The sequence below is a fragment of the Symphalangus syndactylus genome, chromosome 3 (assembly GCF_028878055.3).
Source record: "Symphalangus syndactylus isolate Jambi chromosome 3, NHGRI_mSymSyn1-v2.1_pri, whole genome shotgun sequence".
Lineage (NCBI taxonomy): Eukaryota > Metazoa > Chordata > Mammalia > Primates > Hylobatidae > Symphalangus > Symphalangus syndactylus.
Genome location: NC_072425.2, coordinates 57300138 through 57359614, shown reverse-complemented (window position 1 = coordinate 57359614; position 59477 = coordinate 57300138). Strand labels below are relative to the sequence as shown.

The window sequence follows — 59477 nt, the reverse complement described above, 5'->3', positions numbered from 1 at the left end:
AGAGCATTTTACAATACAATGCATCCAAGTTAATTAAAATTAAATCATCATATATAAATGATGACTAAAATAATAAACAGATCTAGTTAGCAACACTGAGCTTATTTGATGACTGCCATAAACTCTAATTGAAATAACTTCTTATACTTACCTGGCAGGGGAGATACCATGATCATAAAGAAACTTGTAGAGTTATACTCTGAGTTCTTTAAGAAGTGGAGCAGTACAATCTAGATGTTACAGCTTGTTCCAGAGCTATATGGCTTGTTCTGGATGGCAAATGGCCTTGGTTCATCACCACTGAAAGGCAACTTTCTCTGACTAGAAATAGACACTTATTCTAACACTCACTCAGTACAGTTCCTCTAAATATTTACAAGAGAAAAACCATACCCAGTTGAATTTTGCTTCCTATCCCGGAAGGAAGTTTGGGAAATTAAATATAATTAAGCAAACTGATATCTTAGGATGATTATTTGATTCAAGTGAGCTGGGGCGAGGCCCTATGATTGACGATGTGAAGTGTAATACAGTGAAAAGGAACTGGAATGGGAGTCAGAAAGCCAGGTCTGGAGGAAAAACTGTGCCTCCAGCCAGCCGCAGTTACCACAGGCCATTCAAACTCGTGGATCTGCTCCCTTAAAAATTCCTGCAGCCGGGTGCGGAGGCTCACGCCTGTAATCCCAGCACTTTGAAAGGCGAGGCGGGTGGATCACGAGGTCAGGAGATCGAGACCATCCTGGCTAACATGGTGAAACCCCGTCTCTACTAAAGATACAAAAAATTAGCCGGGCATGGTGTCGGGCGCCTGTAGTCCCAGCTACTTGGGAGGCTGAGGCAAGACAATGGCGTGAACCCGGGAGGCGGAGCTTGCAGTGAACTGAGATTGCACCACTGCACTCCAGCCTGGGAGACAGAGAGAGACTCCGTCTCAAAAAAAAAAAAAAAAAAAATTCCTGCAAAAGGCAGAGATTATACCTGATAGTTCTACCATCATTTACTTCTGTAATCCATGTATCTGATTCCAGAATCGTGGGTTCAATGCTTTCTCTGTGTCACTATGGTATAGCTGGGAGACAGTACTTCTACTCAGCCTGGCCCTGGGCACTAGGACATGATCAGATGTCAGCAGACTTTTCCATGAGATGATGCTCTATGTGTCTATCGTGATAAGCAGTTATGATGTTTCCATCACAGCAAATAGAAACGTGACCTATGTTTGACCATAATCATAGCTAAATCTCTCTTAGCTAATTAATGTCAATGTTATCTCTTATGCTATGATTATTAACATACTGTAATATGTCTAAAAGTTAAATGATTTTGCTTCTCTGGGATGTCTTTTGTATAGAGGGTGGTGGGGAAGCCTAGATGTTGAAAATAGGTGTGATATCCTTAGATTTATTGTGATAGCTCCTCTTACCCTGTGTTTCCCATGATGATTATGATATACCAGCCTAGGAACTTCTGCACATTTTAAAGCTCAACTATCTTTTTAAAAATTATGAGGCCAGGCACGGCGGCTCACATTTGTAATCCCAGCACTTTGGGAGGCAGAGGCAGGTGGATTCCTTTAGCCCAAGAGTTTGAGACCAGCCTAGGCAACATGGTGAAACCCCGTCTCTACAAAAAAAATACAAAAAATTATCCGGGTGTGGTGGCGGGTGCCTGTAATCCTAGCTACTTGGGAGACTGAAGTGGAAGGATGTCTTGAGCGCAGGAGGTTAAGGCTGCAGTGAACCAAGATGGCATCAGTGCACTCCAGCCTGGGTGACAGAGTGAGACCCTGTCTCACAAAAGAGAAATGTTTCAGACATGCAAAAGAATATAAAGACTGACATAATGACTACTCTTGTAGTAACCATCCCCCTTAAGAATGAAACATTACCAACACAGGTGAGATGCCCATGGCCCCTCCCAGCTGTGTTCCTCTCTCTCTCTGAAGGGCTCATTATCTGGTAGGGCTTTTTTTTTTTTTTTAATTAAATCTTACCTAAAACTCCTTTATGCTGAAGGCATGAAAGCTAAATGTCAGCATAAATAAGGACAATAAAGATGTTTGAGAGAGAAAAGAATGTTTCATCTGTGATTGTGGATGAGAACTGGCATCTTTAAATACCCGTATCGTTTATTTATGGAGGGTCTCACCTAATGATACATCAGAAATATCCTGCAAGGATGGGCCACCATGTTTTCAGTCTTTACCCTATTACTAGCTATTCAGATTGTTTCCAGCTCCTTAATAAAGTAAACAATGTTCTAATAATCCTGTGTGTGTGTGGATAGATGGACGGATGGATAGGAAGATGGATGATAGATAGATGCAGATAGATAACAGATAGATAGATGATAGATAGATAGATAGATAGATAGATCCATCCATCCATCCTAATGTACTGTGGCATTTTATTTCTAATGGAAGGATTCCACCAAAGTATAGGTGCTAGGTCAAATATTGTATGTATTTTTAATTTTAATAGAGATTGTCATAGTTTTCCATAAGCTATTAATTTGAAATTGAAGTTTTCAACATCTGAAGCATGATTACAGAATCTCTGAGTTTCTTGAAACATTTTGAAAACCACTAGACCTAGGATTTTTAGCTATTTTGTTTACCATGTCTGCCTATGTGGCCTTTGAGAAATGTGAAACTCTGTAAAATACCTTGATTATCCTATGATACAAAATAGAGAAAGAAAAATACCGGCTGGATGCTAGAAAATGGAGCTGAGGTCTGACTTCCTGTCTTCCTAGACTAAGTTTCTGGTTAGAAAAATGGAAATAGGTCCCAATCAGGGAGGAAATAGAGCATTTATTTGATGCTGCATTTCAGTACAAGCATTAAAATATGCCAAGTAATGGATGAAAGCCCTTTCTGATTATTTAATGAAGACATGGAATTCTGTGGAGTTCTGCTTCTTATGTGAATAAGAGACCCTCCAGCAATACAATATTTCAGCTTCCATTTGTGCAAAATTAGATGAAACAAATTACTTTAAAAATGAGCAACAACAAAAATCCAAGCTCAGAATCATGCATTCTTTTCAAAAGTAACTTCCTAAAGTCAGTGTGAGCAAGACTAGATGAAACGAAATAATTGTGAAATAAAGTCTAGAATGTATTCTTTGTGGAAAATTAATTCTAGCTCATAGGAAAGACTCAGTCTTAATTAACAAAACAAATTTGGACAAAATCAGAATGTGCAGCAATTTATATCTGCTGCTCTGGATTTTTGGGTCCCCTTTGAACTCTGGCCTTATATATTCTGATGGATTTTCTTCATAAGCCCTTAAATTCTCACGGGGTAGACTAATGGCCTTTTCAACAGGCACATGAATTTCCCCTTTTGCAGTCACCACATATGTAGGCAGTACATCTCTAGCAAATCTCCAGACCATCCCAGAGAAAGTAAATCCTAGAAAAGAAGAAAGGAAGAGGGGGTGGGGAGGGCAAGAATCGTCCCCTGAGCAAACCTTCAATGCTCAATAGTTAGACTTAATGATGTGGTGGCATTGGAGGCAAAAAAAAAAAAAAAAAAGAAAAGAAAAGAAAAGGAAAAAACACCTCTAACTTGAACTGCTAAGAGTTTTTTAAAAGAAATAAGAATAAGAAAGAAAGAGATGAGGAAGGAAGGAAGGAAGGAAAGAAGGAAGGAAGAAAAGAAGGGGAAGGAAGAAAAGAAGGGAAAGAAAGAAAGAAAGAAAGAAAGAAAGAAAGAAAGAAAGAAAGAAAGAAAGAAAGAAAGAGAGAAAGAAAGAAAGAAAAGAGAGAGAGAGAAAGAAACAAAGAAAGAAAGAAAGAAAGAAAGAAAGAAAGAAAGAAAGAAAGAAAGAAAAGAAAGAAAGAACGAAAGTTAAAATAACTAACTACGCAAGCAGGCAAACAAACAAAACAAGATAAAGGGAAATGTTAGGATGCTTTCAATCAAGCCCTTTTAGATCAATTAACACCGTTGTTTATTTAATCTCCAAATTCCATCACATGTGGCAGGCAGGAGTGCTGTTCTTCTTTTCAGCTGAAACAGTGCAAAACATAGTCTGGATTCAAGGAAATCTTGCCAAAATCCCTGGCAATGTATCACTTTTTTAAACCCTGTTTTGCTTTTGTGCTCATGGTAACGTTTGCAGCTGTCGAGCGTGGCTTCGGGCTGTCTGACTCCCTTGAGAGAATTTATGTGTTTTTCTACTTCCTTTCCTTATTAGGAGGCAGGAATCTGCGACACCTATTAGAACAAGTATGCATAAAGGGTAATGACCATGCGATTTATTAGTGGTCTGTTCTTCCTCAAATGAGCTCTCAGCCCCTGTTTGGCAAGGGCCATGCCCAGGTTTGAACTGGCCTCTGCTTTCTCGGCAGCAGGTGGGCAGAGTGGCTTTAGTCAAGGGGACGAGGAAAGATGCCGGCCTCTGAGAAAAGCCGGTTCTTTCTTCCACACCAAGGCATGGAAAAGAAACTGGAGTGTCAAGGTTTGGATTTAACGAATATGAAGTATTAGCTGAGAAAGGTGAATGGGATCGAAATAGAAACATGAGCTAGATTTTCATAATAGCTCTGTGGCAGGAAAAAGGCTCCCAGAACTCTTTTGTTTTGTTCTTTTTAAAATGGTAGCGTGTGGGGGTGATTTTGTTCCTAGAGGTCTGCGACAGGGGAATGAGCCTTTCCTAGGAAAGCATGGGAATTCCTCTTTCCTTTGTTTCCAAGGAGTAAAAAGGTCGCCATTTGGGGAAAGGGATGACTTCGAGAAGCTAAAAGTGGGCTCGTCTGCAGCGGACCCCTCACAAAAACGTTCAAACAAGGAGTCAGGAAAGAAGCTGCAGGTTTTAATAAAATCCACTTATCAGACTGAAAACACCGGGCCAACTCCATCTCTGCCCAGCCTCCTGCTAAGGTTTGGAGTCCAGACAGAAAGTTCAGGAGAACAAAATGCTTGGGGCCAAATTCATTTTCTGTGAAAATCACCAGTATGTTCAAGAAAACGTAATCCATATGTTTTTGATTCATTCATCGAAACGTTTCAGTGAGCCATTGGGTGTCCACAAAGCTTGTCGGGTCATTCTTCTTCAAGGCAGAAAACCGTGTTTGGCCACAGAAGGTGGATTCTAACCCCAGAAAGGGCAGGTTCAACTTGAAACTCACTCTCAAGGTGTGAGTGGGCTCTACCTTGAAAAAGTCTAATTGGCTCTACTGAGAAATACCAGGAAGAAGAATGAATACATTTTCCTCATGCAATTTTTAGGCTGGGGATAGTAATCGCGGGAAGACAAGGGGTCAATGTTCTTTTGAGCTTTTAAGTATGATCAATATTGTGAGATGAAGAAAATTATCTCAGTTACTCTTAGTCTGTTGAGAAAGTTAAAACTTCTCCATAATCAGTTTTGTTTTGTTTTTTTTCTCATGAACTCTCAAAGGTTCTTCTCCTCTCACAGCATCTATGATCCCCTACCGGGTTGAGTCATTTTTACATCCCCCTAGTACAGTATCTGACACATTTTAGTAGGCACCCAATGAATGTTGACCAGAACTGAAACAACAAATATATTTTTTCCTGTACTGATCAATACATAAAGTTTTGCTTCCAGCTTGGGTGCAGTTATATCCAATAGCTGTTAAAGTCAGAGAATAGGCACTCTGTGTTGAGAAAGTAAAAATGATACATAGACCTAATGGTGCAGATAAGTTGACAGGAAGATAAAGCTAAAAGGTTGGAAAACACACTAATTAGTTCCTCTCTTCTATCTGGGGTCCTCTGGCTTTTTACATTTGGAGCATGCACTGGAATAAAGAAGGAAGGAACCTACTTCAGGCTTTGTCCAGAGTCATAGCCTAAGGAAAACGTTTCATTACGGTGCTTCATGCAACTCACCCAGGTCCCCCGACACATTCACCCTGAACTGCATAAATCTCTCAGTAAGCAGCAAATGAGACCCACGTTTAGGTTTCTGACTAAACTTCTGGCTTCTTTTCACATTTTGCGCAGTCATTTCAAGTGAGCTAGCCAAAGCTGCTAATTAAAGAGAGAATGATTTATTTCATAAGTTTTCTTTTCCCTCAGGAAACATAACTCAACTCCAGGCACAGCTAGTTTACCTCGCCCTAGTCAATAAATTACACCCACCTCATTAATAGTTAATTAGGAAAACTGGAAACCCCTTGACAAAACCTCAAGAAGGAAAGGGTCAGCCAGCTCCAAACCAGAAATGTACAATGAGCCTGATCCGATGCTCCTTTAGTGCTCACAGGCCCAGGTGCCCAGTCCTGAGTGGGAGCCTCGGCTTCTCCTCGTGTGCTTAGGAAGCTCATTCTGCCCTGGGCTGCCCTCCTACAGTGAATCTTACATGTGTGTCGTCTTTGTGAGGTAGGGGACAAAAACCCTGTCTTTAACCTTCTTTTATAACTGTTAAGAATTTTTTTTTTTTAATTATGGCAACAAAAATCTAGAGATCAATTTTCCTTCAATGCAGTATATGTTTCTCCAACAATAAACACATCGCTAAGGTTTAACTTTCAGGAATAAGATACTTTTTTTTCTTTTCATAAAAAAGACAGATTGCAAAGCTCATATACTGCTGACTCAGTCTTTCCATATATAAATATTAACTGGAGGAGAGCCAGACCATGCCAGCTCCCCTAGTTCTCTATATATGGCCAATCAGTGCATTGGTGCAATGCAAGAGGCAGATTTATGTACAATGAGAAATAGAAAACTAAGGTCCACTTATAGTGGCTTGGCATTTCTAAGTATTTCACCAACATGCCACCTAACAGTTATATAAATTTGACTGATATTTCTTCAACTTTAATGTTCACACATATCTCTTAAAGGTCCTGTTCAAAAGCAGATTCTGATAGGTCTGAGACGGGACCAAAGAATCTATATTTCAAACAGGCTTCCAGATGACACCAATGCTGCCAGTCCTTGGACCACACTCTGAGTAGCAAGGAACTGGGAAACATCATCCACCTTCCTGAGTTGGCCGGTGGGTCTGAGTACTCGTGTGAACAGGTATAAAAACCAGGTCTCGGTATGCATGATGTTTCTCCTCCTATACAAATCATTTTCTAGAACAGGGTTTGGCAAACATTTTCTCTAAAGTGTCAGTTAGTAATTATTTTAGGCTGTGCAGGCCATCCAGTCACTGTTGCAACTATTCAACTCTGACATTGTAGTGCAAAAGTGACCTTTGAAAATATGTAAATAAATGGGTACGGCTGTGGTTCCAATAAAACTTTATTTATTTATAAAAGTAAGCCACGGACCAGATTTGACCCATGGGCCTTAGTTTGCCAGCTCCTGTTCTAGAACAGTGGTTTCCAAAAGGTTGTGTACTCAGAGCAGTACCCCCCATACATGCATATTTATTTATAAATTCTATATACATCCTACTGCACTAACACAAAAGTGAAACACAGAAGAGGGAAAATTGACATAGAAAATTTGTTCATTCAGTTGGAGCATCTTGCTATCCCCTGGGTACGCACACTCACCTTAGTGATAGAATTAGAAACTAGTGATGGAGAGAATTTTAAAATACGTTTTTCTTGACAAAAGTGATCACATTTCTAAGAGTAGACCTTGGTGTTTTGATGATTTTTTTTTGCGTTCCAAGACATAGAACAGCTATAATACGTTAAGAGCTGATAGCAAAGACAAGAAAAGCAAGCCTTGAATATAATTGTTTTATGCAATCAATATGGTGACATAGTCACTCTGCACCCTTTGGGGCTTATTTGAGCAGTCCTATGTGCCAGATGCTAAGCTAGCACTCACAATGTTTTATCTCATTTAATACTCACACAGCCCTCTGAGGTAAGTGATTATTGTTGCTGTTTTATAGCAGAGAGAATGGAGACTCAGTACGTTCCTTATTTAGTTAGTTGGTTAGATGTGGTGTAAACATCATATCGGCCTATTTAAAAAGCCTTGTCCTTAATGACTGCTATTTATTGCCTCATCAAATCATAATCATTTTCAAAATTTTACTATTTATTCATTCTGTAATGACATCACACTGATGGAAAAATCCCTCTGGTTATAGTGAATGGGTTTGACATACTTCACCCAAACTGCTTCATCCTACCATGAAGTTGCCAATGAAGGTAACTAGGCCTCTGTGCTGAGAGAGACTGTCATCTAATTTCAACAATATTGTTGGTTTCTAAGAGATTGCTTACTAGCCATAATGTACTAAGAATTCTCATTCATCTGAATAGTTATGTGCTCAAAACTTTCTTATTACTAAAACTCAATCAGAGATGACCAGGTGAGCCAACTGCCTATGACTATTTCTATGTAAGAAGGACCTGATTTGTAAGGCAAATAGCTTTACTTGCTTTGCAAGGTATGCTACAGATCCAAATCAGCCATAGAGAGCCTATCCATATACCTCATTCAGAAGTGAAAGGTTCGAGTACAAACACTGACATTTATTTAGGTGACAAGGAAGGCCTTAGAATTATAAACCATGGTTCCACAGTTTAGGAGACAAGACTATTAGCATATTTTAAAAACTTCTATTTCAAAATAAATGATGCATCAATGTAAGTGCGCGGCAATTATAACCAGTGCATTGATACTCAGACTGAGGATTCTCTCAATAAACCTTGGCCAGTTAATCATGAATTATAAGTGAAGACTAAGAGTATATGTTCAATGAAGAATATTGGGAATAGGAGTGGAGATAAATCTAAAAACAATGAGACCAGAAACTAGGGTGATGAGATACATATTTTGAATAAAAAATCAGACATATTGTGACATATATTTCTGTTTTCAAACATTCTCTTTGTCAGGTTTTCCTGGAAAACTTAGGGCAATGATTTCTGTCACTTCAGACCTTAATCCTACTTAAACTGTGGTACATTTCACCGTTATTGTTTTTTTTTTCTCCTGTGCTGTTTTACTTTCCCACCATTTTACCAGTGTCTTTTGGAGTCATTTTCAAAGTAAATAACCAACCTGCCACCCTTCATTTTATTTCATATGCCTTTTAAATACAAAATTCATACTGTATATGGCCTTCCTCATTTATATAATTATCCCACCTCAATTATACAATTCACAGATTTCTTTTTCAAAATATTTTAGTAGAGTTTATGACCTCAAAAATGCTGTCAAAGATATAAAAGCAGGTTATAAGAGCAGGAAATATTCTTATAGAAAACTGTTACATTAAGAACAAGATGCTCTTAATTAGTACACACATAATAGTAGATGTTTTTGGTTTTTTTTGCATAAATTACACACTTAACTACACTACCTTCATAAAATATTTGAGAGTTAAAAAGTAGCCAATTTTCTGATAAGTTGCCTGAAAATAATTACCTAACAGCAATACAAAATCAGTCACCAGCCACGATTAAATGCTATGCCTTGCTTAATAAATGAAAACATAAGTACATATACAGAGACAAAACTTCTACCCTTAAGATCGTTATACTACACGGTCAATTTTGATACAAAATTCAGCCTTTTTTTGTGTTATACTTTTGTTTTCAATGAAATTGTCAGTACTCTTTTGGCCATTTATAAATCTTTTAATAAGTGAGTGTCTCTAATGTTTATTATTATGATTAAGAAGACAATTACTTCTCTAACTTTAAAAATATTTTTTTATTAATGATCTAACAAAAAAAGATGGATTCAGAAAGAAAACTTCAGTAGAGATCGATGTCTAAATGCCACCTATGCTATAAGTAGAAAAATACTTTTTGATTGTCCAGCATCCCAAATGTCCTTTTTCTTTTTAGGAGAAATTCCTTATTGTATGTGCTACTGTGGTAATTCTATGCTCTGTATCTCAGTTTGAATTATCTCAGAAGCAAACTGAGAGACAATAAGTTACTTGCAAGGAGTTTATTTTGAAAATGACTCCAAAAGACACTGGTAAAATGGCAGGAAAGTAAAACAGCAAGGAGAAAAAAACAATAAATGCTGCATTATCAAGCGAGTCATCACTGTAGGCAACAGGAGCTTAATCCTTATGAGAAGCTCTGGGAAACAGCCTATAACACAATTCTCAGGGTTTTCACACCAGAAGGATGAGGGAGCTGGGGAACTTAAACATTAACACTGTGATGGTTAATGTTACATGTCAACTTGACTAGGCTATGGTGCCCATATGTTTGGTTAAACACCAGTCTAGATATTGCTGTGCAGGTATATTTTTAGATATGACTAATGTTTAAATCACTAGATTTTGAATACAGCAGATTACCCTCCATAATGTCACTGGGCTTTATCCAATGAGTTGAAGGACTTAAGAGAAATTGACTGCCTGCAGACTGCTTCCAGGCTCAAGCTGAAATGTCAGCTCTATCCTGGATCTCCAGCCTGCCCCACAGATTTCGGATTTGTGAAATCCTGTGAGTGAATTTACTAAAATATCTCTTCTCTCTGTCTCTGTCTTCACATACACACACACACACACACACACACAGCCTTTTGGTTTGGCTTCTCTGGATAGCCCTGACTAATGCAAATACTCTTGGTTGAGGGCTCCCTCAGGCTAAGGGGTGCAGGTGCTGACAATAGAAAGTGTGGAGGCTTGCAGTGAAATGAGAGGAGGGAATAGTGGCAGGCCACCAATAGTGGCTGTTATGCTTTGCCTACCACTGCTGAAGACCAAAATGGATGAGCCAAAACAATCAGCAGCTAGGGACAGTGGCTTCCAGGGAGACAGTGGTGGAGTCTACGCAGGAGTCTTATGTCAATAGCAGTGTCTTGGTCTGACTGGGCCTCTTACAAAGTGATTGGGTCCTTGGACCCCCCAGAGTAGCCTCATTCTCTCACATCCTTTAATTTCTATTTGCTAGTTTCCTATCAGTTCTATGAGCTATCAGTTGCTTTCCAATGAATGCCAGTCTTTAAAACTAATGACCAGAAACTATGGTTGTTCATTGCAGTAGGGAACTTTGGTATTTATGCTTTTCTAAAACATTTTGACCATTCATTATTGCTCCTAGCTCATATTTAATGCATTCATTTTCGATTTTTAGAGTCTGAATGTTTTAGCCTAGATTATCTTATTTAAGCATAAATCATTATGTTTAGTAATTTTTTTGAGATATAGAACAGAAACAGATACTAATGTACATTTTATCAGCAAGTGGCAACACTTTAAACCATGGCAGTAGTAGCCATTAAAATAGAAGTGTGTTCCTTTGTTTATTCAATTACAATTTGTTAAAGCATTACTATAGTAATGAGTACTTGGAATATGACAGTGAATTACACCAAGTCCTTGTCCTTACAAAGTTTAGTTTATAGTGGAAAAAGATTAAAACAATGATGAAAACAATAACAACAACAACAAAAACCACAGCATTCTACCATCAGGGAAGAGAGAATAATTTTAAAGAGTTGAATGAAACATTCATTAAACAAATGAGGTATTTCAGTAGAGATGAATAGCATTTTTTAAAGTGTCAATTGAGACACCAGAAATTAAAAAACAAATCAGAGTTTTTTGTAAAAAAATTTTTTTCTGGGGCCCATGTACAGACCGTATGTTGCCAAGAGGGCAAACATCAGTGAATTTGAAAATAGTTTGAGAGAAATTACTCAAACTGAAACAAACCCGGGAAAAAAGAACTTTATAAAGATGAAAGACAAAGAAACAAGGAGGAAAGGAAGAGGAAAAAGAAAAAGGATACAAAGTGCAAGTATACTTCAGGATCAAACTGTTGAAAATGGAAGATAAAAAGGAAATATTAAAGGTAGCCAGAGAAACACAAAAGGAAGAAAGAAAAGAATTACCATAGACTTCATATTGTAAATTATGCAAGCTAAAAAACAATGGGTAGACGTCTAAAATAAAGAAACAAAAACTTTCAACCCAGAATGCTATACCCAGCAATAATATCTTTCAACTATGAAGGTGAAATAAAGACTTTTTCTGCAAACAAAAGCTAAGATAAATCAGTTCTGGCAACCTGAATTATAAGAAATGTTAAGCAATGTTTTTCAGGCAGAAGGAATATGATACCTCATAGAAATATGAATCTAAACAAAGAAAGGAAGAGTGCTAAAAATGATTGAAAATGAGGCAAATAATAAAGAAATATTTTCTTACTTTTAATCCCTTTATACAATAATTTATTGTCTAAGGCAAAAATAATAACCATGTATTATGATATTTAGAACACATGTAGGAATTAAGAATAAAATGTGTGGTAAAAAATTGAACACAGGCTAGGAGGTTAAACCTGGAAGTATGCAATTAGGAGGCTCTCAGACTATACTTGAGATTCTATAATACTTTTGAAGGTAAGAAGTAATACATTAAAGATATAAATTGTAAAACTTAGAGCAACCACTAAAAAGATAAATATTCCATTAATCCAAAAGAAGGCAAAAAAGACTTTGAGAGGAAAGAAAGAATATATAGGACATAAAACCAAATATAATGATAGATCTAAATCTAATCCTATCAATGATGACACTAAATGAAAATGATCTGAAACCATTTAAAAGGCAGAAAATAGCAGAAGTGACAAAAGAAAAATAGCTAAATTGGAATTTATCAAAATTGAAAACTCCTATGCTTCAACTAACACCATCAAGAATGTGAAAAAGCAACACACAGAATAGGAAAAAATATTTGCAAATTATATTTTTGATAAAGATCCTGTATCTAGAATATATAAAGAGCTTTCAGAACTTAACAATTTAAAAAGACAGATAACTCAATTTTTAAAAGGGAGAAAGGGCTTGAATAGAAATTTTTCCAAAGATAATATACAAATGACCAAGAAGCACATGAAAATGTGTTCAGTATCAGTCATTGGGGAAATGAAATAAAAACCATAGTGAGATACTACTTCACACCCACTAGGATGGCTATAATAAAAAAAGATAGTGCTGACAAGCATATGGAGAAATTGGAACCCTCATATACTGCTGGTGAGAATGAAAAATGACACAGCCACTCTGAAAAACAGTTTGGAAATTTCCCAAAATATTAAACAAAGAGTTATCATATAACCCACCAGTTCTGCTCTTAAGTATATACCCAAGAAACTGAAAATATGTGTCCACACGAAAGCTTACACACAAATGTTCTTGGCAGGATTATTCATGATATGCCAAATTGGGGACAAGCCAAATATCCATCAACTGATGAAAGGATGAATAATGTATAATATAGTCTTACAATGGAATACTATTAAGCAATAAAAAGGAATGAAATACCAATACATACTACAACATAGGTGAATCTTGAAAACATTGGCCAGGTGCGGTGGCTCACGCTTGTAATCCCAGCACTTTGGGAGGCCGAGGTGGGCAGATCATGAGGTCAGGAGATCGAGACCACAGTGAAACCCCGTCTCTACTAAAAAATACAAAAAAAAATTAGCCAGGCGTGGTGGCGGGCGCCTGTAGTCCCAGCTACTTGGAGAGGCTGAGGCAGGAGAATGGCGTGAACCCGGGAGGCGGAGCTTGCAGTGAGCCGAGATTGCGCCACTGCACTCTAGCCTGGGCGACAGAGCAAGACTCGGTCTCAAAAAAAAAAAAAAGAAAACATTACACTAAGTGAAAGAAGCCAGTCACAAAAGGCTACATATTGTATGATGTCATTTATACAAAACCTCCAGAACAAACAAGTATACAAAATTGATTCTTGACTGCATAGAGCTGGTGTGGGAGGGAGAATGGAGAGTGACTGCTAATGGGGACAGTTCTGGGGGGAAATGATAAGAATGTTCTAAAATTGGACCATGGTGTTGGTTGCACAACTCTGAGCTATAATAAAAACCATTGACTTGTAAACTTTAAAAGGGTCAATGTTATGGTCTGTGAATTATATCATTATAAAGGTGTATCATTTTGTGATATATTTTTATTTTTTATTTTTAAAAACTTCATCTTTTATTTTAGATTCAGGGGGTATATGTGAAGGTTTGTTACAGAGATACATTGCATGATGCTAAGGTTTGGGATATGGTTGATCCCATCACCCAGGTGGTGAGCATAAAACCCAATAGGTAGTCTTTCTACCCTTGGCCCCTCCCTCCCTCTGCTTTCTGGTAGTCCCCAGTGTCTATTTTTCCCATCTATATGACCATGTGTACCTAATATTTAGCTCCCACTTATAAGTGAGAACATGTGATATTTTGTTTTCTATCTCTGCATTAATTTGCTTGGGATAATGACTTCCAGATGATCCACGTTGCTGCAAAAGACATGATTTTGTTCTTTTTTATGTCTGCATAGTATTCCATGGTGTATATGTACCACAGTTTCCTTATCCAATTCACTATTGATAGGCATCTGGGTTGACTCCACATCTTTGCTATTGTGACTAGTGCGGCAATGAACATACACATGTACGTGTCTTTTTGGTAGAGCAATTTATTTTCGTTTGGATATATACCTGGTAATGGGATAGCTGGGTCAAGTGATAGTTCTATTTTCGGTTCTTTGAGAAATCTCCAAACTGCTTTCCACAGTGGCTGAATTAATTTACATTCCCACCAACAGTGTATATGCATTTCCTTTTCTCTGCAGCCTCACCAACATCTGTTATTATTTAACTTTTTTATAAAAGCCATTTTGACTGGTCTGAGTTGGTATCTCATTGTGGTTTTGATTCACGTTTCTCTGATGATCAGTGATGTTGAACATTTTTTCATGTTTGTTGGCTGCTTTTTTGTCTTCTTTTAAGAAGTGTCTGCTCATGTCCTTTGCCCAGATTTATTTGTCTTTTCTTGTTGAATTGTTTAAGTTTCTTATAGATTCTGGGTATTAGACCTATGCTGGGTGCATAAATTGTAAATATTTTCTCCTATTCTATAGGTTTTCTGCTTACTCTGTTGACAGTTTCTTTTATTGTGCAGAAGCTCTCGGTTTTAGTTAGGTTCTGTTTGTCAGTCTTTGTTTCTGTCACAATTGCTTTGGAGGACTTAGTCAAACAGTCTTTGCCAAAGCTGATGTCCTGAAGGGTATTTTCTAGGTTTTCTTCTACGACTTTTATAGTTTTAGGTCTTACATTTAAGTCTTTTTTTAAAAAAAAAAACTTATGTTTTAGGTTCAGGGGTACATGTGAAGGCTTGATACCTAGGTAAACTCATGTCACAGGGGTTTGTTGTATAAATTATTTCATCAAACAGGTATTAAGCCCAGTACCCAACAGTTATCTTTTCTGCTCCTCTCCCTCCTCCCACCTTCCATCCTCAAGTAGACCCCAGTGTCTGTTGTTTTGTCCTTTGTGTTCATGAGACCCAGCAATCCCATTACTTCGTATATACCAAAAGAAATATAAAGCATTCTACCATAAAGACACATACACATGAATGTTCATTGCAGCACTATTCATGATAGCAAAGATATGGAATCATATGGGATACCATGCAGCCACAAAAATTAGCAAGATCATGTCTTTTGCAGAGCATGGATGGAACTGGAGGCCATTATCCTTAGCAAACTATTGCAGGAACTGAAAAGCAAATGCTGCATTTAAGTCTTTAATCCATCTTGAATAAATTTTTGTGTATGTTGATAGGTAGAGGTACAATTTCATTCTTCTACGTATGGATAGCCAGTTATCCCATCACCATTTATTAACTAGGGAGCCCTTTCCCCATTGCATAAAGCTGTATTTTTAAAAAGGCAGACTGTCAGATTGGTTGTAAAAGCAAGACACAACCACATGCTACCTACAGGAAAGCACTCTAAATATAAACAAGTCAAGTGGTGGGTGATGAGACTGCAGAGGTAAACAAGATTATGTACAACCTTGTATGCTCCACTGAAGAGCTTGCATTTTATGTCCAGGGAAATAGGGATTTTACAGAAAGGTTTTAAATAAAATAGTAAGGTATAAGCCAGGTCAATACTAGGGTGGGACAAACCAGGAGCCTAGCAAAATGTAAGGCACCATTCACTCTCTGGCCATGTATATGCAGGGGCAGCCCCCAGTTATGAGCACCACCTTAAATTTTTTCTCCCAGTGCCTCGCTTGCCTCACCCTGGCCTGACCCTGGCAACAAGCTCCCAACTTTAGAAAGGGCTCTCTCCACACTCTACCATGTGAGAGTAGATTCAAGGAGTGAAAATCAGAAGTAGGAAGATCGCTAGAAGGTTTATTCATTTATTGTACATATTTAAGTACTGGCTATGTGATAAAGATAAAGCCACACTTTCATGGAGCCTGCATTCTGACAAGGGCAGGGGAAGACAGATGATGAACACCAATACATGAATTAGATAATTTCAAGTGTGTGATAAGTGCTAAAAACCCAGCAAACTAATATATTCTGAGAAATATATTTATTACTTTAATCTTAGACTCATGTATCTCTATTTCTGTGTGACTAATATTTTTCTAAAGTTTTTTTAAATAAACTTATTTTTATTCATACAAATGCCTGCAATCTTAAACTTTGCCTTTGATGGTTGATAAATTTGAAATTCAAATAACTCATCTGTTGATAAGAGATAAAAATAACTCTTACCTTGAAATGAAGGATATTTTTAGTTCTACTTCACATCTGGTCTTTCTTGTTATGGAAATGTGTAAATATTTTAACCTGACTCCCTAGGCGGCTCCACCAACAGAAGAACTGAGCCAACAGTTAAATGATATCATCAGATGCTTTGGATAGAAAATCAACCAAGTCAATTCCAATAACTGTTTGATTTTTTTTTCATTCAACTCGTGGAAACAAAGTAAAGCTTTTAAAAAATTCATCCTAAGATAAACCATATGTTATTATCGTGAATACTATTGAAATTTACTTTAAACGCTCCACATTGAAGATAAAAATATTTGTTTTTGTGATGATACCATGAGTATAGATTTTGGTTGGAGTGCAAATTAATATCCCATTGCTGCTGTAACAAATCACCACAAACTGGCTGGGTGTGGGGATGCATGCCTGTAATCACAGAACTTTGGGAGGTCAAGGCTGGCAGATCACTTGAGGCCAGGAGTACAAGACCAGCCGGGGCAACATGGCGAAACCCCGTCTCTACAAAAAACACAAAAAATTAGCCAGGCATGGTGTTGTGCTCGTGTAGTCACAGCTACTCGGGAGGCTGAGGTGGGAGGATTGCTTTAACCCTGAAGGTGGAGAGTGCAATGAACCGAGATCATGCCACTGCACTCCAGCCTGGGCAACAGAACAAGACCCTGTCTCTAAAAAATAAGAAGAAAAGGGAAAATTTTTTTAAAATAAAGGAAAAAAAAAACCAAAATTACCACAAACATAGTGGGCTTAAAATAACACACTTCTTTTTTTTTTTTTCTTTAACCTTACAGTTCTATAGGTCAGAAATCTCACTGGCCTAACCTTGAGGTGACATCATTGCTATATTTCTTCTGGACGCACTAGAAGAGAATCTGTTTCTTTGCCCTTTCCAGTTTCTAGAGGCCATCTTTCCCCTTGGCTCATGGTCCCTTCCTTCATCTTCAAAGCCAGTGGTGTAGCATCGTAGCATCTTCATGTCTCCTTGGGATAAGGTGGGGCTCTCCTGGATGATTCAAGATAATCTCTTACTCTCGACAGCTACAAATTTAATAACATCAGTCCAATCTCATCCACCAGGTAAGATAAGGTAACATATTCATAGATTTCAAAGATTAGAGTGTGACATCTTGTGGGGGAGGGTCATTTTCCTGCCTACCACAAAGTGTTGTAGTAAAAGTACTGTTTTCAGTAAGTTAAGAAGCCTATGAAGCAGAAATATACAGGGAAGAGTTGGATGTACATATAATTCATTATTTCACAGTCTTCTTGAAATAATCACTGAGATGTTGAAGTAGACACAGATGCTCCTTCAGCTGCATGGTGTCTTCTGGGGTTCACATGGTCTTTGGTATCACTATGTTCCCCGCGATGATGGATATTGATATTTTGTGTAAGTTGCACATTTATCATCAACTTTTTTGAGACATGGAAATGTAGTATTTAATTTGTCATGAAACACTCCTTTTCAGTTTTCTAAGCTTATTGCTGTTGAAGGGATGTATTGAAAAATAAAAATGTCTTGCTGAACAGTGCAGTACATACATAGCTGGAGATCGATATCACACAATAAATGATAAAAATCCTCTAGCAAGAATCTCTGTCTTTCTCTACACATTCTATGATAGACTTGCTAAACTTGTATTTCTCGAATATACTCATGTACACACAGTGTATAATTTCCCGCATTTTGCTTATTCTGCAGATTAATGGCCTGGTAGCTTTGTGTGTCTTGCAGGCTGTGATGCAGGCCATGGCACAATTGACTAAGGCACCAAGTGCTAGGTGGAGACTTCACCCACCACCACCCAATAACCAGGAAGAGTTAGTTGCCTATACACAGTTTGTTTTAATCAGTGAGCCCCCTGCATCTGTACTTGAAATGTAGGTGTTGGTTGCTTCTGGAAAAGATCAGAAAAAGACTGTGTCTTAGGACACTCCAGCAAAATACCATAAACTAGGCTTATAAACAACAGAAATTTACTTCTTACAGTTCTGGAGGCTGGTAAGTCAGAGATCAAGGTGCTGGCAGATTCAGTGTCAGGTGAGCCCACTTTCTGGCTCATAGATGGAACCTCCCTGCTATGTCCTTACATGACGGAAGAAAGTAATGAATTACTTTGGGCCCCTTTTATATGGACATGGATCACATTCCTGAGAGCTCTCTCCTCATGACCTAACCACTTCCCAAAGACCCTACCTTCTAATACTGTCACCTTGAGGGTTAGGATTTCAACATATGAATTTGAGAGATGTCAACATTCAGGCCACAGCAGAGGATAATCCCTAGAGGTCTTTCAGATTTAATTAGATGTTAAAGTGCTTTTCACTGCACATGATCCTCACAGGTTACTAGACAGGCAATGCTATGGCAAAAGCTGAAAGAACAAAATGCAGGACAACAAAATATATCTCATATAAGTTATTGCCTCTACTACTGACAATATTCTGTTAAAAAAAAATTCTGGGCCAAATAATACATTAAACAGGATGTCAGAACAAGCATAAGAGTGGACTGTCCCTGGGCCAAGTGAGATTTATGATTATCTTCACTAGGCAGGCACAATTTGCCTAGGGGGACACAGGTGGGCAGAGTCCTGAATGCAGAGAAGGTGCCTGTGCCACAGTGACCTTAGAGAGAAGGGTGCAAGCCGAGGTACAGTAAATGCAAACATTCTCAACAAGAAGACCAGAGAGAAAAGGAGGTGGGAGGGGCAGGAAATACAGGTAGAGATGCAACACAGCCAGATGGTACAGGGTTTAGGAGAATTCCAGAAGAGATTGGTTCCATGTATAGTGAGATCATGTGCTATTTGATCTGGTTTATTTCAATTAGTAGAATGTCTTCCAGGCTTATTCACATTGTAGCAAATGACAGGATTTTCTTCTTTTCTCGTGTGGCTAAATAACATTCTGTTGTATTTTCTTTGTCTATTCATTCTTGGATTAACACTTAGATTGTTTCCACATCTCTGTTATTGTGAATAATGTTCAATGAACATGAGAGTGCAGATATCTCAAGATACTGATTTAATTTCCTTTGGAAATATACATAATAGTGGAATTGCTGAATTATATGTCAGTTCTGTTTTTAATTTTCTGAGTAACCTCCATATTGTTTTCCATAATGACTGCACCAATTTATATCCCTGCCAACAGTGTATAAGGGTTGCCTTTTCTCCACCCTCATGCCAACACTTGTTATCTCTCATTTTCTTGATAATAGCCAAGTGTAAGGTAATAGCTCATTGTGGTTTTGATTTGCATTTTCCTGATGATTAGTGATGTTGATCATTTCTTCATGTACCTGTTGGACATTTACATGACTTCTTCGGAAAAATATCTATTCGGGTCCTTTGCCCATTTGCTAATCAGATTATTTGTTTCTGCCTTTTTCATTTTTTTTTTTTGAGTTGGGCAAGTTTTTTTATTTTTTTATTGAGTGGGGCAAGTTCCTTATATATTTTGGATATTAACCCCTTATTAGATATTATGGTTTGCAATATTTTCTCCCATACTACAAGTTGCCTTTTCATTTTGTTAATTATTTCCTTTGCTGTACAGAAGCTTTTTATTTTAATGTAGGCCTGCTTGTTTATTTTTGCTTTTGTTGCTTGTGCTTTTGGTGTCACATGGAAAGAAATCAATGTCAACATCAACGTCAAGGAGCATTTTCTCTATGTGTTTCTCTAAGATTTTATGGTTTCAGATTTCATATTTAAGCTTTTAATCCATTTTACATTGTGTATGATGTAAGACAAGGTCCGATTCATTCTTTTGATAATAGATACCCATTTTTCCCAGCCACATTTATTGAAGAGATTGTCCTTTTCCTGTTGCGTATTCTTGGCACCTGTGTTAGTCTATTCTCACACTGCTATAAAGAAATACCAGAGACTGGGTAATTTATAAAGAAAAGAGGTTTAATTGACACAATTTTGCATGGCTGAAGAGGCCTCAGGGAACTTACAATCATGGCAGAAAGCGAAGCAGAAGCAGGTACCTTCTTCACAAGGTGGCAGGAGAGAGTGAGTGCCAGCAGGGGAAATGCCAGATGCTTATAAAACCATCAGATCTCATGAGAGCTCGCTCATTATTGTGAGAACAACATGGAGAAGACTGCCCCCATGGTTCAATTACCTCCACCTAATTCCTCCCACAACACCTGGGGATTATGGGGATTACAATTCAAGATGAGATTTGGGTGGGGCACAAAACCCAAACATATCAGCACCCTTGTCGAAGATTATTTGACAATATATGAATGAGTTTATTTCTGAGCTCTGTATTCTGTTTTATTGGTTTATGTGTCTCTTTTTATGCTAACACAATACTGTTTTGATTTCTATAGCTTTGTAATATAGTTTGAAACCAGGGAATGTGATGCCTACAGCTTTGTTCTGTTTGTTCAAGATTGCTTTGGCTATTTGAGATCTTTTGTGGTTTTATACAAAATTTAGAATTGTTTTTCCTATGCCTGTAGAAATGACAGAATTTTGATAGGAATTGCATTCAATCTGTAGACCACTTTGGGGAGAAAGGACATTTTAACAATATTAATTATTCCAACCCATGAGCATGAAATGTCTTTCCATTTATTTGTGTTGTTTTCAGTTTCTTTGATCTTACTTATACGTGGAATCTAAAAAAGTCAAACTCATGGAAGCAGAGAGTAGAATAGTGGTTACCAGGGGCTAGGGTGGAGGGGGAGAAATGAGGAGATGTTGGTTAAAGTGTACTAACTTTGGGTTATAAAATAAATAAGTTCCAGGAATCTAATGTATAGCATGGTGACTATAGGTAGTTAATAATTCTGTGTTGTTTATTTGGGATTTGAAAAGAAAGCAAATTTTAAGTGTCCTCACCACACACACAAATGATAACTATGAATGGTAATGGATGTGGTATTTAATTTGACTGTGATCATCAGAACACAATGTACATGTATTTTAAATTACCAAATTTTTCATCTTGAATATATATAGACATTCTCTCTCTCTCTCTATATATATATATAGTAGTTATTCTAACATTTTTAATTTTTAAATATTTAATTGATAATTTTGTTGATTATTTAAAAATTAAAAATGTTAGAATGTCTTAATATTATGCATCACAAAATAAGGTTCAACAAGAAATGCATTCTCAAAGAATTTCATAAAATTCAATAGCAATTCCTTATTTTAAAAGCCCTTAGAAAATAACACATTTTAAAGTAGTAAAATATTTTAATGAATAAAAATTACAACGTTTAACTAGGGGACATTAAAAATATTTGAAACAATGAAAATGTATAATCTTTTCTTGAATTGATAAAACTGAATATTAAAACATGTTATTTCTCCAAATTGACACTTTTCACTCAACTTAAAAAGCCAGACAACTTCTTAGAATTTAATAAAGTGATTCTAAAGTTCATTAAGACTTGTTTCAACTAATTACATTTTTTGCAAAAGAGTATCATATAAAGAAATAATGTAGACGAGTGGAACAGAAAATTCTACAACCACATGGATTTATTATTTAATAACAGTGATATGTGATATTACACCTTAAAAAAAAGAGACTATTTTATCCTAAGTGTATGGAAAGCAATTGGAAGAGTTTAAACAGGAGACTAATATAGTGACTTACATTTCAGAATGATCGTTTGGTATTTTACAGTGAACAGTCACCAGGCGGTGGCAAGAGTGAATGCAGAAAAAACAGGGCAGTCATTCCAGTATTGGAGGCAAGGACCAGTGTGGGAGCAATGCAGAGAGGGAGAAATGTCCAGATTGGGGGTTGATTTTACAGGTAAGCTTTAGAGGATTTGCTTATGGATTGGATGTGGGTAAGGAAGATTCGAGGAGGCAAGAAGGACTCCAGGTTATTTTCCATGAGATTCTGGAGTGGATGGTGGTGCCATTTACTGAGATAGGAAAGCCAGAGGTTGCAGCAGAGTTTGCGTACTTGTTTGTTGTTTTGCTTTGGGGTAGGAAAAAACCCAAAAACCCAAATCTGTTTGTTTTGTTTTTGTTTTTTTGTTTGTTTTTGAAATGGAGTCTTGCTCTGTCACCCAGGCTGGTGTGCAGTGGTGTGATCCCCGCTCACTGCAAGCTCCACCTCCCAGGTTCATGCCATTCTCCTGCCTCAGCCTCCCGAGTAGCTGGGACTACAGGTGCCCACCACCACACCCGGCTAATTTTTTGTATTTTTAGTAGAGACGAGGTTTCACCGCGTTAGCCAGGAAGGTCTCGATCTCCTGACCTCGTGATCCGCCCACCTCAGCCTCCCAACCAAAAACCCAAATCTGAACAAACAACGATAGTGTACTTAGACAACAGGGTGTGGCTGATAGCATTGGTAGAACTTGTGGATGGGCATGATGTTGGGGAAAAGGTGACATGGAGTAAAAAAAAAAAATCAAGAAAACTTCATGTCTGCCTCAGGCATGTGGTAGACAGCCACAACACGGGAGTCTGTGGCTCAAACATGTGAATTTTCAAGCACGCCTGATATAATCTGGTGGAAAAGCTCTAGATAGTTTTGAAGTTAAAAGCTCTGAAGCTCAAGGGAGATAGCTTGATGGACTGGAGAAATTTAGGGAGATCTCAGCATAAATGGAGGAGAGAGGGGATAGCCTGGGAGTTTATAGTCTAAAGTGGGAGGAAGGGATGAAACATTGTGGGGAAAGGAGGATTCCTGATGGGGCCTGAGCACTCAAGCCCTTGTGAAGTGATATAAGGCCACTTCCAGCCTTGGAAAGGGGGTGATATTGTTTGGCTGTGTTCCTTCCCAAATCTCATTTTGAATTGTAGCTCCCATAATCTCCATGTGTCATAGGAGGGACCCAGTGGAAGGTAATTGAATCATGGGGGTAAGTTTTTCCCATGCTGTTCTTGTGGTAGTGAGTAAGTCTCAAGAGATCAGATGGTTTTATAAAAGCCAGTTCCCCTGCACATCCTGCCTTGCCTGCTGCCATGGAAGACATGCTCTTCCTTTGCCTTCTGCCATGATTGTGAGGCCTGCCTAGCCATGTGGAACTGGGATTCCATTAAACCTCTTTTCTTTATAAATTACCCAGTCTCAGGTATTTCTTCATAGCCATATGAAAATTGACCTAATACAGGGGAGAGAGAAGGGGTGGGGAAGAAGAGAAAGATGATTGGGAAAATTGTGTTACTTCACCAATTTGCAAAGAGCTAGCTTTTAAGCAGAGATGACAGATGACATTAATTTATGAGTGCTTCTTAAACTGTTCTTTGCATTCCCCTTGGGCCTGCTGATTTGGAATCTTCTGGAGCAGGGCAGGGAATTGGCAGTTGGTTTCTCTGATGGACACTAAAGCTTGTGAATGATGATGCTGAGGTTTCAGATGCCCATGAATGTCTCAGGTCCTCATGTGAATGGCTTGTGCTGTTCATACTTACACACAGTGGAGCTCTGTGCTGTTGGTTCATGCTTCTAGATCATGCCACAAAAGCCTGTCTTAGTGAGTCCTGAACCCATTTGATCATGAGGCTCATCTGGAACTCTTGTTAAAACACAGATTTCCAAGCCAAGTTCCTAGAAATTCTGATTCAGTCATGCCAAGGTCTGTGTATTTAACAAGTTGTCCCCAGGTGATTCTCGTGATCCAGCAAGGTTGGGAAACATTGCTTTAGTCAAAGTTTTTTTTGTCTCATATGTGAAAATCTAGGAGCAGATCAGAAGCAAAGGGCAAACAAAACCCCAGCTGAAGAAGCAAAGTAATTCCCAAAGTCTTCCAGATGTTTCCCTGTTTGTGAAGCAAATTCTGGTTTCATTAGCAGCCTCACTTTCATTTATGCTTCTGGTTGAGTTAACCATTCAGATAATAGAGTTCTATGCAGAGACAATGTGGAGAACTATCACTTAGATTATCAAGCAAGAAACAAACAAGCAGGATGCAAGAGAGGTAGGGGAAGGAAGGAAAGTAGGGAATTCTAAAATCGTTTTATTAAAGAGTAACTAGAATAGATTTTGTTTTGTTTTGAGACAGGGTCTCACTCTGTCGCCCAGGCTGCAGTGCAGTGGTGTGATCATGCCTCACTGTAGCCTCTACCTCCCAGGTTCAAGTGATCCTCCAACCTCAGAATCCTAAGTAGCTGGGATTACAAGCACACACCACCACACCTAGCTAATTTTTCTTTATTTTTTTTGTAGGGACAGGGTTTTGCCATGTTGTCCAGGCTGGACTCGAACTTCTGGCCTCAAGCGATCTCCCTGCCTTGGCCTCAAAAAGTGTTGGGATTACAGGTGTGAGCCCCCAAGCTCAGCCTAGAAGAGATTTTGACATGATATAATATTATAATATCTCTATAGAGTTCCTTCCTCTTATCAATTTCCCAAATAATTTCTCAGCTTTCTTATAGAATTATGGATCTAGTTTATAACTCATTAATTAATTTACAACTCATTGCCTAACACAATTAAACAAAGGGATCTACTAAGCCTTCTCAAATCTATACTGTTTTGCTCCAACATTCCTCCTTCTCCATGAAATATGCATTTGGGAGTTGATTAAAATATCCATCTCCCACCAATCTATTCAGTTCCTGCTTCAGATATCAAATGTTCAACTACTGAGATTGAATAGCAAAGCAGGCAGAATTGACTTGGTTCTGAATCCATTTGGCTCTTAAGTTTCAGAGAGCAGGCTGCAAATCTTTGACTGCAAGGAATTTATTCAAAAATTTCTTCTCATTTTTACTACAGTTAGAAAGCTCAGCTACTGAGTTCAAATGGTGAAAATTTGGACAGCAAGTGTTGAGAGAAGAAGAGATTACCACAATGTTATCATTAGTGCAGAACACAGCACCATATCAGCAAGCATTCTGCATACAGTAATGTTTGAGACCTGGGTCAGATTTGTCAGTTATTAAATATTTGAGAAAACAACAAAAGATTGTCATCTCTAAAACATTCTTTTTTTTTCTAGCTGCAGCTTAAAAATCAGGCATTGGGTTATTTTAAAAATGAATGAACATGGAAAGAAAACATAGATATTTAGCATATTATGGCTCCTGACACCATCCCCAGGGCACTTGCAGTAACCACAACACAGGGACCCTGTAACCTTGAGCTTCCACCATGTTTGAAGACTGCACAAAGGGGTCTTCTACTCAACCCAGTCTTAGACTCAGGATTTTCAGGATGCTTCCCTTTCACCTTCTCCTTTAAAATCTTTTTATCAATACCTTGTCTCATTTTCACATATAATATTCTTTACATATGCCCAGCTATTTCATTATTTTCTTTTTTAAAAAGAGTAAATGCAAATAATAATCTTCTGTTTTAAAACCTTCTCGATTTTCAAGCGTATCTATCTGGAATCATAGAAATACCCTGTCAGTTTGGTCTCCAAGCCTCCTACAGAGTGAGACAGGGTCTCACCCTGTCACCCAGGCTGGAGTGCAGTGGTGTGATCACGCTTCCCTGCAGCCTCTACCTCCCATGCTCAAGTGATCCTCCCACCTCAGAATCCTGGGACTATAGGTGCATGCCAGCACACCGGGCTAGTTTTTCTTTATTTTTTGTAGAGACGGGGTTTTTTGTGGACCCCTCTGGGCATTCTGCTTGCAGTACATTTGGTAAAATGCAGCACAGAACGATGTGTGAAATGCACCTGCTGATGTTGGATGCTACACATGCACTGCTAAGAGTGTATAGCTGTTCCTTTGGAGTGCAGAGATTGGGAACCTGAGGCACACGGAACACAAGAATCATAAACGTTGCTCAGAGAAGAATTCTGTGGCATGGGCACTTCAGAAGGAAGTAGTTTTGGGGTGGATGGGAGGGCACAGAATCCAGGTAACCAGGATGTGAAGAAGAATTGGTCAGAAACAACAGATATTTGAGAACAGATGTGGATAATAGGAGTGAGGGGCAATAGTAGTGACAAATGGCCATGGAAGGGCCACTGGCAACAAAACTTGCCTACTTCATAATTTTCTCTTGGTCTCAAATCAATGCTATAATCAATAAGAATTTCAAGACTCAGCTCAAAGTTTAGAGACTCAAGAGAGAGATGGTTTGGGCCGGGTGCGATGGCTCATGCCTGTAATCCCAGCACTTTGGGAGGCAGAAGTGGGCGGATCACCAGGTCAGGAGATCGAGACCATCCTGGCTAACATGGTGAAACCCTGTCTGTACTAAAAATACAAAAAATTAACTGGGCGTGGTGGCGGGCGCCTGTAGTCCCAGCTACTCGGGAGGCAGAGGCAGGAGAATGGCATGAACTTAGGAGGAGGAGCTTGCAGTCAGCCGAGATTGCGCCATTTGCACTCCAGCCTGGGCGACAGAGCGAGACTCCGTCTCAATAAATACATAAATAAATAAATAAATAAATTTTTTTAAAAACCGAGAGATGGTTTGGAGGCAAGCATGAGTTTTGGAAGTGAATTTTGAGTTCTGCTTTGCTGGCTATGTAACACGGGTACAGTTATCCAGCTTTCTTCAGCTCCCATTCCATCATGCAGAAAATAGGGATAGAAATTCCTTAGACATGGGATCACTGCAACAATTAAATATGGTGATATCTATAACACTTTTAACAAAGTGCCTGGCCCATGGAAAGCACCAAATAATTAACCAACCCTATTATTTTTACCATTGTTATTATATCTAGGCAATGAGTGAAGTTGTGACTTTAAGAGAATCCCATTTCTAACTGGTCAAGCACAGTCTGTTCTCCTGCAATGTGTTGTTTGTGTAATGTGAAGAAGCTCACAAACAAATGGTAAATAGGAAAATCCCATCAGTGTCCGAGGAAAATCATGTTAGCTCATGCACAAATTTTCCTGGAAAAGAGGAGACAGAAAAGTAAAAGTAGGATTATAATCTTCATAGGAAAGGAAAAAATCTCTTAACTTGGCTGCTGCTATCATAGAAGGAGCCCTTTAAGCTATGTTTTTAAAAAATGAGAAACAAGATTTTACAGTCAGGCTTTCCTCCTCCCACCCCATGTCAAGATTTGGGCTCCCAACTCTGTGCTGCTCTGGTCTCAGGGCAAGTTGGCAACTTAAGAGTAACCACTTCCGTCCAGACCAGACTCAGCTTTTGCAGCTCTGAGCCAATCCAAGCATTGCAGCAGTCTTCACCTGGCAGTTTTATTCACTTTTAGTGTCTGTCACCAGGAATGTTCATGATATCTTCCCCAGGTTCTAATCATTGCTTTTGTTGGTGCTCTAGGTGAAGAAATACATGGACATTTAACACTTTGCCTCTTCCCCTTCCTCATCTTTTTTTTTTCATAAACTTTGTTATATTTGGTGCAAAATTTTAAAAAATGTGAAGTTTTGGGGGCAATGAATATGTTGCTTTATTTCAAAAACACCTTAAGTGACATAGGACCTAACGGGAGACCCACTGAGGAATTATCAAACTCTCCTGCAAAATAATTCAAGCTTGAAACTACAGGCTCCAAGTGAAGATTTCCTCTCCATATAACTCAGTTAATGTCAATGATTGTGGAGGAGAGTCAGGAGTGGAAAGAGATTTCAGAGGAACAACAGCAAGAAATGAGAGGAAAATATGGAAAGCGCTTCCGAGATTATCTAAAATATAGCCATGAATCGTGAAAACATTTTATTCTATTTTGCGATAGCACACCCACAGACATTCTTTCCAGTTGACTTTTTGATTTGAGGGCTTGTGGGTCATTCACAAAGTACGGCGTGTGTGTGTGTGTTTGTGTGTGTGTGTGTGTGTTTCCATTATAACGTTGGTTCAACTAAAAATGAAGTGGGATTAGAGTCAACAGTCTCCTTGAGTAGTCTGAGAGGCTGGAGCCCAGAGCACTGTGATTTAGTGGTTAGAGCTTCTATTAAAGGAACCCTGACAAGGTCATTGTCCTCAAGAATATAGAAGTTTCAGTGAAGACAAAATTTAGGGCTTTCTGTGGCCTTTGATATTTCTATTTTGTTATGCTTTTGTTTTTAATCCAAAGGATATTCAGGATTTACAGTTACTATCATCAGGAACCCCCAACATATTACCTTTTAAAGCATTTTAGCAAAGGAGTTAATGTGCGGTCAAGCTCCTGTCTCAGGGTGTCAGCCTTGCTACTCCCTCTGCCTGGAATTTGCTGTACTTGGGTATCACATGGTGTATTGGCGAGGCACTCACTGATCACCGTTCCCCAGGCACTCCCTGTCCTCTTTCTTGATTTACGTTTCTTTAGACCACTCTTACCAGTTAATGCATTCTATATTAATTTTTTTTTGGTTTATGGCTAGTAATTGATCCAGAAAAAATGTTTATAAATTTCGAGGTTATCCAAATTTAAAAGTATCAATTTCCTATTTGTTTTTTTTGCTAGGTGAGAAAACACTTTTTACCAGGAGAAAGAGAGAGACAAAGAGACAAAAATGGAGAGACAGAAAAATGTAGAGACACAAAGAAATAAAGAAACATAATTGGAGAAAATACTCTTTTGTAAGCCTTGTTCAGATCCTTCTGAATTACATACCAGAGGCCACCCTAGGCCCAAGATTAAATCATGAATATTCTTAGAAGGTAGGCTGAAAACATATCCTTAAAAGCCACTTTTTGCTTCACAGTTATTGAAAAGGTAACACTTTTTCCCACTCTTGAAGGCACTTTAAATTATAATTAAACCAAAGAGTTTAACATGGACGCTGCATGGTGGTCACTGCACTGGAAAATATACAGGCTATGTGACTTTAGAGTGGGTTTGTGGAACAGAAATAGTACACAATTTTCACAGATCAGCCACAGACAATTTAGGTTAAAAAAATAACTCAAAATAGTTGCACTTGAAAACATACTCATAAAAAGGAATGAACTTCGGATACACGCAACATGCATGAATTTCAAATGCATTATTCTAGGTGAAAAAGTCACACTCAAAAGGTTACCTACTGTGTGGTCCTATTGATATGACATCTGGACTAGGAAAAACCGTCAGGACAGAAAACAGATTAGTAATTATCAAGGCCTGGGGGCTAAGGAGGGGATGGGTACAAGAGAGCATGAGGGACCCTGTGAACTTGTCCAAACTCATAGAACCATACACTAACAAGAGTGAATCTTACTATATGTATATCTGCATAAACCTGACTTTAAACAAACTAAATAGCAAACAACAACGATGACAATAAAATGTATGCTCAATAGAAGAACCCAGGAAGAGTGGCTGTCTCTTAGATGGTGAACTGGAAGACTTGGCACAAGGGTGCCATTTTGGGACTTCTTGGATTTTATGCCATCCATATATTCTTCTCACTCAAAAATGCAAAAGTAACAAAAATTGTATGTGTGTATACATGATACTCTACTGATTCTAAATGCAAGCTTTTTCACATTTTAGTATCTCTAAAACTCAGAGTGCATCTGAGTACCATGTCACAGGTTTTTAATTTCTTAGTGGTATACACAACACTGATGTGTTTTAGATTTTTTTTAAAAATAGCCTATTTTCCAGGATTGCCTGCTAGTTCTCTGTTAGACAGTGAGTTGTCAAAACTAACAAGGTAGCTAGAAAGAGCGCCCGAAGCAATGCAACTCACAGTGTCACTTAGGCAGATACTATTGTAAACTATCTAACAAGCAAAAAAAAAAAAAGAAAGACAGAAAAAAGAAAAAGAAAAAAGAAATTAAAGAGGTGCTATTCTCTTTATTTTAGAATAGCTCGCAAAATGAGGGAGTCACGTGGCTTCTGCAGCAGCCCAAGTGGTAGAAATCAGACTGTTCTTGTCCTCGGGAGAACAACACTGAGCCACATCTGTGATGAGCCAGAAATCAGTTTTATGTAAAAGAATACGTAAGGGGACAGAAAGGAGAAGAAGTCTGGAAAATCCATGGCACAAACCCACAGCAAATTCATCCTGAAGTTTGCATGTGTCACTTACAATGGGAAAAGACTGGAATCAAGACAGCTCTTTAAGAGGCCTGAAACCATCATGCACTGAAATCAGAATCAAGGACCTCCCTGGGTTTTACACACAGTTCCAGCTACAGAAAAGTTTCAGCATAAGCTAGCATCCACTGGTACTTTGCAGACCAGAATAAGAATTACTCACCAAAGACCATGCATGACATGGTATCAGAAAGCTTCCAAATTCATATGGGTGTTTGTATTACTTTGCAACTAATTTATCACCAAGCCTTTTATCATCTATCACTAGACATTTTAATATATGTAGGGTTCCATTCTTTCTTATCCTGTTATTTGCTAAAACATTTCCAGCTTTGCCTATCCCATTTATACCCTTGTCTAATCCTCTGCCATTTTCACATAGATTTGGGGGCTTTTGAGATACAGAGGTTGGAGGAAATGGTGAAAGGCATGGGGGAGAAAGGCAAGCGGTGCTTAAGGCAGGGCTGGAGGGGAAGCCTCAAAGATGTTGGACACTTCTGGGAATCTTACGGGAGAGAAAACGGAATGTTACTGTAGTGAGTTTTGTACGTCCTTTGTAATAAAAATAAAGAATGTGGGTAATTTAAAGATTATTGTGGGTATAATCAGATGCATTTTCTGACCGTGCCATTGCTCTAAGGCTGCACCTCATGGATCATGGTTTCAAGTGAGGCTATATCAAGGGCTATATTCTAGACCATGGATTAACTGTTACCCTAGACCTAAGTTGAGTGCATTTTCCCCATGGCAGGAAGATTTTTGGAAAAATGGTATAAAAACAAAAGAGTCAGTTAAATCCAGCCACTGATGACTGCCAGAATAATCCTGAAGAGCTGAAGATATATTGTAAAGACAAATAATAGCTGTTGCAATGAATGGTAGAACGCAGGAGAGGTGAACTTTTGTAGTGCTGTGTGAGTTTTGTATGACAATGGTGTTTGAAACCCATTTTGAGAACTGGTGAGCTCAAAATTAGTTTTCATCCAACATCTTCTGACACCCAGGTTCTAAAATATTAAGGTACTTTGAGATCAAGAGAAAGTACGTGTAGGAAATGCCCAGACTAGTTGGAAGTTATTGCCTTATTCTATCAGATGATGTGCTGTGGCTGTGGGACTTAAAATTAAGCAGACTTTGGAATTGCTGGCACAAGTACTCACTGCCAGAAACTTAAGAAATTAGTGGTAGATATTTTGCTAAGGCCTGGAGAATAAGAATGAGGTTAGAACATGCCTTGGAATTGCTAGAAGGATGGCAAGACTTGGAAGCAAACAGATGTTGCCATTTATGGAGAGTTTGTTGGGCCTCACCCTAATGTTGCTTGTTGATCATGGGCCTACATTTGTAAAAACCAATCAGAGAGAATGACACAACATGGGTTACCAGGAGATGAATTAACTGTTGAATAATTAACTGGATGAATTTAATGGTGTACCTCTAATCACAGCTGTTCTGCCACTGCATAGTGAACATGACTAGCCCTTACCATAGTGGATCTGCTTTTGGATACTGCAAAGTTGGCAGTATTTTGTCTGTCTTAATCACCATGTAAGGATATCTGTGCCCACCACCCCATCTGTCCCATCTGTCCCTAGTAAGCAGGAAGTCTATGAGTAAGGGAATAGAGAATCCAAAACAGTGCATTCTGACTTGGGAAGATCAAAGAAGGTCTTGCTAAGATGTGAGACGTGAATTTTGAGCTGAAACTTGAAGAATAAGGTTCCGTGAGGTGACAAACATAGAGAGAAGCATCCCCAATATAGGAAACAGCATTCTCTAAAACATGAATGTGTAATTGTGTTTGTTAAATTTGGAGTACATTAAGGCATTTTGTGTGTGTGTGTGTGTGTGTGTGTGTGTAATGCAGTTTTCTCTAAGAACATGAAAATAGTGGGCCATAGAAAGGATAGTTGGGGAGGCCATGAAGGACTTGAAATACCATCCAAAGGCTGTAATTTTTTTCCCTACTTTCTCAGATGTTTCTCTCCGGGCAGCAGAGTAGCCTAGTAAAATGCTGACATTGTGTGAGCTAGAACGACCCCTGATCACTTGTTCAAAAGTGATCTAACTGCCTAACCCAATGCTGAGCAGTGAAAACTTGTCTGTGTCTAGGATTGTAATGGCCAAGACTCAGACGCCCTAGGTAAAATGTATGTTGAGTAAGCTAACGTAAATTTTTTATGTGGGCCAAATTCTAACTGTGGCCACATTCTAAACTCCCCTATATCTCTCCCCTGAGTTAACCGAAATTAACAGTGACTCACCAACCATCAAAGGGATTCACAGGCTTTAAAAAGATGAGCCATTAATGAAGGCATCTCTATATCAGCTTCAAATTGATGTTTTAAATCTTAGTTGACTCCTAGGCATTCAAGTATGAGGCAAAGGGGATCATCATTTTTATTAAAAGAGAAATCCCCAAATCAGAACTGGTTTAATTCCAACCTAATTTTGGCTACTTAAGGAGAGTAAGAATTAAAGAAGTAACAACCAGTTTTTAGTGGATCTGAGAATGAAAATGTTAACAGTTTGATTTCACTGGGGCCTATTCCAAATTAGTTTATTTGAATCTTGTATTCCAGAAAAAGCAATAAGTTCCTATGAAACCAGTTCTTAGTATTAAGCTCATCCATTTGGTGCCTCTGCCAACTGTATGGAGTTGTTTCATGAAGTCTGGGTGAGATGTTGTCTATTGAAGTGCTTTAGTGTATTCCATGATACAAAATTGCAGCTCAATAAAAATTGATCTTATCAAAATTTGAAAATCAAACTTAATGCTTTTAAGAGAGCAATCATTTCATCTGAGCCTCACCACAAACCTGTAAGTAGAATCATTCCCATTTTACTGATGAAGAAACAGTCTCAGCTTTGAGGTAATTCCCCGTAATCACAGCATGACAACACAGATAAGAAGACCAAGCTGCTAAAATGCACTGGCTGTGGTTTGCTTGCTTGTTTTGACATATAAGCCCCTAAAATATATTTCCTAAAAGATATGTTTATGTCTGTCTACCTGCATTAACCTAAGTGCCCCAAAAGGAAGTTTTCACATCTGTCTTGTTCATGTCTCCATTTCCAAAGCCTAGGACAGTGTCTGGAAGACAGAAGGTTCTCAATATTTGTTAAGTGAGTGAATCACAAAATATCCTTTTATCTTGATTCGTTCTCTCTTTGGATTTCTTAGTCTTCTCTGCTATTCAGAAGCTTAGCATTAATCAAATGGACATCTATACCTAGATACCCATTAGTAGGTTTTATCTCAAAAGAAAAGCAATGTGTGACTGAAGTTTTGGATAGTTTTGTTTTCCACACAGCAGAAATGAACAAATGGGCGTGTACACTGTAAGGCCACCGTGAGAACTGAGCTGGCATGGGGAGTTCACTGTTGTGGTAATATTGTTGTGGTAATAAGCTCACGCTTATGGCTGCAGCCAGGCTTTGGGAGAGGATCTAAAAGTGTTCCTTCAATTCCACTTGTCTGAAGATTGCTGGGATGCTTCCCTACCAGCCCCTTTCATCTTTCCCTTCCCTGATTCATCTTGAAGGAGGAACTAAGCAAAGGATGAGAGCTTCGTGTGGTTGATTATGAGAAAGTTCAAGGCAGCTGTTCATTTAGAAGCTGTAGAAAGAGATTCCCTCACACGCTTACATTTAAGGAAACATAAGCCTGGAGTAATTCATTTTCCAGTAGAAATTGTCCTGAGTCATTTCATTTTAAATGAGATCCCCAGTTACAGTTAGGGATGAATTTAGCAACAAACAACATAAGGATTTTTTTCAATCTCAGCTTTATTTTCTGAAACTGTCTTTCAAAAGGCCAGAAAACAACTTTAATTTTTGAAAGAAAGAAGGAAAGAAATAAAGAGAAAGTTAAAGGAAACACAAAATGACCAATGTTTTGAGATTTAGGGGCAAATTCCATGCTGTATGGCTGAATTTTGTACAACATAGAGAAGCATTGAGATGCACTTGCAGATATAGAAGTTTGTACCTTTATTTAATTGGGTTAATATATTTAATTTGTTTTTTAGCCAGCTAGACAGTGGGATTTAATCTCACGACATACACACACAGATGTGCAATGACATATATGTAAGGGGAACCCTTCACAACAAATCTATGTCTCAGTGCTTTGGCCTCATCCTTCCTTGATGCAGTCTTTGCCTGCACTAGAAACAAGAGAACACCTGTTATTCTCTCGCCACGTGTCAGGGACTCTGTAAGCATTTTACCAGCCCATCTCACAACACCCTTCCAAGTTTTCTATTTTTATGATCTCAATTTTACAAGTGAGAAACTGAGGTCAAGAGAGACTAAATAACGTCCCCAAGGTCACCCATGGAATAAAGTACAGAGCAGGAATTCCAGCGAATTGAGCCCTAGAATTTGAGTATTTAAGCATAATTGTCCACTCCTCTATCTCCCCAAGTGTGTATCCCTGGAAAACAAGATGTTTTCTGTACCAAAAGAACACTGGAGAGATACTTCCACAGCTAAGTATGTCTCTTAAAAGTGTTTGTGTGTGTGTGTGTGTGTGTGTGTGTGATAATGGTGATGATGATTTCCTTAAAGCATTTTACTGTTGTTAGCTCATCATCACCTCTAGCCAGTGAAACACAGAGTCCACAAAAATGGAATTTGTCTGCCCTGGTTCACCAAAGGGGTGAAACTTAAAAGACAAAATTTGTAAGACAAAGCTTAAAGGATAACCACAAATGTGGCTTGTGAGCAAAGTAGGGCAGGTGGCACAGCCATCAGGGTGGAATTTTGTTGTGTTCTCTGTAGCAGCAGAAAAGCCCTACATTTGAGCACAGGGAGCCCAATAACTTTGAGTAACTTTGAGCAAGGTACTTAATCCTTCCAAGTCTCAATTTCCTCATATGTAAAATGGGAAAATAACACTTGCTCTGTCTACCTTTTCTAGTTATTGTAAGGGGGTAAAAATTGTGTCAACGCAAACACGAAAACTCCAAATCAATGCATTCGTTTACTCAGTGTATTAGTCTGTTCTCATGCTGCTAATAAAGACATAATCAAGAATGGGTAATTTATAAAGGAAAGAGGTTTAATGGGTGCACAGTTCTATAGGGCTGGGGAGGCCTCACAATCACGGCAGAAGGCAAATGAGGAGCAAAGTCACATCTTACATGGCGGCAGGCAAGAAAGAGTGTGCAGGGGAACTCCCATTTGTATAACCATCAGATCTCATGAGACTTATTCACTATGACAAAAACAATATGGGAGAAACTGCCTCCATGATTCAATTATGTCCACCTGGCCCCACCCTTGAAACATGGAGATTATTGCAATTTGAGGTGAGATTTGGTTGGGACCACAGCCAAACCATACAACTCAGCCATTCATTCAACAAATATTTATTGGGTGTGTACCTTGTGCAGGCATTAGGTCCTGGAGCTATGCAATTTTAACTGTAGGAAAAGATTCTGGATTAAAATGGCATTTGAGGCCAGGCACTGTGGCTCCTGCCTGTAATCCTAGCACTTTGGGAGGCTGAGGTGGGTGGATCACGAGTCAGGATTTCGAGACCAGCCTGGCCAGCATGGTGAAACCTTGTCTCTACTAAAAATACAAAAATTAGCCAGGCATGGGAGCATGCACCTGTAATTCCAGCTACTTGGGAGGCTGAGGCAGGAGAAACGCTTGAACCCGGGAGGCGGAGGTTGCAGTGAGCTGACATCGTGCCACTGCACTCCGGCCTGGTGACAGAGCCATACTCCATCAGAAAAAAAAAAAAAAAAGAAAGGAATTTGACTTGTTGGGTGGTTGATAATACCAGCTTATCTGGCTTTCTTTTTAGGAGTCAGATGTTATAAACAGAATTGAATATTTTGGGAAATTCTCAACCTCTCATCTTACATTTGGCCATGGAATGCATGCAGGAAACAAAACAACCAAAATGAATTGAGAGCCCAGCCTAGATGGGTACATCAAGGGAAATCCTGGCTGTCAGGAGGGTGACAGCTCCTGTGCCAGCCACACTGCTGTTGTGTGTGTAGCAGAAGGAAAGTATACCCTCCCTGCACCACATCCCATGCAGCCCATGCCAACTCTGCTTCTCCATGCACTGCCCACCCAGACCTGCAGTTAGCACATTCATTGGTGTGCCTGGTGTTTCCTGGTGATGGAGGGCACTGAGGTGCTCCATTTAGGAGTTAGGCTCTGCCACCTATAGCTCTCCTTGAGCCCATCTATTTTCTCCCATTCAGATGTACACATTTTGATACATGCAATGAATTTTCTAATTTCTGTGTAGTCATTAGAGGGAGAGACCTCACATTAGGAAAATGACCATCACAATAAGCATGCCTATTGGCTACCTTAATTAGAAACAGGAACATGGGCCTGAGGCCAGAACAATTGCACAGGGTCCTGCCTTCAAGAAGGTTGTCCTTAGAATTTAGTATTCTGTGGTTGTCATCTTGATATTCTTAATCATCTAATCTTTGGCTTTGTGTTTTGTAAATAAAATTTGACAAGACAAGGAAGCAAGCACTGAGGCTGATGGCTTGGAGATGCGGTTTACACAGGGTCCTCTTCAGGACATGTTCTTGGCCTTCCTACTCTCTGGAGTTCTGGGTCCTGCTCGGCCTCCTCCTCCTCCCTGCCCGCACCTAGCAACTGCCCCTGGTCGGGGCCTAGGCACAATCATGGGGATGGTCAGGTGTCTCAAGGCAGCAGCATCACGGTGCATTGGCGGGGTGACTTGGTGGAGGTGAGCCTCTCGCCTGCCTTGACTGCATGTTACAGGGGTGACAATACCTAGGGGTGACAATACCTAGGGGTGACAATACCTAGGGGTCATCCATCTGCCTGGGTCAGGGGAAGTGGGTCCAGGGAAGTGAGGGGGATCATGGTAGCCAGTGCACACACTCATGCTTTGAAGGCCTCTGCGGGCTTGTGAGGGTCTGCATTGGCCCTGCTGACAGTGACACTAAATAGGAACTAAAAAACACCACAGCAGATAGAGAGGGAGTGGAGTGGGGGGAGAAACGCTTGATATTTTAATTCCTAACACTGCTCCTTCCTTTCTGCACAGGGGCCCCCACAATTTTACTTTATACTGGGCAGCAAAAATGATATAGCCAAGCCTGAGTGAGAAGCTCATTTCTGGGATTCTAAAGATCTGACTCATTTTTTTTAATTGACAAACAATAATTGTATATATTTAGAGGGTACAATGTGGTGGTTGAAATATGTATACAATACAGAATGATGAACTCAAGCTAGTGGGAACATTCAAAATCTATTGTCTCAGAAATTTTGAAACACGGATTACATTATTATTAATTATCTGACTTCATTTTTTAAAAAATGCTCACAGATTAAAAGCAAAAACAAACAAAACACAATGCTGATAAAGACGACCTGTCTCCCCAGTGAAAGGGCAAGGGAAGAAAGACAAGTTAGTTTTACTGCATGCCCTTTCCAGACAGGAGCCGGGCTGGAGCTTTGGGGACACCACAGAAAGTCTGTTTTATTGTTGTTGGGGGTGCAGGGTGGTGAGCAGAGAACATCTTTGTTTTAGAGATGAGTGAACATAGGCACAGAAAAGTTAGCTGGTTCACCCCAGACAGTGAACAAGTGCCAAACTTGAGTCAGGGGGCACTAAATCTTTATAAACAGAGAAAAATGCTCTGAAACCCTGGTCCTGACAAAAATCATTTTTATTAGAATGTCACTTAAATATGTAAAAACCTAAACCTAAGTGTGACCTCTGTAGTTGCAAAGCTTATGCAACTGTAAACTCAAAATATATTCGCACATTAAATACAAATGAAACTACAAAGCTAATTAAATTCAAATTAACAAAAATACTGTAATAGAGGACATTTTGCTCAAATTAAATCAAGTTGATTTAATTAATCTGGATTTATTTAATGTTTAATTTAATTGTATAGAGATAATTTCATGGTTTGTTCTATATTAAATATTTCTAAATTCTGACTTATGCATACATGGGGAATTCATGAACACATGGGCATAAAATAATGTTAGCAATTTCAAGGTAGTTTTAAATATTTTGTTTTATTTTATTGTATTATTATTACTATATTTCACATTTAGGATCATCAGACCTCATGCTTAACAAAAATTGCCACTTTTGAAGGAGAGTTGCTTGGTCACTTTATAAAATTGTGCTGCTCAATTGAAGATGAATTTTATGATAATACTAACAAATCTGCTCTAATTGAATATCTAAGCCAATTAATTTTGGACTTAGGACTGAAGCACTTCCATACTGAAAATTTACTACTACCCTTTCTGCTCATGAAATGTTGGTAAGTATTGCAATAGTTGAATGTAAAGGGCAGAGATTACTTACCAACCAGTTTGGAGGTACTGCAGTATTTAAATACAGGTTAGGGCTCCACCATACCAGCCCAATATCAGTCTTGCCTAATACAGAAAGTTATCCTGCCTTTGGCCATGGCCTTTCCAGTCATTGCCCATTGATGAATGTACATAAATATTTCTGTGTATGCGTGAGTAGCATGGCGTGAGTGTGGGTGCTGTGTATATGCAGATAGATGTATGTATATGGGTGTATAAATTTGTATGAGTGTATGTAAATGTTAGGAAATTTGGCAAATTGGAGGTGAAATTTTAAGGCTCATCAATAATCTTTGCTAAAGTTTTTGTTCTGCACATAGTAGGCACTCAAAAAAAAAATGGTAATTGGCCAAGCACAGTGGCTCACACCTGAAATCCCAGCACTTTGGGAGGCCAAGGCGGGTGGATCACTTGAGCTCAGGAGTTTGAGACCAGCCTGGGCAACATGGCAAAATCCTGTCTCTACTAAAAATACAAAAATTAGCCAGGACTGGTGATGCACATCTTTGGTCCTAGCTACTGGGGAGGCTGAGGTAGGAAGATTGCTTGAGCCTAGGAGGCAGAGGCTACAGTGAGCTGAGATGGTGCCACTGCACTCCAGCCTGGGTGACAGAGACCCTGTCTCTAAACAAATAAATAAATAAATAAATAAATAAAGTACTATTAATCTTATGTCACCAGATACTCTTTTTCTTAAATATTACTTTTTCTTGGTCCAGGATTTCCTGTCAAATCCAAGCCAGTAAAGCATGTTATCCTATGTTTTGACTATCTCAGGCTGGTAAAAATAACTTATACTTTGCCTTTTTTTTTTCATTTGACCAATATTTACCTAATACTTACTGTGACTTAGTGAAAAGTGCAGAGCATTTTATAACATTACGTTACTCTATAGCTGTTTTAGATTGTGTTTCCCAGGGACCAGAATTTTGCTTGGGAGGTGATTCCAAGGAGTGCTAGCAAGGTTGGAGAGGTGACAGCGCAGACGGATGGAAGCCAGTACAGGGCGCGTTCATGAACAGTTCCTGCTGTGGGCAGCCAGTCCCCCATTCCATTGGGAACCTCTGAGAGAGGATGTGGAGTCTCAGAGCTGCCCCCCAATTCCCCACAGGGGCCAGAAGGCTGCAGCACTTACTTACCCACTTCTCGTTTTGTTGGTAAGAAGTCCTGCTCCCATGGGCCATGACTTCCTAGCACTCCAGTCTGCCTCGCTCATGTGCTGAATGTGACTTGGTGGCCAGCAAGTCCCTGCAAAGACAAGTAGGGAGACTGGGGTAAGAAGACATAGGTGTTCACAGGGAGAAGGTATGCCATAGGAGGTTGAGTGGGGTGCCAGCACCCCTACAATACTCATTGCAAATCTATTGTTATATATATTTTCACGCGTGAGGAAGTGGAGTCCTGGAGAAGCTAAGTAACTCTCCCAGGGTCACAGGGATAATGAGTGCAGGAGTTGTGATTCGAATGTAGCGATCTGCTCACAGAGTCTGTGCTCTTTACCACTGCAGTGATCATCAAAATGAATTTTATTCCTCCATGTGTTTTTCTCCAAAATATTCACTTCAAAACATAAATGGGGCTGGGCATGGTGGCTGATGCCTGTAATCCCTGCACGTTGGGAGGCCGAGGCAGGTGGATCACCTGAGGTCAGCTCTTTGAGACCAGCCTGGCCAACATGGTGAAACCCGGTTTCTACTAAAAATACAAAAAATTAGCCAGGCGTGGTGGCAGCACATATAATCCCAGCTACTCAGGAGGCTGAGGCAGGAGAATCACTTGAACCCAGGAGGCAGAGGTTGCAGTGAGCCAAGGTCATGCCATTGCACTCCAGTCTGGGCAACAAGAGTGAAACTCCGTCTTAAAAAAAAAAAAAAAAAAAGAAAAGAGAAAGAAAAACATAAATGGATCTTACGTCTGTGCACTTCATAATTTGCTGAAGGAGAAGTCATTTGATAAACATCAGACCCTTAATAATATGTATTTTGCTTTTCCATTGTCTCTGAACAAATATTTCTGAGTGTGTTTCTGCTTTTTCTTGGATGGTTCTCCGAAATAAAGTCTGACACCTTTCTATTAAGACCCAAATGTCCAACAACGATAGACTGGATTAAGAAAATGTGGCACATATACACCATGGAATACTATGCAGCCATAAAAAATGATGAGTTCGTGTCCTTTGTAGGGACATGGATGAAACTGGAAAACATCATTCTCAGTAAACTATCGCAAGGACAAAAAACCAAACACCGCATGTTCTCACTCATAGGTGGGAATTGAACAATGAGAACTCATGGACACAGGAAGGGGAACATCACACTCCGGGGACTGTTGTGGGGTGGGGGGAGGGGGGAGGGACAGCATTAGGAGATACACCTAATGCTAAATGACGAGTTAATGGGTACAGGAAATCAACATGGCACATGGATACATATGTAACAAACCTGCACATTGTGCACATGTACCCTAAAACCCTAAAGTATAATAAAAAAAAAAAAAAATTGTTCAAAGAGAAACAAACAATTGTGACTGCTGAGTTTGAAAGAGCATAGAAACTATGCTACCATCAGAGTTGGCACTGTGTGTCCCAAGGATCAGGAAATGGAACTGGGCATCTCACAAGATGAGTATTATAGTTTATTTATAACATTTGCATAAAAGTAAAAGGGAGAGAGACATAGAGCTAACAGCCTCAGAGTCCAGGTGACAAAGACCCTGTTGTGAAATGAACTGGTCTTCCTGGCTCTTGTTAGTAACTCCCCCTCCATGAACAAGATCCAAGACAGACACCTTTCAGGGAATGCCATCTGGAGTGAACTGTGGGACATGGAGGTTTCCTGGATCTATGACTCATAAATCAAAATCCTGGAAGTAAGTCATGTCCATTTCAACTATTTCAACCTGACCTCCCCACACACTGAATAGGCCTTGTGCCTGCATTTCAAATCTATTCATTGTGTTTATGGCTATGTCTGTCAGGTGATGTAAGCAATATCACAACAGCACAAGACATGGTCCCAACTGCAGAGAATATTTCCATGTTGTAGGAAATTGTATGGAGATATCCATTTTTATGAAGGATATTGTGTCTATAGAGTATAGTCTTCCTCCCCAGGCCTGCTTGTTTCCAGGTCTCTTCCTACCTGTAAACTCTTTTGCATCAGGGAGGTTTGTGGTATGGTAGGAACCTGAAGCTTTTCGAGGTTGGTAATTCAACTCTCTTGCCTTTGTGAAAGCCTGGATGGACTGAAATTTTCTGGGTGTCCTTGATACAAAGGACTATAAGGAGTCTTACCTTTCAGGGCAAAAAGATGGAAGCACAGGCTTACCCCAGACCAGGAAGTGGGTAAAGTTCCAAAGTTGTTGGCAAAACAGGGACCTACAGGCCTGTCTCTGGAAGCACCCTAGTGAGTCTGCAGAGCCTCTGAGGTAATATGGTAGCACTAGGCTCCTAGGGAGGCTGAAGCCCAAGCACTGAAGATTCAGCCTCATGCATGGCCCAAAAGCAGAGATCTGCCACACAGACCCTTTTGCATCTGGAAATCACAGACCCTTTTCTGCCTCTGAATGCCAAACACAAGGCTCTCATATTTTTAAAAAATAAATTGAGAAGGAGAAGTCACAGGAGTGACTCAAAATGATTTTCCAGCCTGCCCAGTGAAGGAGGATGAGGTCAGTTTGAAGCAATTTTAAAGGTATTTCTTGACTACTTGAGTCTGTAGTTTTACATTCAAGACAAAATAATAATATGCAATGCATACTTCAGTGTGCCACAGGGCTAAGTATGGCATGTGGAACTCTAATACGATCCTCAAGAACTCTGTGAACTGGGTGGTTTTATTTTTGCCACCTCCAAATGAGGGCAATGAGGCCTAGAGAGTTCTGGTCTTTGCTCAAGCTAGTGCTTCATCAAGGTGAGATGTGACACAAGCCAGTGGATTCCAAAGCCTGTTCGTTTAACATGACCCTGTGAGTCTAACTTGTGAAACAATTAGGACACCAGCCATCAGGGTATATAGGTAAGAATCCAGTTCTTTTCGGCAATGAATGTCGGAGTACTTCAGAGAAAGCAAGACCCATGTGGACTCAAAGCAGGAATATAAGCATCAGGAGGGCTGATGACTTGATTGATTTTGTTCAACAATGTTTCCCACGTGCCTAGAATAAGGCATGGCCCATAGTAGGAGCTTCATAAATATTTGATAAATCAGTGAATGAATGATTGACAGGAGTCTAGAATTCTGTTTTATATGACGAGACAAGAGGGCTTTAAATAATCCAGAGGAAAGAAGAAAGCCATTGCATGGCCATTATTAATATTAAAAAGTCAAAAAAAAAAAACAGGTGCCGGCGAGGTTGTGGAGAAAAAGGAATGCTTTTACACTGCTGGTGGGATGGTAAATTAGTTCAACCATTGTGGAAGACAGTATGGGAATTCCTGAAAGACCTAGAGGCAGAAATACCATTCAACTCAGCAATCTCATTGCTGGGTACATACCCACCAAAATATAAATCATTCTGTCAGAAAGGCACATGCACATGTACATTCACTGCAACACTATTCACAATAGCAGAGACATGGAATCAACCTAAATGTCCATCAGTGATAGACTGGATAAAGCAAATGTGGTACATATGCACCATGGAACACTACACAGCCATAAAAAGGAATGAGATCATGTCCTTTGCAGGAACATGGATGGAGCTGGAGGACATGATCCTTAGCAAACTAACACAGGAACAGAAAATCAAATATTGCATGTTCCCACTTATAAGTGGAAGCTAAATGATGAGAACACATAGACACATGGGGGGAAACAACACACACTGGGGCCTGTCAGAGGGCAGGGTGTGTGGAAGGAGAGAGAGCATCAGGAAGAATAGCTAGTGGATGCTGGGCTTAATACCTGGGTGATGAGATGATCTGTGCAGCAAACCACCACGGCACACATTTACTTGCATAACAAATCTGCACATGCACTTAAAAGGTGGAAGTAAAAAAATAATAAAATATAATATCAATAATTTAAAAAAAGAAAGAAAGAAAGCCATTCCAAATGGGGTAAACACCTCTTTTCCAAATTACCTTGCAAAATAGTTGGGGATTTGTGTGAAGGAACGCTACTTGACAGCATCCCAAAATGGGCTCATTATCCTTGCTAGTCTGCTCTTCCAAGCCCTGATCACTGCAGTCAAGGAGAAGGAATTCTGTCTGATTCTAGAATGCAGATAGACTCCATTAGAACAAGTAGTATTTTGGGTAAAATAACAAAGAGATAAGCTGAGGTAAATACCTAGACTAACGACAAGAGAGCCTTATGTTTAGCATAGACTTCTAGTTCGGTGTTTTTAAGCATATAACTGCTCATTATGTCTTCATTAAAGCATTTCAAGGGATTCCCCAGGTGAATTATAATGATTAAAAATAATGCAAAGCAAAAAGCTTTTGGATCTACGTCAGTGAGCAAAAAGACTACTCTTAAAAGGAGAGAGTGGCTCAGCTCCAAAAAGGCTCATGGAACAGTCTAAGAAGAAGGGAAATCTGTAATAGGCAATTTTTAGGGTAGAAGATTGATATGGTTTGGCTGTGTCCCCACCCAAATCTCATCTTGAATTGTAGCTCCCATAATCCCCAGGTGTCATGGGAGGGGCCTGGTAGGTGGTAATTGAATTATGAGGGCAAGTTTTTCCCATGTTGTTCCCGTGATAGTAAATAAGTCTCATGAGGCATGATGGCATGAGGCATGATGGTTTTATAAAGGGCAGTTCCCTTCCACATGCTTTCTTGCCTGCCACCATGTAAGATATGCCTTTGCTCCTCCTTTGCCTTCCACCATGATTGTGAGGCCTCCTCAGCCATGTGGAACTGTGAATCCATTAAACTTCATTTTCTTTTTAAATCGCTCAGTCTCGAGTATTTCTTCATAGCAGTATGAAGGTGGACTAATACGAAGATATATGTTAATATCAATTTAAGAAGACTCACCTTTAAATAAAACTGTCAGGCAACAATGTCACATGGCTTTATTTCTGTTTGACTGCAGGAGCACGTAAGAAATAGATCCCTTAAGGGATTTTCCCTAAGACAGGAGATCCAAGCCTCCTAATATCCATTCTCAAATCTATTCAGAGATTACTTGGTGACCAAATAAAAAGATTGAAGGAAAATTACCATTTAACCGGGGACTGTTGTGGAGTGGGGGGGGGGGGGAGGAATCCATTAGGAGATACACCTAATGCTAAATGACGAGTTAATGGGTGCAGCACACCAACATGGCACATGGATACATATGTAACAAACCTGCACATTGTGCACATGTACCCTAAAACTTAAAGTATAATAACAATAAAATAAAATTAAAAAAAGAAAATTACCATTTAACTTATAGGACAGTTTACAACTGAAATTAATAGTGAGATTAAAAAAAGAAAAACCAACCAAAATATTGCTCATCTTTTATGTGAACTCAAATACCTTCTGGCTTCTTTAAATGAAAAGTCTGACATTTTTCCTGGCAGTATTGCTGAAAAGATAAGACAAATGGAAATTCCTGAGATGATCTGGGATACTTATCAGGAGGAACAGCTTCAAGGGAAATGTCTGCTTTCTCTCTCTTGGAAATTACGAAACCATTGACAGAAAGAAACACGTTGGTATTTGATAATAAGAAGACAGCATGTATCATAATATTCTAGGGCATATCTGTTCGGTGTAAAAAGAAATTGATCTGCGTAATAATCGAGAGTCATTACATCACCATTCCCTGCCTACCCGCTCCCTAGTTAGCCCCTGGGTGGCCACAGAGTGGCTGTAAAATGGCCCACTGTGCTATTTATATCCATTGCAGCCAGTGTTACTTTGATCTAAACCTTGAGATTCACAAACAGCAGAAGAGGGAATGTTGGTAATGACAATCACTGTCTCAGGAAATAGTTTACAGTGACAGTGGATTCTATTTCAATTTCTGGACTCCAAGGTAGCGTTCACCACTGCCCCACTGGGGCCACCTATGGGATTAACATTGGCAGTGCCCCAAATACACTATGTATACTTTCTGGTTCTTACCCAGCATCAAATTCAATCCCAAAAAGCAAACACTCGTTTCACTTACTCACTTCCTTAAGACTCAGTGCTAACTTGGAGCATATTTTCCTGCTGCAAGATTTCAAGTTTTTATTGGTCCTGGAGGGGCCAGAAAAGCTACAGAAAGGCCTTTGCTTGCAGTACCAGCTTCAAAAACTTTCAGCTAAAAGCAGGAAAGGCAAAAGCATCCAATACAGTCTTATAAAGGCTATTTTGATTTAGAGAAAGCTTTTGAATTTGCGTTCAGATGTGAATCCTGATGGCAAGATTAACACAGTTTATGCGGAGAAAAACCTTCATGGAGGCGAGATGAGTGCCCGTTTTTGGTGAGAATGGCAGGATGTGCTACACGTAGATTGGGTTAACTATGTTGGCCCCTCTCTACTACTCTTCTGCTTAAAACGTTTCACAGATTCTCCATGGCACTAACGCATATTTATCAGAATTCTGTTGGTAGCAAGGCACAAAAACCTAACTTAAAAAGCTTTAGCTTAAAAGTATGTTTATTGGTTCATGTGGCTGAATTTTCCAGTGCATGGGTCTGGTTTCAGATGGATCCAGGAGTTCAATAATACTCCCAAGATTTTCTCTGTCTCAAGGTGAGGTCTGGGCAATCTTTGTGCCTGGGGTGCAAGATTTGAGGCAGCAGATCATGCAAGTACTGACTTTGCTCTAGCAGGGCCCTGAGAGACAGAGCCCATGTACGCAGGCTTGCCTTCTTAAATTTGCACTGTAGGCATCTTGCCTGCCTTACTCTGGACCCTCTTTTTCTCTTATCTTTTGTTTTCATGGTGCTTTCTTTCTCGGGTGAGTTCTTCTGGCTCAGTGCGCAGAAGCTCACCAAAGCACCAGACACGGTTCTACCACATCACCAGACTTTTTCCTTGTCACCTCTGCCTCCCTAAAACTCTTTTTCCATTTATTTCAGGAAAGAATGACCCCAAGACTTGGGCTCATTGGCTCTTATTAGCCCTGCTTGAGTGTGGAAGCATCATTCAATAGAATGTGCTCCCCAAACTGTTTCCTTTTCCTCTGGAGCACACAGCTAAGCACATTTCCCAGGTTCCTTGCATCTACGTCTGGTCATGTGCACAGTGCCAGGCAGGGAAATGTAAGTAAAAATAAAGACCATCTCCTCCAGACCTGGACCCACTCCACATTCACTTCTTCATTCATTGTCTGGGCATAGAACATTCAGCAGGTGACAGCACCATTAGATGAAATGAGCCTAGATCCCTGAGTCACCACTTGGAGGAAGCCATAATGAAGAACCACCTGATCAGGAGTGTGCACGATGTTTTGTTTGTTTGTTTTTGTGAGGGGGAAACCAGCCACTGAGATTTAGAGACTGTTGCAACAGCTAGTGTTACTCATTCTATGTAATCCATTGAGCGTTTGCCCCTTGTTGAACCCATTAGTAGTATCAAAAACGAGGGGATGTTCTGAGCAGCCAGCCATGGGTCAGGTGCTCATCTTTGGAGCCCTGAGTTAGGTAGAGCCCTATCCCCAACCATAAAAAAGTTAGAGCAGGAGTAATTCCCCCAAAGAAAACCAGGATGCCATTACCAGAATCAGGGGGAGAAGATGCGGCACAGACAACAAACCTGACATGCACAACAGCCCCGCACGTCCCTCTCGGGCTGGCCTCTAATGCAGTGCTTGAGGAACACCCAGCGTTTTGAGGTCCTTTTCAAGCGATGTCCCCGCTCTCATTCTTGCTCTTCCTCTCCATCTTCCCTTTTGCTCACCTTCTCAGCCCCCACTCTTACTCTCCATTCACCTTCTGGAAATTCTGCTGATTTTTAAAACACAGCTTGGATATCCCTTCCTTCCTGACGTTTCTTCACATTCAGGCTAAGTTTTATGTTCTTCTCTTTCTCTCATGGGGCCCTGTGATTTCTCTTTCTTTGTCTTTACTTCATTATTTAGAAATTATTAACTGTGAAACTCTCAAAGCTGGGATGGGCCTAGTCATCATTTTGTCCCCAACACCTAGCACAGTGCTTCCATCTGGTTGAAATGTTCAAATGAATAAAGAAAGGAATACAGTCCAATCATCAAACCATGGGCTAAATTCACCTTTGCAGTGGCTATCCACAGGATAGCTAAATCCACATTTCCCCTCCTATCATTAAGGAAGTAAAAAAATTTATAATCAAAAACAATCAGTTGCATGTATGTTTCTGAAACCATATGTCTATTTTGCAACTCTTATTGTGTTAGTAAATCTAAGGGCTAACTTTTGAGTAAGATAAGGTCTTATCATTAATTTCTTTTTTAAATCTAAAATAGATTTATTGCATTTCATGCAGTTTGAAGACCGTAGAAAGGGGACTAGCACAGTTTTTAATGCATTTAAAAAATAAAGGGGAGGTGGGCAGCAAACGCATGAAGTCCTAGTGTCCCGGGTCCCTGGGAGAAAAGAGTGTGGCAATGAACCCACCCACTCTCCATGGGGAATAAATCTGTCTCTTAAATGCAAGGAGTGTTTCCATGGCCTCTGGATGCAAATACACAGAGCTCTGGGGTAAGAGCAAGGGATGGGGAGAGGACCACTAGTGAAAAAGCAGCTACACATATTGACCTAATTCAATCTGAGGGTAGGACAACATGGCAAATATTGGGGGGAGCAGCTTTTCCAACGGTCAAGAAATATCGTACACCCACGGGGAGATTTGCTTCTAAAAAGAAGTGGCGGTAAGAAACAAAACAAAACAAAACAAAAAAAACAAAAGGAGAAATATTTCTTCAGTCGCACTCTTCAAGAAAATGCCACAAATATGTGATTTAATATTTTAATTTCATAGCATTGGACACACAGCTCAACATATTGAAATATTGATTCCTTGGAAAAAAAAAAAAGGAAACAAAAAATATTGCATCTTTCTGTTGGAGAATCTCGGCCCCCAGGCATGGGGCCTAGTGCACCAGTGTCCTAGCCTGCAGGAGGTGCTGAGATCCGCCGGGTCCTCTGGGGAGGGAGGCAGTGCTCATGACCTGCGGATGTATGGCAAAAATTGTGTTGAGTGGCCTTGGCCTTGCCAGCTCAGGCCCTCAGTCACCAGTCACCTGGGGGGCCTGCCCATTGGAGGGCTGGTTGACTGACTGGATAAACATGGGCTGGGCAGGTCCTGGCCCGCAGGTATGGTTACTTGCTAGATCTGGTAGAGCTGCTGTCCATCTGTGAACTGGCTGAACTACTGCTGTCTTTGCTGGACCCCTGTCTGTGTAATCGGTTGAGCGCTGGTGGCAAGTGTCTGGATCTGTCCCTGCAGAACTCGAGTGCCTGATACAGACCGGGCTAAGCCGATACACTGAGCTGGCCAACTTTCAGCTGCACTGGGATCTGCTAGATCTCTCCTGTGTTAGTGAGGATCTGCTGCATCACCTGCACGGTCCATCCAGTACCACTCTGGGCCTATTGGGCTTGACCCTGTGCCTGGGCCTGGACAATCTGCACCTGCTGACCTTCTCCAACCTGCGTTGTCACGGGCGTGGTCTGGCCCTGCTGAGGCTGTGCGATGATGATCTGCCCAGGCTGGATGGTGGTCATGGAGCTGGCGGTGGGCTGGCCTTACTGCTGCCGCTAGACTTGGACGGCGGTGGGCTGCTGAGCCAGTGTGAAATAGTACTGGACTGGCTCAGCAGGAGTTACAGACTGCAGCACCTCCTCCTGACACTTTGGAGGTTTCAGTTCATCTCTTAGAACAATATCGATGAGAAAATCAAATTGATCAAATTTTGTAATTGCCATGGCGATATCATTTCTCTGTAGAGTCCGGCACTTGTTATCCTCTGTGTGAATCCAGGCTCGAAGAGTCAACCCTGTGATAAAAATCTGGGCTGCCGTGGCAAAGAGCACAGGGGCCTCTGCACTGATCATCTTCACATCTTCATCCAGTTTCATAATCTTCTTAATATGAGCCAGTGGGAGTTCCTGCACTCGGAAATCTTTCACTGCTAAATTCCGGATTTCTTCCATGACCCGAGGCCAGAAGGACTTTAGGCTTTGCTGGGCATCACTGCTGCTAGTACCACCAAATCCTCCTTCTGTGGACATTTCGACAAACGTCTCTTCAGGGAGTCCAGGAAGAGCAGGAGCCGCCGCGGCGCTCCTGCGGAGTCGGGCACTGCAGAGGCTTAGGTACCGCGGAGGGGAGGGGGAAGCGTGAGTCCTGGAGAACGGGGCACGCGCGAAGCTGGCGCACAAACAAGATGGCGGCCACGCCGTGTGCACTGTCTCCCCTTTTCCCCTCCCTCTCCCCCTCCCCTGGCGCCCCGACTCCTATAATTAATTTCATATAAGAGGTATTCTGAGAGCGTAGTTATATCAAAACCTTACCTGCATTATTTGCGTGTGTGTGTGTGAAAAATGAAGATAAAGAACATATTTAAAAGTAAAATCTGCTTTGTGGGAATAGAATTTACTTTTCACTTTTATTTTTCCTTCCCTTTTCCATTGTTTGGGATCCGCAGAGGATGAGTGCTCAACGTACAGCAGAGAGGAGGATAAAGCTGTAAGCAGTGTCTCAGATTTGATTGTGATCTCTCTCTCTCTCTTAAATAAAGATAATGTCCTCATTGTCTGATTGAGACAGAAACTCCCCACCTCCCTATTAAAAATTTTTTTTAAAAACCCTGACCCAGACGTTTCTGAAGCCTCCATTGATAACACACAATGGCCTGTTCTTCTAGGATGTTTCATGGCCCTTAAGGAAGCCTCTGTTCGCCCACATGATGAAAGGGTGAGAGATGAGCAAGGAGAAGCCGAGGTTCACCCGCCTCGCCCCGGCTAGGCAGAGGAATGTGGGCAAGTGCAGGAATCCATAAGGGACGAGCTGGGAAAATTATATTTTAAAATCAAAGTTAGGAAAGACTTCAAAGTTGGATTACTTTTTTCAAGCTCTAGGATTGTAAATATATTAAGGTGTAAAATAAAATGGTGCATGTGAGATCTCTTTGAAAACTATAAAATATAAGATGTAGTGGGCTAGGTAGTTGTCTCCAAAAGAGTAAGTCCAGGTCCTAATTCCTAGAACATCTAAATGGACTGCATTTGGAAAAAGGGTCTTTGCCAATGTGATCACATTAAAGATCATGAGAAAAGGTATTCTGAATTACCCCTGAATGCAATCACATATATTTTCCCAAGACAGACACAGATAGGAGAAGAGGAGGAAGCAATGTGGCCACAGAGGCAGAGACTGGAGTGATGGAGCCAAAAGCCAAGGAATGTTGGCAGCTGTCATATGCTGAAGGAGACACAATCTTTCCTCATAATCTAGAGGAAGTGACACCCTGCCAGCACCTTGATTTCAGACTTCTGGCCTCCAGAACTGTGGGAGAATACCTTTCTGTTATTTTAAGGCACACAATTTGTGGAAATTAGGTATGGCAGCCCTAGAAATCTCATATGTGTAAGGTTAGGAGCTAAGCTAGAAAATAAAAGTACTACTAGAAATGGCAATATATTCATTTATGAGTGTCATTAAGGGGTCCACTAACATTCCCATGTTGTAGTAGGATGATGTGATTAGCATGTGAGCCCCTAATTGGATTTCAAGTTCGTGATTAGGTGGTGAGATCCTTGAGGATCCTGTCATCCCATAATGCTGGGTGCCAAATAGGTGCCCAACAGATATTTTCTGATTTGCATCTCATAACAAGGAGTAATTCCTCCAAAGAGGAGCTCATCAAGAATGTGAAAAAGTAGAACTGCTCCCATCAGGAATTGTGGCCCTGTGGAACCCCAGCTCACTCTTTCTCTTGGGAGCTACTGAATTCTCAGGAAAAGCCTGTACCAAGTCCAGCAACTTCAGGGTCATCTGTGACACTCTGTGGACCCCTCATGAAGGTTTTCCTCCTAACTTTTATGCAAGAGAAGTTGACCATGCTCCAAAGCCATATCGACCAGACGAATCCCCATGATATGAGGGGATAGGATCAAATTTTCCAAGGTGAGGGTCGTGAAGCTACCTCTACCCAAGAGGGAGCCCGTTACATCACATTCCCATTGGCCTCCATTCAAACCTGAGTCCTGCTGCACCGTGAATTTAAGAAAACTTTTGATCCTCGGATTGCTGCCTCATTTGTTTCTAGAAATGTCTAGAAAGTTTCTAGAAATAGTCATTTTGTGTGGAAGCCTCTCAAGGTCCTTTACTGGCTAGCTTTGGCTCCTGTCACAATACCTCTCTCTCAGTCAGCATGACAACCATCTGCCCTTGAGGCTGAGAGGCCAAAACAAATATGATTACGGTTGCTATCTTCAGAGTGCTGACAGCACCCTTGGTGTTGGACAACTGACATGTTGGTTCCAGAATTGTTCCCCAGCCAAGTGCAGCCAGCCCAAGTCACAATGCCAAGCTTGATTCCCAAGGGACTTTGTAGAAACTGCAAAGTGAGAGAGGATACTATATACATTTGGATGAGAAATATGCTTCCATCAGCACTGGTTCCCCCACCCGATTCAGCAATACAGGAAGCTATTAAAAAGAATGCATGTTTTAGTTGCAAGTTTGGCAATTGTTCATTTATCACTGTACAGTCTCCTTCCACCCAAATATGCCCAGGAGTCAAATGCCCCAAATCTCTTTTCTCTCTCATGGATGAAATTAATCATTTATCCAAATGAGATTTTCTGTGCTATGTTGGCATGACCGCCCCTGTCTGGGATCCTGATGTCCCACTCAAGAGAATGGCTCTGTTGTTCTCCTTCTCAGACTGAAGCCCAGAGCAGCTAATTCGCCTCCTCACAGTGGCAGTCTCCACATTGTGAATTTGTAGGTCAGGACGTCTGTTAATTCTTTTGATCCTATGGCTTCCTTCCTTGCTGCAGCACTTCATGCATCTAGTCTGGTTGTGTTAGGATGGCTATGACCAGTTTTTGTCATGGTAATCTGGTTATATTCCATTCTATTTTAAAAGTAGAAGTATGGTGTTTTGTTGAGGCAGTAACAATTCCTGTTATGTCAACTGCACGTTGCAGAACAAATTCAGTTTTCAGTGATTCTGTTTTTTGAGATGAAATTGGAAAGGACTTTGGAAATTGCCTGGCCCAAATTCTCCATTTCGAGATTCTTCCAAAGTCAAAACCTTGTCTGTAATGGAGCAGGATTTGCGGTCAATTCTCAAAGTCCCCATTCTAAGCTCTTACCATGACCTCAAGCTTCCCAGAACATGATTGTCTGAAGATCCTTGACCATCTTGCATTTCCTTATCAGTAATCCCACGTCTCATGCTCCTCCTGGAAAGGGATTTTGATGTCCATTTATTTTGATAGGAGAGTCCTGGCCATCATCTGGCATAAGCTGCAGAGAAGCTTGTGTCCATCTGTGAGGTGGGGGGCATATTATTTCTCAACCTAATTGCAGCTGAGCCACGAAGACTCTAGATGTTAGGGTGCAATGACAGTCGTCCTGAATGTTGGCTCTTGTTTGACAGCACCATTCACTCTTACTGCTGGGACTCACACATGGCAGCGATGGGGCCCCTGAATGAGTTAAGGTGGATGCATTGATGGCCCCTCCTGTACTGCATTAGATGGCATCTGTGTACCCAGCTCATGAAGTTTGGCAGAACATGGAGAAAGACATGAGTAAGGAAGGCATGTTCTTCCCTTGGATGAAAGCACTATTCAAGCATCTCTCAGATAAGAGTTCCTGGCATTATACATTATCCTATTTTACCTTCTGAACAGCGTTGCGTTGAGGATAAAATAGCAAGATGACATGTAAAAGCACATAGGTTTTCATGGGTAAAAATTAATATGACTGCTAAGTACTTGACTTTATATTACTAGTCCCTTTTAAAATGTATTTTTAAAACATGGACAAAATTGCCACATAATATGTAATATAAATTATCTGGGAAAAATTTGCTAACCCTCTCATTTTGGCCAAATGACTCCCCCAGATGGTTGTGGAACTAAGACCCAGATCCAATATTGGCTGTGCCAAATGAAGAAATGGAAATAGATTTGAAAGGTGGGAACTTTGAATGGAAAACTTTTTTTTCCTTGCTTTCCAACCTAGAATCTGTTCAAAAGTGTTAGACAGCTCTCAGAATCCACAGTGGGAGAATAAAATTTCAAATGGAAAATTTTAAGTGCCAAGAGCCTCTCATCACTAGGATAACATTTTGTTTTTTCTTTCTTGAATTCTCTGACTTCCTCTCCTTTGCTGAACTATTTTGTAAGCATTTTATTAGTATTTATATGTTACATAAAATATTTTGGTTTGAGTTTTCTATAGGTTTTTGAGGGCATGTGAAATAAGGTCAAATCTTGTATTTTTGTAAAATTTTATTGGCCGGGCGCGGTGGCTCACGCTTGTAGTCCCAGCACTTTGGGAGGCCGAGGCAGGCGGATCATGAGGTCAGGAGATCGAGACCACAGTGAAACCCCGTCTCTACTAAAAATACAAAAAAATTAGCCGGGCGTGGTGGCGGGCGCCTGTAGTCCCAGCTACTCGGAGAGGCTGAGGCAAGAGAATGGCATGAACCCGGGAGGCGGAGCTTGCAGTGAGCCGAGATTGTGCCACTGCACTCCAGCCTGGGTGACAGAGCGAGACTCCGTCTCAAAAAAAAAAAAAAAAAAAAAAAAAATTTTATCAATACATTCCTAAAGAAGAGGTTCAAAGGGTGGCGATAGAGAGAGGAGAGCAGTTAGGCCCAACCCTTAACATTATTCTCCTCTTTTGGCACTTTGGTTCTTAGTAAGGAACAAGTCTTTCTTTTTCTTTCTTTCTTTCTTTTTTTTTTTTTTTTGAGACAGGGTTTCCCTCTGTCACCCAGGCTAGAGTGCAGTGGCACTCTTGTGGCTCACTGCAGCCTCAACCTTCTGGGCTCCAGCGATCCTCTTGCCTCAGCCTCCTTGAGTAAGTCTTCCTTGAACATTTACTTTCAACCAGGTTTGATTATAAGTGGTTTTATTTCCTTTTGGTTTTGCTTTTGCTTTTTTCTGAATTCAGCATTTTCTTGTAAGTTGTCACAGTTACACTAGTTCTTAAGGAAATAGATTCACTCCACATTTGCATTGTTGGAGTTGTAGCTACCTTCTTTGTGTAAGTGGTTCACTGATGTGTTTTTTGGGATAATCAATACAAATGAATATTATATATTCATCAGATTTCAGATTAGCAGTCCTTGAATACAATGACATTGTTTGGTAAATATGAACAAAAGGGGAAATCTTTAAAGTTAGTGCAGTTGACTCACAAGATTGATGCACTGAGAACAAACTCCATGTCATCTGGATCTCAGGGAGGTGGCCTTCTTCCTCTCTTGCTCTCTGATATGTGACAGTTTGTAAGGTTGCACGAGAAGTTTATCTAGATAGTGGCCTCCAAGTAGACGCCCAGTGGTCACAGAACAGAAAGACTCACAAATTAATGTCCAACCGAATTTGGACACAAATTAATGTCCAACCAATTTGGACAAAACCAAATGAATATCCTTGAGTGACACAGTTTATTAACTCAATTTAAAACCATTAGTCAGAAGCAAAGGAAAAGAGATGGGTAAGAAGTTAACGCAGTTACACAAAAGGGTGGAAGGACTACACTCTCAGAATCCTCAGCCCTGCAGTATTGATCAGCCCCGTCTCTCTCTTCCTCTTTGCTAGCTGAGCCTTCCCACTGACAGGCATATATTAAGGACATAAGAGTGAGGCTTCAGCAAGCCCAGTGCAAGCCCAGTGAATGAAATAGGCTACAGCCAACAATACACACTCTATTGCACACGTGTAAGTCTAGCTTGCCTGTGAGCCTGATAAATAGCTTTTGATTTTATCTGCCATTTTTGGGGAGAGGACAAGTTAGGCCAGAATAGATGTCACTAATGGGTAGCTGATGTAAGGCCTCATGAATATTGAGTGCCTCTTTGACTCATATATATTTAGGGTGTCATGAATATTCAGAGCCTCATATAGCTCATGGATATTTGGTTTCTATTGCCCTATGTATTAGTCTGGGCTCTTCAGAGAGACAGAACCAATAGGATAATGAGATGGGTGGATGGATGAACAGATTAGATAGATACATGACAGCTAGATATATAGATGATAGATAGATGATAGATAGATAGATGATAGATAGATGATAGATAGATGATAGATAGATAGATAGATGATAGATAGATAGATAGATAGATAGATAGATAGATAGGAAGAGATTTATTAGGGGAATTGGCTCACATGATTGTAGAGGCTAAGAAGTTCAACTCCAAAAGCCTCAGAAGCAGGAAGCCAATGTATAATTTTCAGTCTGATGGGGGAGGCCTGAAAAGCTGAGATGGGGCTGAGGGAGGATGCTGGAGTAAGTCCTGGAGCCCAAAGGCCTGGAGTTCTGATGTTTAAGGACAAGAGAAGGGTGTCTCCACTCCAGGAGAATAAGAAATAATTCACCTTTTCTCTGCCTTTTTGTTCTATCCATGCTCCCAGCTGATTAGATGGCGCCTGCCCACAATGAGAGTGGGTCTTCCCTACTCGGTCCACGGACTCACGATCACCTCTGAATACACTTCACAGACACACCCAGAGGAAATGCTTTACTACCCCTCTAGGTATCCCTTAATCCAGCCAAGCTGACACCTAAAGTTAACAGCACCCCTACTTCCCTTTGTTTCTTTGTGTAGTGCACATAGACTCTTTCTGTCCATGCATAACATGTCTGCCTGGTTACTAACGTATCTGTATCTAACACATGTCATGAATCTGTATATTCCTCACAAGCTACTTGCTATACATCTTATGATTTGCATCTATCCCATTTGTTTTCTATAGCAGAACTGAATATTTTCAAATAATACAACAAACACAGTACAGCAACATGCACAACTGGTTGAGTGGTGTATTAGGAAAAAAATAGAATTAGTAGTCATTCATCAAAAAGTGTTCTTTATTGCTGGGAAACATTTCTTTGGACTAACACCCTCTTAATGGCCACACCAAAAACAGGACCCCAGAAATCTAAAAGAATAATAATAATAATCTTCTTGCTTGAGTTAATAGCACCGTGCTTTGCTCAGTTGTTTAAGTCCAAAACCCAGCACTATGTTGATTTCTCACTACCTCATATTCCATCCATCAATAAACCCTGCTGATTCCGCCTCTATTTCTCTTTAACGTTATCACCCACACTAGTTTAGACCACAGTGGTCTCTTGCCTTGACAAGGCGATAACCTACAAACCAGCATCCCTGTGGCCACTCCTGTCTCTCTGCAGCTCACTTTCCACATGGCAAGCTGAGTGGTTTTTAAAATGTGGAAATTCGCGTGAGTGTCCTCCAACTGCTTCTAGAGGAAGAAGTATGGTCAGTGGAGATGGAAACAACCAAAATGTCTGTAAATTAACAAATGAATAAACAAAATGTGGTATATCTATATCATGGAAGGTTATAGGTTATTTGTCCATAAAAAGGAAGAAAGTTCTGACACATGCTACAACATGGATGAATCTTGACATTATGCTAAATGAAAAAAGCCAGTCACAAAAGCACACATATTGTATAATTCCATTTCTACAAAATGCTCAGCACAGGCAAATCAATAGAGACAGAAAGTACATGAGTGATTGAATAGAGCTGGGGAGGGGTGGGTGGCGGCAGGGCAGGGAACTAGCTACAGAGTCAAGGGTTTCTCTTTGCAGGGTGAAAATATTCTAAAATTAACTATGGTGACAATTGCACATATCCATCAATATACTAAAAATAAATTCTACACTTTAAAATGGGTAAATTGTATGGTATGTACATTATTTCTCAATAAAGTTTTTTTGTTTGTTTCTAAAGTAGTTTGTGAGCAGGCACCATCTGAATCATACGGCAGCTTGGAGAAATGCAAATTCTTAGGGCCCACTTCAGACCCACTAAAGAATCTCTAGGGATGGGCTCAGCAATCCGTGTTGTTGTTGTTTTTTTAATTTAATTTTTATTTTAAGTTCAGGGGTATATGTACAGGTTTGTTATATAGGTAAACTTGTGTCATGGGGGTTTGTTTTACAGAGTATTTTGTCACCCAGGTTTTAAGCCTAGTATACACTAGTTATTTTTCCTTATCCTCTCCCTCCTCCCACCCTCCACCTTCTAATAGGCCCCTGTGTCTGTTGTGTTAATGTGTTCTCGTCATTTAGTTCCCACTTATAAGGGAGAAAATGTTTTGGTTTTCTGTTCATGCATTAGTGTGCTAAGGATAATGGCCTCTAGCTTCATTTATGTTCTTGCAAAGAACATGACTCCATTCTTTTTCATGGCTGCATAGTATTCCATGGTGTGTATGTACCACATTTTCTTTATTCAGTCTACCATTGATGGGCATTTAGATTGATTCCATGTCTTTTCTATTGTGAATAATGCTGCAGTGAACATGCATGTACATGTGTCTTCTCTATGATAGAGCAATTTACATTCCTTTGGGTATATATCCAGTAATAGGATTGCTGGGTCAAATGGTATTTCTGTTTTTAGGTTTTTGAAGAATTGTCACACTGTCTTCTACAATGGTTGAACTAATTTACACTCTCACCAAGAGTGTATAAGCATTCTTTTTTCTCTACAACCTAGCTAGCATCTGTTATTTTTTGCCATTTTAATAATAGCCATTGACTGGTAAGAGATGGTATCTCATTGTGGTTTTGATTTGCATTTCTCTAATGATCAGTAATGTTGAGTTTTTTTTCATATGCTTGTTGGCTGTGTGTATGTCTTGTTTTGAAAAGTATCTATTCATGTCCTTGTAATGAGGTTGTTTTTTCTTGTAAATTTAAGTTCCTTATAGAGGCTGGATACTAAACCTTTGTCAGCTACATAGTTTGCGTTTTCTCCCATTCTGTAGGTTGTCTGTTTACTCTGTTGATGGTTTCCTTTGCTGTGCAGAAGCTCTTTAATCAGATCCTATTTGTCAGTGTTTGGTTTCATTGTGATTGCTTTTGTCATCTTTGTCATGAAATCTCTGCCTGTTTCTATGTCCAGAGGGGTACTGCCTAGGTTGTCTTCCAGGGTTTTTGTAGTTCTCGGTTTTACATTTAAGTCTTTAATCTATCTTAACTTAATTTTTGTACATGATGTAAGAAAGGGGTTCAATTTCAATCTTATGCATATAGCTAGCCAGTTATCCCAGTATGATTTATGGAATAGGAAGTCCTTTCCCCACTGCTTGTTTTTGTCAGCTTTGTTGTAGATCAGATAGTTGTAAGTGTGCAGCCTTATTTCTGCATTCTGTATCCTGTTCCATTGGTCTGTGTTTTAACAAACACTGAAGTTTGAGAAACACCAAAATAAATTAAAATCTAAATTCCACACCAGGGCCTACAAGGCCCTATAAGATCTTGTCATCTCTCTAACACCAACTCTGATCCAAGCGGCACTGACCTACTTTCTATGTCATGCAGAGGCCAAGTGGGTTCCTCTCTTAGGGTCTTTGCATAATCAATTCCCCTTACCTGGAATCTCTTTCCCTTTCCCTCTTTGCATGTCTGGCTCCTTTTCGTCAATCGGTTTTCAGCTTAAATGTTATTTCCTCAAAGAAGCCCTCCTAGACCATCCTAGTTAAATGAGTCTCTCATTCACCTGGTCACATCACCCAGTTGTATTCTCTTCACCACACTTACAACTGTCAGATACTTTCTGTATTATTTACTTGCAGACTCTCTGTCTGCCTTCCTGGAATACAGGCAGGTCTTCCTATCTAGCAGGCACTCAATAAAC

General features: G+C 40.0%; 1 long non-coding RNA gene and 1 pseudogene across 1 annotated transcript; both read right to left on the bottom strand.

Moving 5' to 3' along the window:
- Positions 1 to 16460: 16460 nt before the first annotated feature.
- On the bottom strand, positions 16461 to 43685 carry LOC134736203 (uncharacterized). Its single transcript, XR_010120050.1, has 3 exons — positions 43603 to 43685; positions 39838 to 39946; positions 16461 to 16560 (listed from the first exon to the last, which is right to left on the bottom strand). It is a non-coding gene; the product is annotated as an uncharacterized lncRNA (long non-coding RNA).
- Positions 43686 to 48833: 5148 nt separating this feature from the next.
- Positions 48834 to 49854, bottom strand: LOC129478325 (nuclear transcription factor Y subunit gamma-like; annotated as a pseudogene).
- Between the last annotated feature and the right edge of the window lie 9623 nt (positions 49855 to 59477).